The sequence below is a fragment of the Halichoerus grypus genome, chromosome X (genome assembly GCF_964656455.1).
Source record: "Halichoerus grypus chromosome X, mHalGry1.hap1.1, whole genome shotgun sequence".
Lineage (NCBI taxonomy): Eukaryota > Metazoa > Chordata > Mammalia > Carnivora > Phocidae > Halichoerus > Halichoerus grypus.
In genome coordinates, this window is record NC_135727.1 from 50,557,041 (window position 1) to 50,629,129 (window position 72,089).

General features: G+C 37.1%; 1 pseudogene; it reads right to left on the bottom strand.

Moving 5' to 3' along the window:
- Positions 1–43,968: 43,968 nt before the first annotated feature.
- On the bottom strand, positions 43,969–44,187 carry LOC118525349 (SNRPN upstream reading frame protein pseudogene; annotated as a pseudogene).
- Between the last annotated feature and the right edge of the window lie 27,902 nt (positions 44,188–72,089).

Below are 72,089 nucleotides of genomic sequence, written 5' to 3' on the forward strand. Positions count from 1 at the left end.
ACCATATTATCATTTCAATAGATGCAGAAAAAACATTTGACAAAGTACAGCATCAATTCTTGATAAAAACCCTCAACAAAGTAGGTCTAGAGGGAGCATACCTTAACATCATAAAGGCCATATATGAAAGACCCACAACTGATATCATCCTCAGTGGGGAAAAACTGAGAGCTTTTCCTCTATGGTCAGGAACAAGACAGGGATGTCCACTCTCAGCACTGTTATTTAACATAGTACTGAGAGTCCTAGCCTCAGCAATCAGACAACAAAAAGAAACAGAAGGCATCCAAATCAGCAAGGAAGAAGTCAAACTTTCACTATTTGCAGATGACATGATACTCTTTGTGCAAAACCCAAAAAATTCCTAGAATTGATAAATTCAGTAAAGTGGCAGGATACCAAATCTATGTATAGAAATCTGTTGCATTCTTATACACCAATAATGAAGCAGCAGAAAGAGAAATCAGGGAATCGATACCATTTACAACTGCACCAAAATCCATAAGATACCTAGGAATAAACTTAAGGAAAAATGTAAAAGATCTGAAAACTATAAAACTTTGATGAAAGAAATTGAAGAGGACACAAAGAAATGGGAAAACATTCCATGCTCATGGATTGAAAGAACAAATATGATTAAAATGTCTATATTGCCCAAAGCAATCTACACATCTAATGCAATCCTTATCAGAATACCACCCGCATTTTTCACAGAACTAGAACAAACAATCCTAAAATTTTATGGAACCTAGCTAAAGCAATCTTGAAAAAGAAAAGCAAAGGTGGAGGGGAAAGATGGCAGAGGAGTAGGGGACCCTATTTCAACTGGTCCCCAGAATTGAGCTGGGTATCTACCAGACCACTCTGAGCACCCACAAAACCAGCCTGAGATGGAAGAAGATCTGGATCTCTACAAACAGAATATTGTAGGCGGTTGGTTTTGAGGTATGAAGCGGGGAGCCGTGATTCCACAGGCAGATATCGGAGGATAAACGGCAGCGGGAGGGTGCCTGGCCATGGGGATCCTACACTGCCGGTGAGCAACAGCCTCGTGCGCTGCGGACAGGCACAGACTCGCAGACCTGTAGCGGAGGGGAAAGGACTGTAGGGCAGTCCCCGGGGCAGAAACCCGTAGCGGCGGGGTCGCTTCTGCGAACTGCAGCCCCTGGGGTGGAAACCCAGAAGGGCGGGGTCGCACGCGCAAGCTGGGAGCAGGTGGTGGTTTTAGAAGCACAAAGGGCAAAGATGTGCCCCAACCTGGAGGCAGGACTGGGAGCGCTGCAGAGGGGCGCACAGCCCAGGACGCTGCAGTTTATAGCAGAACGGACAGAAACGGAGCCGGTGTGGCCTGGAGAGCTCACTGAAGAACAGACTGAGGTCTCTCTGCTCAGAGGCAGAGGGTTGGAAACGGTCACTTCTGCTCTGACTCACGGAAGAGACGCGGAAAGCCGCCAGGGAAAGCCGCCAGAGAACAAAACCCCTAAAAACTGATTCCTGCTGAGCCCATCCCCCGCCACAGGGGGGCAGGGCAACTCCGCCCAAACAACGTTGCCTGAGTAACAGCGCAGCAGGCCCCTCCCCAAGAAGACAGGCTGGGAAAACAAGAGGCCAGCAACCCTAAGGTCCCAAGAAAACAGGTGCATCTTGCTTGGGTTCTGCTCAATAATTTCGACTCTATACATTCCCTCAAACACCCATCAACAGAATGACTAGGAGGAGGAGCCCCCAAAATAGAAAAGACTCAGAGATTATGACTTATGCTGCAGATTTACAAATGGATGCAGATATAACCAAGATGTCAGAGATGGAATTCAGGCTAGCAATTGTGAAGACAATGGCTAGAATGGAGAAATCAATTAATGGCAACATAGAGTCTCTAAGGGCAGAAATGAAAGCTGAATTGGCAGAACTTAAAAATGCTATCAATGAGATCCAATTCAATCTAGATAATCTAACAGCTAGGGTAAGTGAAGCAGAAGAACGAATAAGTGACCTGGAAGACAATATAATAGATAAAAAGGGAAAAGGGGAGGCCAGGGAAAAACAACTCAGAATCCATGAAAATAGAATCAGAGAAATAAGTGACACCATGAAGCATTCCAATGTCAGAATAATTGGAATCCCGGAGGGAGTGGAGAGAGAGAGAGGACTAGAAGATGTATTTGAGCAAATCGTAGCTGAGAACTTCCCCAATCTGGGGAATGAAACAAACATTCGAGTCCTAGAGGCAGAGAGGACCCCTCCCAAGATCAAGGAGAACAGGCCAACACCCCGACATGTAATAGTAAAACCTGCAAATCTTAGAACCAAGGAAACCATCTTAAGGGCAGTTAGGGGGAAGAGATTCCTTACGTACAGAGGGAGGAACATCAGAATAACGTCAGACCTATCCACAGAGACCTGCCAAGCCAGAAAGGCCTGGCAAGACATATTCAGGGTACTAAATGAGAAGAACATGCAGCCAAGAATACTTTATCCGGCAAGGCTTTCATTTAGAATGGATAGAGAGATGCAGAGCTTCCAAGACCGGGAGAAACTGAAACAATATGTGACCACTAAGCCGGCCCTGCAAGAAATATTAAGGGGGTTTCTATAAAAGGAGAAAGACCCCAAGAGTGATCTACAACAGAAATTTAGAGGGACAATCTATAAAAACAATGTCTTCACAGGCAACATGATGACAATTAATTCATATCTTTCAATTATCACTCTTAACATGAATGGCCTAAACGCTCCCATAAAAAGGCACAGGGTTGCAGCTTGGATAAAAAGACAGGACTCATCCATATGCTGCCTACAAGAGCCTCATTGTGAACCTAAAGATACATCCAGACTGAAAGTGAAAGGATGGAGATCCATCTTCCATGCCAGCGGACCTCAAAAGAAAGCTGGGTTAGCAAATCTTATATCAGACATATTAGATTTTAAACTAAAGTCTGTAATTAGAGACACAGAAGGACACTATATCATTCTTAAAGGGTCTATCCAACAAGAAGATCTAACAATTGTAAATATCTATGCCCCCAACATGGGAGCAGCCGTCTACATAAGCCAACTGTTCACCAAAATAAAGAGTCATATTGATAACAATACGTTAATTGTAGGAGACCTCAATACTCCACTCTCAGCAATGGACAGGTCATCTAAGCAGAAAATCAACAAGGAAACAAGAGCTTTGAATGATACATTGGACCAGATGGACCTCATAGATATTTACAGAACATTCCACCCTAAAACAACAGAATACTCATTCTTCTCGAGTGCACGTGGAACTTTCTCCAGAATAGACCACATACTGGGTCACAAGTCAGGTATCAACCAATACCAAAAGATTGAGATTATTCCCTGCATATTCTCAGACCACAATGTTCTAAAACTGGAACTCAATCACAAGAAAAAATTTGGCAGAAATTCAAACACTTGGAAGCTAAACACCACTCTGCTCAAGAATGTTTGGGTCAACCAGGAAATCAAAGAAGAACTTAAACAATTCATGGAAATCAATGAGAACAAAAACACATCGGTCCAAAACCTATGGGATACTGCAAAGGCGGTCCTAAGGGGGAAATACATAGCCATCCAAGCCTCACTCAAAAAAATAGAAAAATCCCGAATTCACCAACTAACTCTACACCTTAAAGAACTAGAGAAAAAGCAACAAACGATGCCTAAGCCATGCACTAGAAGAGAAATAATTAAAATTAGAGCAGAAACCAATGAATTAGAAACCAGAAACACAGTAGATCAGATCAACGAAACTAGAAGTTGGTTCTTTGAAGAATTAATAAAATCGTTAAGCCACTGGCCAGACTCATCCAAAAAAAAGAGAAAGGACCCAAATTAATAAAATGATGAATGAAAGGGGAGAGATCACGACTAACACCAAGGAAATAGAAACAATTATTAGAAATTATTATCAACAACTATATGCCAATAAACTGAGCAATCTGGATGAAATGGAGGCCTTCCTGGAAAACAGTAAGCTGCCAAGACTGAAACAGGAAGAAATTGACAACCTGAATAGGCCAACAACCAGTAATGAGATTGAAGCTGTGATCAAAAACCTCCCAAAAAACAAGAGTCCAGGGCCTGATGGATTCCCTGGGGAATTCTACCAAACATTTAAAGAAGAAATAATACCTATTCTACTGAAGCTGTTTCAAAAAATACAAACAGGTCCTGCATCGGGCTCCCTGCTCAGCAGGGAGTCTGCTTCTCCCTCTGACCCTCCCCGCTCTCATGTGCTCTCTCTCATTCTCTCTCTCTCAAATAAATAAATAAAGTCTTAAAAAAAAAAATAGAAACAGAAGGAAAACTTCCAAACTCATTCTATGAGGCCAGCATTACCCTAATCCCCAAACCAGGCAAAGACCCCATCAAAAAGGAGAATTTCAGACTGATATCCCTGATGAATATGGATTCCAAAATCCTCAACAAGATCCTAGCTAATAGGATCCAACAATACATTAGAAGGATCATCCACCACGACCAAGTGGGATTTATCCCCGGGATGCAAGGGTGGTTCAACATTCACAAATCAATCAGTGTGATAGAACACATTAATTAGAGGAGGGAGAAGAACCATATGGTCCTCTCAATTGATGCAGAAAAAGTATTTGACAAAATACAACATCATTTCCTGATTAAAACTCTCCAAAGTATAGGGATAGAGGGAACATTCCTCAAGTTCATAAAATCCATCTATGAAAAGCCCACAGCGAATATCATCCTCAATGGGGAAAAGCTGAGAGCCTTTCCCTTAAGATCAGGAACACGTCAAGGATGCCCACTCTCGCCACTATTGTTCAACATAGTACTAGAAGTCCTAGCAACAGCAATCAGACAACAAAAAGAAATAAAAGGTATTCAAATTGGCAAAGAAGAAGTCAAACTATTTTCGCAGATGACATGATACTTTATGTGGAAAACCCAAAAGACTCCACCCCCAAATTACTAGAACTCATCCAGCAATTCAGTAATGTGGCAGGATACAAAATCAATGCACAGAAATCAGTTGCTTTCTTATACACTAACAACGCAAGTGTAGAAAAAGAAATTAGAGAAACGATTCCATTTACAATAGCACCAAAAACCATAAGATACCTTGGAATAAACCTAACCAAAGAGGTACAATATCGATACTCTAGGAACTACTGAACGCTCATGAAAGAAATTGAAGAAGACACAAAAAGATGGAAAAATATCCCATGCTCATGGATCTGAAGAATAAACATTGTTAAAATGTCTATGCTACCCAGAGCAATCTATACCTTCATTGCCATCCCGATCAAAATTCCAATGACATTTTTCAAAGTGCTGGAATAAACAATCCTAAAATTTGTATGCAATCAGAAAAGACCCCGAATCGCCAAGGAAATGTTGAAAAAGAAAAACAAAGCTGGGGGCATCACGTTGCCCGATTTCAAGCTATATTAGAAATCAGTGATCACCAAGACAGCATGGTACTGGCACAAAAACAGACATACAGACCAATGGAACAGAATAGAGAACCCAGATATGGACCCTCAACTCTATGGTCAAATAATCTTTGACAAAGCAGGAAAAAACATGCAATGGAAAAAAGACAGTCTCTTCAATAAATGGTGCTCGGAAAATTGGACAGCCACATGCAGAAGAATGTAACTCGACCATTCTCTAACACCACTCACAAAGATAAACTCAAAGTGGATGAAAGACCTCAATGTGAGACAGGAATCCATCCAAATCCTAGAGGAGAACATAGGCAGTAACCTCTTTGACATCGGCCACAGCAACCTCTTTCAAGATACATCTCCAAAAGCTAGTGAAACAAAAGCAAAAATGAACTTTTGGGACTTCATCAAGAGAAAAAGCTTCTGCACAGCAAAGGAAACAGTCAACAAAACAAAGAGGCAACCCACAGAATGGGAGAAGATATTTGCAAATGACACTACAGATAAAGGGCTGGTATCCAAAATCTATAAAGAACTTCTCAAACTCAACACCCAAAAAACAAATAATCAAGTCAAAAAGTGGGCAGAAGAGATGAACAGACACTTCTCTGAAGAAGACATACAAATGGCTAACAGACACATGAAAAAATGTTCATCATCATTAGCCATCAGGGAAATCCAAATCAAACCACATTGAGATACCACCTTACACCAGTTAGAATGGCAAAAATGGACAGGGCAAGAAACAACAAATGTTGGAGAGGTTGTGGAGAAAGGGGAACCCTCTTACACTGTTGGTGGGAATGCAAGTTGGTACAGCCGCTTTGGAAAACAGTGTGGAGTTTCCTCAAAAATTTAGAAATAGAGCTACCCTATGACCCAGCAATTGCACTCCTGGGTATTTACCCCAAAGACACACATGTGAAAAGAAGGGCCACATGCACCCCAATGTTCATAGCAGCAATGTCCGCAATAGCCAAACTGTGGAAAGAGCCGAGATGCCCTTCAACAGATGGATGGATAAAGAAGATGTGGTCCATATATACAATGGAATATTACTCAGCCATCAGAAAAGATGAATACCCAACTTTTACATCAACATGGATGGGACTGGAGGAGATTATGCTAAGTGAAATAAGTCAAGCAGAGAAAGTCAATTATCATATGGTTTCACTTATTTGTGGAACATAAGGAATAACATGGAGGACATTAGGAGAAGGAAGGGAAAAATGGGGAGGGGGAATCAGAGGGAGAGATGAACCATGAGAGACTATGGACTCTGAGAAACAAACAGGGTTTTAGAGGGGAGGGGGGAGGGGGGATTGGTTAGCCCGGTGATGGGTATTAAGTAGGGCACGTACTGCATGGAGCACTGGGTGTTATACGAAAACAATGGATCATGGATCACCACATCAAAAACCAATGATGTATTGTATGGTGACTAACATAACATAATAAAATTAAAAAAAAAAGAAAAGAAAAGAAAAGGTGGAGGCATCATAATTCTGGACTTCAAGTTATATTGCAAAACTGTAGTGATCAAAACAGTATGGTACTGGCACAAAAACAGACACATAGGTCAATGGAACAGAGTAGGAAACTGAGAAATGAACCCACAACTATATGGTCAACTAATCTTCGACAAAGCAGGAAAGAATATCCAATGGGAAAAAGAGTCTCTTCAACAAATGATGTTGGGAAAACTTAACAGCAACATGGAAAAGAAAGAAACTGGAATACTTTCTTACACCATACACAAAAATAAAATGCAAAATGGATGAAAGACCTAAACGTGAGATCTGAATCCATCAAAATCCTAGAGAAGAAACAACAGGCAGTAACCTCTCTGACATAGGCCATTGCAACTTCATACTAGAAATGTCTCTTGAGGAAAAGTAAACAGAAGGAGAAATAAAGTTTTGGGGCTTCATCAAGGTAAAAGCTTCTGCACAGCAAAGGAAACACTCAATAAAACTAAAAGGAAACCTTCATGATGGGAAAGATATTTACAAATGTCATATTTGATAAAGGGTTAGCATCCAAAATACATAAAGAATTTGTCAAACTCAATAGCCAAAATCCAAATAATCCAGTTTAAAAAGGGGCAGAAGACATGAATAGACATTTTTCCAAAGAAGACATCCAGATGGCTAACAGACACATGAAAAAAATGCTCAACATAACTCATCATCAGGGAAATACAAATCAAGACTACAATGAGATATCACCTCACACCCGTCAGAAAATCCCAAAATTAACAACACAGGAAACAACAGGTGTTGGCGAGAATGCAGATAAAGGCGAACCCTCTTACGTTGCCGGGAGGAATGCAAATGAGTTCCGCCAATCTGGAAAACAGTGTGGAGATTCTTCAAAAAGTTAAAAATAGAACTAGCCTATGATCCACCATTTGCACTACTAGATATTTAACCCAAAGGATACAAAAATATTAATTCAAAGTGTTACAGGCACCCTCGTGTTTATAGCAGACTTATCAACAGCCAAATTATAGAAAGAGCCCAAATGTCCATCAATTAATGAATGGATAAAGAAGAGGTGGTATATATATGTACAGTGGAATATTACTCAGCCATCAAAAATAATGACATGTTGCCATTTGCAAAGATTTGGATGGAGCTAGACAGTATTATGCTACATGAAATAAATCAGAGAAAGAGAAATAGCATATGATTTCACTCATACATGGAATTTAAGAAACAAAACACATGAACATGGGGGAAAAAAAGAGAGAAGCAAACCAGACTATAGGTTCTTATCTATAGAAAAGAAACTGAGGGTTGCTGGAGGGGAAGTGAGTCGAGGGATGGTTTAAATGAGTGATTAGTAATAAGGAGGGCACTTGTGATGAGCGGTGGGTGTTGTTTGTAAATGATGATTCACTAGATTTGACACCTGAAACTAATGTTACGTTGTATGTTAACTAACTGAAATTTACATAAAAACTTGAAAGACTCAATTAATTAATTAATTAATTAATCTTCTGAGTCAGGAAAAAATTGAAATGTGATCTTGATATGCCTGTTTGTATCATGTAAATCCTGAAAGATGCTGTTTCTTTTTGTAGCTCTGCTTTTACTTTTGTCATGCAAAGAATATATTGACTTTGTATTTCAGTTCTCATTGCTTCACCTCAAAAATTCACTTAGCACTTGTTATATACTGGGTACTGTACTAAGCCTTCAAGATGTATGAACTCTGGTCCAAGTCATTATCATCTTTTATCTGGGCAACTGCAACAAAGTGGTTTCTCTGCCTTTAGAATGGCTTCCCTCCAATCTTGACTGCAACCAAGGTGAGCTTTCCAAAACAAAAATTTAATTGTGTCACTCTGCTGCTTAAAATTCTTCAAATAGCTTCATTTCGATGCTCCAATATAAAGCCTCAATACCTTACCTTGGCTTCCATGGTCCTGCATAATCTCATCCTCATCTTGCACCATTTCACATTCAGGTTCCAGATATACTAAATTTCTTTTATTTTTTCAGAAGCTCTACATGGTTTCACTCATTTTAGATATGCTAGTTCCTTTGCCTTTTCAATCCTTCCTCTATGCTAACTTTGGTCTCCCTTGGGTCTCAGCTTAAAGATCACCTTAGGGTAGCATCACTCCAGAGTTCACAGTATGAGTTATACAACATCCTGTTAGGTTCTCTTGCTTTATGCTTCCATAAGACTATATAATATACCCCCATTATAATGTATCAATGTGCTTGGACTATCATAACAAAATGCCGCAAATGGGTGGCTTAAACAAGAGAGAATTTTTTTCTAATAGTTCCAGAGTTTGGAAAATCCAAGATCAAAATGCCGGCAAGGTAGGTTTCAGTCAGAAGCCTTTTTTCTTGCTTTGTAGATGGCCACCATTTCACTGTGTGCTCATGTGACTTCTTTCTTATGTGGACACACATAGAAAGAGATTGCCCTGGTGTTTCTCACTCTTCTTGTAAAGACATCAATCCTATCTGATTAGGGTTCTATCTTATGACCTCATTTAATCTTTATTACCTCTTTATAGGCTTTATCTCTAAATACTGTCACATTGGGGTTTGATTTTTAACATATGAATTTTGGAGGGGCACAATTCATTCCATAGCATGTAACATTCATTAAATTTTATCATTAATACATATTTAAGATCTGTTTCACCTCCTAAATTATAAGCTATGATATAGTGAGAACTTAACTAAGTACTTTTGAATGAGTAAAGAAGAATAAGACATGGTCTTTGCCCTCAAAAGGTAATAAATCTAACTTATTAATTAGGCATAAGTTATGATACATCATAGCAAACTTGATTATAATTATATGAAAAAGTATCATTGAAAAGAATTATTAATTCATTAATTTTGACCTTGATGAAGGTGAAGATGGAATGGGAGTCAGGGTGAAGGAAGTCTTCACAGAGATGATATTTGAGCTGGGCTTTAAGAGAAGACTTCTCTAATGCTTTGACTATCACTATAATTAAGGTTTTCTTCCAAAACCAAAAAAAATAAATCTATAATACCTCTTAAATGTGTATTTCCAATAATATTCTTGTGTTGTGTTACATAGACTACTTCCATGAACTTAGACATCTACACTGTACAGTATCATAGCCACTAGCCATGTGTGGCTATTTAAATTTAACTTAATTATAATCAAATAAAAATAAACATTCAGTTACTCTGTCATTCTAGCCACATTTCAAGTGCTCAATAGCCACATGAGGTTACCATATTGGACAGTGGAAATAACAAAACATTCTTATCCTTGCAGAAGACATGCTATAAGCAATACATTCATTCATGTATTAAATTTTTATTGAGCATCTACTATTAACCTGGCATTGTGCTAGATGGTGGTGTGCACTAAGACAAATATGACAAGGTTCTCACTCCAGGTGACTGGTCCCACTCTATTTCTGCAAATTGACTTGTGGTAAATAGCATTTGTTTATTTTTGCAAACTTCAAGATTATTATCTCTAGGAATGTGTGTGCTACTTGTAACTTGTTGAATGGAAAGGGTCTCAGATCCACACAAACAGAAGCATAGTTATGAATGGAACTTTGAATAAATTCATTACTTATTAGGTATCCATTATGTGACCATTCTATGCTGAGTACTAAAGGAAATACAAAAGAAATATAAGACAAAATATCTTCCTTCTATGAGTTTATAAATTAAATAAAATGCTGAATATAAAACTAATTTATAAACCATGAATATATTTCTATTACAAAAGTAAAATTGGAGAGACTACTTTAATGAGTAGAGAACCATAAAAGATAATGTATAATCAAGTGCTAGAGTATATAATATAAACTTATAAATCCTATTCAAACCAAGAGTTGAGAAAAAAAATTGCATGAAATAAAATAGTCAAGGAAGAGTTTGGGAAGGAATTGATGATAATAGTCATGAATTATTATACTAAAAGTGACAGTAAATTAACTTGAACTGGCTTCTGCAAAAAGGGGGATTTATTGATCTATGTAACTGGAAAGTTTGGGTGCGGACTTTAGATACCAATGCATCCAGGAAATCAAAGTAATCACCTCTCTTTCTCTTTTTCTTTCCATCTGTCAGCTCTCCTTTCCTCTGTATTCTTAGGAAGACTTTCCTCTGAATCAATCACTGTAGCCAAGAGAAGGCAATGTTGTGGTTGGTTAAGTCTGGGTCACAACCTCATTACAGGAGGGGTGGGGGGAGTACTGAGATTTGGGTGGGTGTAATAACCACAAAGAAAATCCCGGAAATGTATCAAAGAGAAAACAAAGCGAAACAAAGCAATGGAAGTTAAATAAACAACTAAAATCCAAATCCAATCCAAACATGTCCTAGAGGAAAATATTGAATTTGCTTCTTTGTCTGGTGTAAAGGTAAACTGAGTATCCAAAGAAAGATAAATAGAATAAAGATACAGAGATAAGAATTAGTGTGACATCTCCAGAGCATAAATTCTGTTTTATTACATGGGCATTTATCAGATAAGAGATCATCCATTTGCTTTGATTTCCCATCTTTAACTTACCCTGGGCAAAACCTTTTTTAGTCTTGGCTAATCCAGTTAACATAAAACAAAACATAAGCAAACCAAATGGTAAAATCCATATCCACCCCCCTCTGTCTGACTGCCTGCTTTTATTTTGATGTTTTATATTTCCTGATTCATATATGTTCTCTGAAGTTCATATGGTCAATTAGTGTGAATGTTTCTTAACCAATTCTGCCACACATCCTCTGCGTTCCTACATCTCAAAAAGAGTTTCATTTTTAAATATAATGTAATATTAACATTCGGAACCAGCCAAACCCCATCACATTAAACCTTGACACATGTCATCACAGATTAACCTTAGCATATTGGAAATTTTTTCAGAGTTGCCAGTTTTTCTCAGAAGCTTCAAAAGTCTGATTCTGTTAATGGCATTGAATACTTTAACAAGGCCTATGAAAACTACATAAATAACTCTACGCCTGGATTTTTGCTATATTGGGCATCTTACCCAGGAAGGGACAGTGACAACAGTCTGCTCCAGACTCAGAAAATAAGGCAAGGGGGTGCATTTTCTGTAGAAAATTTACAAACAATACTAAAACATACTAAAGACCACTGCTTTTTATTATTACCATGCACTTGCATTTTAAACAATGTCAGGGATAAAATACTCCTCTGTGGAAAAAAAAAAAATCTTTGATCAGTCTGAGTCAAGATTTCTCAACCTCAGCACTTTTGACATTTTAAGCTGGATAATTCTTGTTGTGGGGTAGGAGCTGTCCTATGCACTGTAGGATGTTTAGCAGCATCCCCAGCCACTACACACTAGATGCCAGTAGCACCTCCTTCCCCAGTTATGACAATAAAAATGTTTTTAGACATTACCCAATGTCCCCCGGGAGGCAAAATCACCACTGTTTGAGAATCACTGGTCTAAGTTTGAAATAATTGCAGTGATTGCTATTAAGATTTAATAATTTATATGTAGTACTTTTAATCATAATACTTATTTCTATTACTTAGCTCATTAAAAACATTATATTTGACATGGAAATTAACTCAAAGAACTTTCAATTATACACTTGGCCCCTGCACATATGGATCCTTCTACATACATTCATTTCAAGAGGAAATTTGTAACAGTTTAGAATAATTTGAGCTCACTTTTGGTAGAGTTCACATCTCCAACACTTGTGCTTCTGCATATTCCTGTATTTAAGTAATAGCTTCAAAGTAAACAATGTCAGTACAATGATCTTAATAACAAAAATATTGGACTTGAGATGCTTCAATACTATCATTGTATGTGACTACTTGAATTGTGAAACAGAGAAAGCTGTAAGATATTATTCCTTAGGTATTTGGATGTGGTGTTTTGGTACACCTGGTTTGGTATTTGGTGTGGTAAGTAGAAATTTGAGTTAATAAATGAAATATTTTACTAAATTTCATATATTTAAAATTAAAATTTACCGTATTTTAACTTCTTAATTGAATTGTTTCTAATTGTTATACTATAACATTATTATTTATTATTGCAGTACACCAATATATAGGTATATATTTTTCCCTTAAAAATACATTAGTATAGGGGCACCTGGGTGGCTCAGTCAATTAAGCATCTGCCTTCCGCTCAGGTCATGATCCTAGGGTCCAGGATTGAGCCCTGAGTCGGGCTCCCTGCTCAGCCAGGAGTCTGCTTGTCCCTCTGCCCCTCCCCCTGCTCGTGCTCTCTCTCACTATCTCTCTCTCAAATAAATAAAATCTTAAAAAAATACATTAGTATATAACCAGAATTAAGATAAAAACTTAAAAAGAAAAAAAAGAAAATGCAAATATAAACCATAATGTGATATCACCTCTCATCTATTAGTAGGGCCACTACAAAAACCAAATAAAACAGAAAAAAAAGTGTTGATGAGGATGTGGATGAAATGGAGCCCTTCTGCACTTTGGTAGTAATGTGAAATGGTGTAGCTGCTAAGAAAAGTAGTATGGAGGTTCCTTAAAATATTACAAACAAAATTAACATGTGATCCAGTAATCCCATTTCTGGGTATAGATCCAAAGGGATTGAAAAGAGGATCTTGAAGAGGTATTTGTACACCCATGTTGATTGCAACATTATTCCCAAGAGCCAAGAGGAGGAAGCAACGTAAATGTCCATCAACAAATGCAGAAAAAAAAATTAGTATATACATACAGTAGAATAATATCCATTCTTAAAAACGAAGAAAAATACTTTCATATGCTACAACCTGGATGAACCTTGAAGATACTGTGCTGAATGAAAAAGACAAATACTGAATGATTCTACTTATATAGTGTACATTGTGTAGTCAAAAATTAGAATGGTGGTTACCAGAGGCTGAGGGAAGTGGCAGAGTTGTTGTTTAATGTGTACAGAGTATCAATTTTGCAAGATAAAAAGTTTGGAGGATCTCTTACACAACAAGGAGTGTGTAGTTAATACAACTGATCTGTTAGGATGATAAATTTTAAATTATGTGTCTTTTTACTGCATTAAAAATTGGGAGCAAAAATTTCTAACAATTTTAGTACACCAACAAATCACTGCTTCCTTTTCCCATTTTCTATTCTTGGCCATATGCATAAAGAATATGTTGTCGTAGTTATGTTCATAGCCTACACTTACATCTGTGTCTAGACATTTTTTAACATTCTATCTCCCACAGTTTTACAGGCCATTTTGTAATTTTCATGACTGTTTAATTGCATAGACTAAGTAAGAAAGAATGTAAACATAAACTTAATGACTGTTTTATTTATTACATGATAGAATTATAATAATTTGGATATATTGATGAAGCAAATGGATTATTAAATCAAAAAATATTGGTATAGGGCGCCTGGGTGGCTCAGATGGTTAGGCGTCTGCCTTCAGCTCAGGTCATGATCCTAGGGTCCTGGGATCGAGTCCTGCATCAGGCTCCCTGCTAGGCAGGGAGCCTGCTTCTCCCTCTGCCTCTGCCTCTCTCTCTCTCTCTCTGACTCTCATGAATAAATAAATAAAACATTTAAAAAAATATTGGTATAAATAAAAGTATTGATCAATTACTTTTTTCTTTCTTTTTTTATTAATTTTTTTATTTTAATTCCACTATACTTGACATAAAGTCTTCTATTAGTTTCAGGTGTAAAATATAGTGATACAACAATTCTATACATTCCACAGTGCTCATAATAAGTGTATTTTTTAATCCCCATCACCTATTACACCCATCCCCCCCCCCCCCCGCCTCCCCTCTGGTAACCATCAGTTTGTTCCCTATAGTTAAGAATCTGTTTCTTGGTTTGCCTCTCCCTACTTTTTTTTTTTTAATACTTTGCTTATTTGTTTTGTTTCTTAAATTCCACATATGATTGAAATAATATGGTATTCATCTTTCTGACTGATTTCACTTAGCGTTGTACTCTCTAGCTCCATCCATGTTGTTGCAAATGGCAAGATTTTATTCTTTTTTATGACTGAATAATATTCCATTATGTATATATACCACTTCTTTATCCATTCATCTATTGATGGACACCAGGGCTACTTCATAATTTGGCTATTGTAAATAATGCTATAATAAACATAGGGGTGCATGTATCCCTTTGAATTGGTGTTTTTGCATTTGGAGCATAAATAATAGTGTGATTAATGAATCATAAGGCATTTCTATTTTTAACTTTTTGAGGAACCTCCATATTGTTTTTCACAGTGTCTGCACCAGTTTGCATTCCTACCAACAGTGCACAAAGGTTCCTTTTCCTCCACATCCTCACCAAAACCTGTTGTTTCTTGTATTGTTAATTTTAGCCATTCTGACAGGTGTGAGGTGATATTTCATTGTAGTTTTGATTTGCATTTTCCTGACAGTAAGTGATGATGAACATCTCTTCATGTGTCTGTTGGCCATCTGTAAGTCTTTAGAGAAATGTCTGCTCATGTCTTCTGCCTATTTTTTAATTGGATTATTTGGTTTTGGGGTATTGAGTTGTATAAGTTCTTTTTAAAAAATTTTTTATAATCTTTTATTTTTTATGTAAGTTTTAGGCCCAGTGTGGGGCTTGATCTCAAGACCCCAAGATCAAGTCACATGCTCTACCAACTGAGCCATCCAGGTCTCCAAAGTTGTATAAGTTCTTTATGTATTTTGGATACAAACCCTGTATCAGAGATGCTATTTGCAAATATCTTCTCCCATTTGGCAGGTTTTCTTTTAGTTTTGTTGATTGTTCCCTTTACTGTGCAGAAGCCTTTTATTTTGATGTAGTTCCAATAGTTAATTTTTGCTTTCTTGTCCCTTGCCTCAGTGGACATATCTAGAAAAAATTTGCTATGCCTGATGTTGGGGATTACTGCCTGTGCGCTCTACTAGGATTTTTAGTTTCAGGTTTCACCTTTAGGTCCTTAATCCATTTTGAATTTATCTTTGTGTATGGTGTAAGCAGTGGTCCAGTTTCATTAGTTTGCATGTAGCCATCCAGTTCTCCCAACACCATTTGCTGAAGAGGTTGTCTTTTCCCCATTACATATTCTATCCTCCTTTGTTAAACATTAATAGATCACATAAACATAGGTTTATTTCTGGGCTTTATTCTATTCTATTCTATTCTATTCTATTCTATTCTATTCTATTCTATTCTATTGATCTATGTGCCTATTTTTGTGCCAGTACCTTTATGTTTTCATTACTACAGCATTGTAGCATAACTTGAAATCTGGAATTGTGATACCTCCAGCTTTGTTTTTCTTTTTCAATATTATTTTGGCTATTCAGGGTCTTTTGTGGTTCCATACAAATTTTAGGATTGTTTGTTCCAGTTCCGTGAAAACGTTGTTGGTATTTTGATAGGGATTATATTAAGCCTTTAGACTGTTTTGGATAGTATGGACATTTTAACAGTATTGGTCTTCCAATCCATGAGCATGCAAAGTTTTTCCACATGTTTGTGTCATCTTCTTTTATAGTTTTTAGAGTATGGGTCTTTCACCTCCTTGGTTAAGTTCATCCTAGGTATTTTACCTTTGGTGCAATTTTAAATAGAATTGCTTTCTTAGTTTCTATTTCTGATGCTTCATTATTGATATATAAAAATGCCACAGATTTCTGTACATTGATTTTCTCTCCTGCAATGTTAGTGAATTCATTTATCAGTTCTAGTAGTGTTTTGCTGGCATCTTTAGGGTTTTCTATGTAGAGTATCATGTCATCTGCAAATAGTGAAAGTTTTACTTCTTCCTTGATGATTTGGATGCCTTTATTCCTTCCTCTTGTCTGATTGCTGTGGCTAGGACTTCCAGTACCATATTAAATAATAGTGGTGAGAGTGTACATCCCTATCTTGTTCTTGACTTTAGGGGAAATGCTCTCAGTTTGTCACCATTGAGTATGATGTTAGCTGTGGGTTTTTCTTAGATGACCTTTATTATGTTGAGGTATATTCCCTCTAATCCTACTTTGTTGAGGATTTTTTATCATGAATGGATGTGGTACTTTGTCAAATTTTTTTTCTGCATCTATTGAAATGATTGTATGGTTTTTATCCCTTCTTTTATTGATGTGATGTATCACATTGATTTACTTGCAAATATTGAACCACCCTTGCATCCCAGGGAGAAATCCCACTGGATGGTGGTGAATGATTTTTTAATGTATTACTGGATTCAGTTTTCTAATATTTTGTTGTTGATTTTTTTTGGTCTATGTTCATCAGAGATATTGGCCTGTGGTTCTCTTTTTTTTGTAGTATCCTTACCTGATTTTGGTATCAGGGTAATGCTGGCTCCATAGAATGAATTAGGAAGTTTTCCTTCCTCTTGTATTTTTTTTTAATACTTGGAGAAGAGCAGGTACTAACTCTTCTTTAGATGTTTGGTAGAATTCACCTGTGAAGCCATCCAGCCCTGGACTTTTGTTTTCTGCGTTTTTTTTTTTTTTTTAATTACTGATTCAATTTCACTGCTGGTAATGTCTGTTCAAATTTTCTATTTCTTCCTGTTTCAATTTTAAGAGGTTGTATGTTTCTAGGAATTTATCCATTTCTTCTAGGTTGTCTAATTTGTTGACATATAATTTTTCATAATATTTTTTTACAATCTTTTGTATTTCTGTGGTGTCAGTAGTTATTTCTCATCTTTCATTTCTGATTTTATTTATTTGAGTCCCTTTTTTTCTTTCTTTCTCTTTCTTTCTTTCTTTCTTTCTTTCTTTCTTTCTTTCTTTCTTTTCTTTCTTTCTTTCTTTTTTCTTTCTTTCTTTCTTTCTTTCTTTCTTTCTTTCTTTCTTTCTTTCTTTCGAGTATGGCTAATGGTTTATCAATTTTGTTGATCTTTTCAAAGAATCAGCTCCTGGTTTCATTGATCTGTTACAATTTTTTTTAGCTTTGATATTGTTTATTTCTGCCTTATCTTATTTTTTCTTCCTTCTACTGTTTTTTTGTTTATTTGTGTAGTTTCTTGTTCTTTTTCTAGTTCCTTTAGATGCAAGGTTAGATTGTTTATCTGGAAATTTTCTTGCTTCTTTAGGTAGGCTTGTGTTGCTATAAACTTCCCTCTTAGAACAACATTTGCTGAATCCCAAAGCTTTTTGGATCGTTGTGTTTTTATTTTCATTTGTCTTCATGTATTTTTTGATTTTCTCTTTGATTTCTTAGTTGACCCATTCATTGTTTAGTAGCATGTTACTTAACCTCCATGTACTTGAGTGCTTTCCAGGTTTTGTGTTGTGGTCAATTTCTAGTTTCATACCATTGTGGTGAGAAGAGATGCATGGTATGACTTCAATCTTTTTGAATATGTTGACACTTGTTTTGTAGCTGATACATGATTTTTTTCTGGAGATTGTTTCACTTGAAAGAATGTGTGTTCTGTTGTTTTAAGATGAAATAAATGTTCTGAATATATCTGATAGATCCATCTGAAGCAATGTGTCCTTCAAAGCCATTGTTTCCCTTCTGATTTTCTGTTTGGATGATCTATCCATTGATGTGGGTGGGGTGTTGAAGTCCCCTACTATTATTAGATTACTATCAATTATTTCCTTTATGTTTGTTATTAATCGTTTTATGTATTTGGGTGCTCCCATGTTGGTTGCATAAATATTTACAATTGTTATCTCTTGTTCAATTTTACCGTTGTGATTATACAGTCTTTGTTTTAAAGTCTATTTTATCTGATATAAGTATTGCTACTCTGGCTTTCTGTTCACTTCCATTTGCATGATAAATATTTCTCTATCTCCCACTTTCAGTCTGCATGTGTCCTTAGGTCTGAAATGAATCTCTTGTAGGCAGCATATAGATGTGTCTTGATTTTTTTTATACATCCTGCCACCCTATGTCTTTTGATTGGAACGTTTAGTCCATTTACATTCAAAATAATTATTGATATGTGTATATTTATTGACATTTTGTTGCTTATTTTATGGTTGTTTTTGTATTTCCTATCTGTTCCTTTCTTGCTCTCTTCTTTCATGATTAATTGGCTTTCTTTAGTGAAATGCTTGGATTCATTACTCTTTATTTTTTGCATATCTATTACTGATTTTTGATTTGTGGTTACCATTTGGTTTATATATAACATTTTCTGCATATAACTGCCTATATTAAGCTTATAGTGGCTTAATTTTGAGCTCATTCTTTACTCCTCTCCCTTCCATTTTTCAGATATTTGGTATTATATTTTACATCCTTTTATGTTGTGCTTCTCTTGATGATTTTTACAAATATATTTTTGGTTTTGTGTTTCTTAGTTTTCTAACTCTTACTTGTGTTTTTCTTTTTCCACTCACAGAGTCTCCTTTAACATTTCTTGTAAGGCTGGTTTAGGGGTCATGAATTCTTTTTTTAAAGATTTATTTATTTATTTCAGAGAGAGGGAGAGAGAGAGAGAGAGAACGGGGGGAGTAAAGGGAGAGGGAGAATCTCAAGCAGACTCCATGCTGAACACAGAGACTGACAGGAGGCTCAACCTCACAATCCTGAGATCATGACCAGAGCAGAATCCAAGAGTCGGACACTTAACTGACTGTGTCACCCTGGTATCTCGGGGGTCATGAATTCTTTTAACTTTTGTTTGTCTAGGAAACTATCTCTCCTTCTATTCTGAATGATAGCCTTGCTAGATAGAGTATTCTTGGCTACAGATTTTTCCCTTTCAGCACTTTGAAAGTATTGTGCCACTCCCTCCTGGCCTGTAATGTTTCTGCTGAAAAATCAGTTGTTAGCCTTATGGGGTTTCCTTTGTATTTAACTGTCTTCTCTTGCAACCTTTAAAATTCTTTCTTCATCATTATTATTTGCCATTTTAGTTACTATGTTCTTGGTGTGGACTTCCTTGGGTTGAATTTGTTGGGGAATCTCTGAGCCTCCTGAATCTAGATCTCTTTTTTCCCTCCCCAGACTCAGCAAGTTTTTAGTTATTATTCCTTCAGATATATTTTCTGCCCCACTTTATCTCTCTTCTCCTTCTGGGATCCCTATAATATGAATATTATTATGCTTGATGGTGTTGCTGAGTTCTCTAAGTCTATTCTCATTATGCAGTATTTATCTATCACTTATTTAGCTTGATTTTTTTCCATTACTCTATCTTCCAGGTCACTGATATGCCCCTCTGCTTCCTGTAGCCTACTATTTATTCCATTTTTAATGTCATTAATTGAGTTCTTCATCTCTGATATGTTATTTTTTATCTCTTTGTCAAGGGTCACCGATGTTCCCCACTCTTTTCTGAAGTCCAGTAAGCATCATTATAATCATTACTTTAAATTCTCTATTTGGTATGTTACTTATTTCTGTTTTGCTTAGTTCTCCTGCTGTAGTTGTGTCCTGTTCTTTGAGACATTCCTCTGTCTCTTCATTTTGTCTACCTCTCTGTGTCTGTTTCTCTGTGTTAGGAAAGTCAGCTTTGTTTTCTGCTCTTGAAAGTAGTGGCTTTATGAAGAAGAGATTCTGTAGTTCCTGACACTACAATGTTCCCTGTTCTCCAGAACCTGGCACTTAAGGGGAGTCTCCTATGTGTATTGCTTGCATCCTGCTGTTGTGTTTGAGTTTCTTTTTCTTTCAGTCCAGTTGTTTGCCCTGACTCATCTGCTCTGTTTGCTCTCTGTGGTGTTAGTGAGACCCAGGCAGGCAGGTTCTGAGGGGAGAGTCCTCAGGAGAATGCATGGGTGGGCACACAGCTAACAGGTTAGGTAGCAAGTGTCTATAAAGCACAGCCTCCTACAGGTGGACCTGTGTTTATACTGGGGGTTGGAGAAAGAAACTGGTGATTGCCAGCTCCTTTATTCCCAGAAAAGTTTCTTGGCCTTTTGGCTAAGATCAAGTGTTCCCAGAGAAGTCCCCAACATGCTTTAAAATCAGTATAAACAGATCTTCCCTTCATTTCCCCCTACATTGTGCAAACTGTTGATTCTGTGATGCTACTCTGTGGGCTGTTACCTCTTTAAGTGTGGGGACCTGGATCTCACTGGCCCTTCTGGCTTGCCCAGTGTTGAGTCAGCTGACCTTTAAAGCCCTAGACTCCAAGACCCACTGGTTATACACACTCACAGAATTCAGCCCCTCTGATTTTCAAAGCCAGATGTATGGGAGTTTGTCCTCCTGGTGTGGGCTCCCTGGTGCCAGGGACCATTTCTTTCTCTTCTCCACAGCCACAGCTCCTTCCCTCCTGGGGATAGCTCCCAAACACCATTCCTGCCCTTCCTAACCTCTCAGATGCAGCTTCTTCTCTACATTATTTGCAGAGTTTGCTCTGCCAGTCTTTGGATTGCTCCCTGGTTTATTTATGTGAATATGAGTGATATCTAGTTATAAATGAACTTGGGGTCCTCCTACTCTGCCATCTTCCCAAGCTCCTCTTCCTCAACATATTACTTTTTTTATAAAATTATATCTTATAAAATTCCAGTTATAAGATAAATAAGATCTAAGGATATAATATGCCATGAGGATGACTATAGTTAACACTGCTGAATGGTGTACTTGAAAATTATTAAGAGAGTAAATTCTAAGAGTTCTCATCACAAGTAAAAAATTTCTTTTTTGTATCTATATGAGTTGACAGATGTTAACTAAACTTGTGGTAATTATTTTACAATACTTATAATTCAAATCAATATGCTGTATACCTTAAACTTATACAGTGCTGTGTATCAGTTATATCTCAATAAAACTAGAAAAAAAGTATTAATCTATTACCTTTTCTGTATTTTAATATTTATTTTTATATTTTATTGGCATGATTGCAGAAAGAATTAAAAGGGTTTAAATTATAATAATAATCAATAAAAGAAAATTCTCAGTCTCTTGGCCATTAATTTCACTTCATTATCATTACTGAAAATGATGTTCTCTTATAGAGAAGGAAAATGTTAAAATTTGTCTTTTCCAGGTGTCAAAGGTGCCAAGTTTGCCAAGTTTCTGTTCAGCAGAAAAAAAAATTTTCTACTGCAAGGTCTTTTGCACTAAAGCAGTGGTTCTGAACAAGGAACAATTTTGTTCCCTCCCCAGGAGACATTTTACAATGTCTAGAGACATTTTTGTTTTTCACAGCTAGGGAGGAAGGTGCTACTAGCATCTAGTGGGTACAGGACAGGGATGCTACTAAATATACTACAATGCACAGGACAGCCCCCTACAACAAAGAATTATCCAGTCCAAATGTCAATAGTGCTGAAGTTGAGAAATCTTGGCTAAAGCAATGATTCCCAAAATTACACAATCATTCAGAACCCAAAAAATATTATTAAGAATGTACAGCTCAGCTAAGTGAAATGCTGAATGAATCAGACATTTATGTTACAAAACACTTCACCATTATGAATTTCACCCCAGCCTGAAAGTTTTGTGCTATTACCTATATTCTCATTTAACTGACACTGCATTTCACCTCTGTAATGGGTTTATGTTTTCAGGTAAGGTTGAGAAAGAAGAAGGACATTTTATCAACGTCATCTCTCAAATCTTGTCTAAGCATAATAGGTAAAGAATTAAATTCAGAAAAATGAAGGACACTCCAAATCCAAAAGACCTTGACTGTATCTGCATAGAAAACCTAAAACCACATGCAATCCCTATTACAGTCTGAATCCAGATTAAGGAAAACTTGGACATTTTAACAACCCAAACTAAAAACTGTAATTAAGACTGCAAAAATGCCCTTATTGCATGAGTTTTATAATCCTCCAGTCTCCTACCAGATGAAAAGTAAAATTCAAGTTATCTATCCACTGATTGAGATCATAGATAATTCAGTGACATCTGTCACTTCTTTCCTTCTGCTAAAAAAAAAACAAAACAACTTAGATTAAAAAAAAAAGGAAGATAAAGGCAAAAAACAAAAGCTATATATCTTCCTTAAAAAGAGAAGATGCTATATTTGAACTAACTAGATATAAAATTTCCTTGATCTAGAACTGCTGCCTGGATAAACTCCCTTAAGAGCCAGTAATGAAAATTTTTTCATTTTTAATTTAAATTACAATGAATTACTCATTAAATGAAAAAGTCTTCAATAGATATCAATCCTACACACTTGTTCTCTTTCTGTCAGGGACCAGTTTATAGCCAACCTGATTTTATACATTCCAAGCCTATTTTATTAGCATATTATCAGTGCAGGTTGTTCAGTAAGTCAGGTGTGCTTCTTCAGTAGATAAAATGGTATCATTTTGTTGTTGTTGTTGTAGATGTTCTATTGCTTCCCATTTTTCTGTATGACAAAAGTAGGTGGGGGCAGTGGATATCATAAAGTAGTATTTTCATCTTGTGGCCATATTAATGTCATAAGTTCAGATTTTTTTTTTAATTTTTTTTAAAGATTTTATTTATTTATTTAATTGACAGAGAGAGAGAGAGACAGCAAGAGAGGGAACACAAGCAGGGGGAGGGTCAGAGGGAGAAGCAGCCTTCTGCCGAGCAGAGAGCCCAATGCGGGGCTCGATCCCAGGACCCCAGGATCATGACCTGAGCTAAAGGCAGTCGCTTAACCAACTGAGCCACCCAGGCGCCCCATAAGTTCAGATTCTTGATCTTATATGGAATTTTCTGATAGACCATTTGGAATAAGTTAAATATTAAGACATAAAATGGTGTCACCAAACATGCCTGAGAATTTTTTAAAAGATTTGGATACATGAATAAACTGGACCTAGGACTGCCAAGTATTTTATTATTTCTTTTTTTTTTAAAGATTTTATTTATTTATTTGATAGAGAGAGAATGAGAGACAGAGAGCACGAGAGGGAAGAGGGCAGAGGGAGAAGCAGACCCCCTGCTGAGCAGGGAGCCCGATGTCGGACTCGATCCCGGGACTCCAGGATCATGACCTGAGCCGAAGGCAGTTGCTTAACCAACTGAGCCACCCAGGCGCCCATTATTTTATTATTTCTTATGAGGAAAGATTATGTTTACAGTAATGACTTTATGTTACAGTAAACTTTTTAATACAAATTTATAATTTAAAGTAAATCAGCCCCAAATAAGTTATTGCTACAAATTTAATTAACCCTTTTCTGAACTTAAGACCTTTTTACAAGCAAGAAGAGCAGTAACAAACTGCTAAAAGATTATGAACACTGCCTGGGTTGAAATTTGGCTCCCCTCCAGCTTACCTTCAGGAAAAAGTGAGATTTAAATATAAATTCCAGCTAGATGTGATCTTTTCTTCATATATCATTTTGGGTGTCCAACGTACACAACTAATTCTACATAGAATGGAATGCAATTTTGGTTTGTGCTCCAACTTCACTTAATATACAATAGCAGGTATATAAATTTATAAACCATTAAGAGATGCAATCATTAACTGCTGGATGAGTTTGACTTCCAATCACAGAATTGTTTAGAGCCACATAACACTGAGAAGAAAAATAACATGAACAATAATAGCTGGACAACTGAAGATCAGATTTCATGCTTTTCTCTGCATTATGATCTTTCCTCAAAATTGGCATCTTGGCATTTGTAGTTTCTTGGCACACTTTAATATAAATAAGCCTTTCCCTTTGAGAGCTTCATCCAGTATTTGTAAAGCATATATTTTGAATGTCCCAAGGGTTTATTTTTCCTTTTGTTTCCCTTTCCACAAGAGACATATCTAATAAGAAGTTGCAATGGCCTATGTCAAAGGGGTTACTCCTTGTGCTCTTCTCTAGGATTTTGATGGATTCAGAACTCATATTTAGGTCTTCCATCCATTTTGCATTTTATTTTTGTGTATGGTGTAAGAAAGTATTCCAGTTTCATTCTTTTGCATGTTGCTGTTAAGTTTTGCCAACACCATTTGTTGAAGAGACTCTTTTTCCCATTGGACATTCTTTCCTGCTTTGTCGAAGATTAGTTGACCGTATAGTTGTGGGTTCATTTCTCGGTTTCCTACTCTGTTCCATTGACCTATGTGTCTGTTTTTGTGCCAGTACCATACTGTTTTGATCACTACAGTTTTGCAATATAACTTGAAGTCCAGAATTATGATGCCTCCACCTTTGCTTTTCTTTTTCAAGATTGCTTTAGCTAGGTTCCATAAAATTTTAGGATTGTTTGTTCTAGTTCTGTGAAAAATGCGGGTGGTATTCTGATAAGGATTGCATTAGATGTGTAGATTGCTTTGGGCAATATAGACATTTTAATCATATTTGTTCTTTCAATCCATGAGCATGGAATGTTTTCCCATTTCTTTGTGTCCTCTTCAATTTCTTTCATCAAAGTTTTATAGTTTTCAGATCTTTTACATTTTTCCTTAAGTTTATTCCTAGGTATCTTATGGATTTTGGTGCAGTTGTAAATGGTATCGATTCCCTGATTTCTCTTTCTGCTGCTTCATTATTGGTGTATAAGAATGCAACAGATTTCTATACATAGATTTGGTATCCTGCCACTTTACTGAATTTATCAATTCTAGGAATTTTTTGGGTTTTGCACAAAGAGTATCATGTCATCTGCAAATAGTGAAAGTTTGACTTCTTCCTTGCTGATTTGGATGCCTTCTGTTTCTTTTTGTTGTCTGATTGCTGAGGCTAGGACTCTCAGTACTATGTTAAATAACAGTGCTGAGAGTGGACATCCCTGTCTTGTTCCTGACCATAGAGGAAAAGCTCTCAGTTTTTCCCCACTGAGGATGATATCAGTTGTGGGTCTTTCATATATGGCCTTTATGATGTTAAGGTATGCTCCCTCTAGACCTACTTTGTTGAGGGTTTTTATCAAGAATTGATGCTGTACTTTGTCAAATGTTTTTTCTGCATCTATTGAAATGATAATATGGTTCTTATATTAATGTGGTATATCACATGGATTTGCGCATATTGAACCACGCTTGCAGCCCAGGAATAAATCCCATTTGATCATGGTGAATGATTCTTTTAATATACTGTTGAATTCGATTTGCTAGTATTTTGTTGAGAATTTTTACATCCGTGTTCAAGGGATATTGGCTTGTAGTTGTCTTTTTGTTCGTTTTGTTTTGTTTTTTTAGTGGAGTCTTTGGTTTTGGAAGCAGGGTAATGCTGGCCTCCTAGAATGAGTTTGGAAGTTTACCTTCTTTTCCTATTGTCTGGAACAGTTTGAGAAGAATGGGTATTATCTCTTCTTTAAATGTTTGGTAGAATTCCCCTGGGAAGCCATCTGGCCCTGGACTTTTGTTTTTTGGGGAGTTTTTTGATTACCGATTCAATTTCTTTGCTGGCTATTGGTCTGTTAAAGTTTTCTATTTCCTCCTGTTTCAATTTTGGTGGTTTATTTGCTTCTAGGAATTTATCCATTTCTTCCAGATTGCCCAATTGGCTGTCATACAATTTTTCATAATATTTCTTATAATTGTATTTTTGCAATGGTGGTTGTGATTTCTCCTCTCTCACTTGTGATTTTATTTGGGTCCTTTCTGTTTTCTTTTTGATAAGTCTGGCTGGGGGTTTATCAATTTTATTAATTTTTTCAAAGAGCTCCTGGTTCCATTCATCTCTTCTACTGTTTTTCCTTTGTTTGTTTCTATATCTTTATTTCTGCTCTAATCTTTATTATTTGCCTTCTTCTGCTGGCTTTAGGCTTCATTTGTTGTTCTTTTTCTAGCTCCTTTAGATGTAAGGTTAGGCTGGTATTTGAGATTTTTCTTGCTTCCTGAGGTAGGCCTGTATTGCTCTATACTTCCCTCCTATGACCACTTTTGATGCCTCCCAAAGGATTTGGATAGTTGTGTTTTCCTTTCCATTTGTTTCCACGTATTTTTTTTTAAATTTCTTCTTTAATTTCCTGGTTGACGCATTCACTCTTCAGTAAGATGTTCTTTAACCTCCATGTATTTGTGGTCTTTCCAATTTTTTTCTTGTGGTTGACTTCAAGTTTCATAGCAATTGTGGTCAGAAAATATGCATGACATGATCTCAATCTTTTTGTGGTTATTGAGGCTTGATTTGTGACCTAGTATGTGATTTCGTCTGGAGAATGTCCCATGTGCACTTGAAAAGAATGTGTATTCTGCTGCTTTAGGATGAAATGTTCTGAATATATGTTATGCCCATCTGGTCCAGTGCATCATTGAAAGCCATTGTTTCTTTGTTGATTTTCTGCTTAGATGATCTGTCCATTGATGTAAAGGGGGTGTTGTAAAGTCCCTTATTATTGTATTGTTATCAGTGAGTTCCTTTATGTTTGCTAGTAATTGTTTTACATTTTTGGGTGCTCCCAAGTTGGAGGCATAAATATTTACAATTGTTAGATCTTCTTGTTGGATAGATGCCTTTATAATGATGTAGTGCCCTTCTTCATCTCTTGTTACAGTCTTTGGTTTAAAGTCTAGTTTGTCCCATATAAGTACTGTTACTCCACCTTTCTTTTGACATCCATTTGTGTGATAAATATTTCTCCATCCCCTCACTTTCAATCTACAGGTGTCTTTAGGTTTAAAATGAATCTCTTGTAGGCAGCATATAGATGGGTCTTGCTATATATATATATATATATATATATATATATATATATATACATTCTGACACCCTGTGTCTTTTGATTGGGCACTTAGTCCATTTACATTCAGAGTAATTATTGATAGAAATGAATTTAGTGCCATTTTATTACTTGTTTTGTTGTTGTTTCTGGAGATTTTCTCTGTTCCTTTCTAGTCTCTGTCACTTTTGGTCTTTCCTTCCCACTCAAAGTGTCCCCTTTAATGTTTCTTGCAAGCCTGGTTTAGTGGTCACAAACTCCTTTAGTTTTTGTTTGTCTGGGATATTGTTTATCTCTCCTTCTATTCTAAATGATGGTCTTGCTGGGTAGAGTATTCTTTTCTGCAGATTTTTTCCCATTCAGCACATCGAATATATCATACCACTTTCTTCTGGCTTGCCAAGTTTCTGTGGAGAGATCTATCGCTAACCTTAGTAGTCTTCCCTTGTAAGTTAGGAACTTCTTTTGTCTTGCTGTTTTTAGGATTTCTCTTTAACTCTCTCTGTATTTTGCAAATTTCACTATAATACGTTGGCCTGCTTTTGTTGCTTTTGATGGGAGTTCCTTCTGCCTCCTGGATTTGGATGACTGTTTCTTTCCCCAGATTAGGGAACTTTTCACCTATAAATTCCTCAAATAAACCTTCTGCCCCCCTTTTCCCTCTCTTTTTCTTCTGGGACTCCTATGATAGGAGTGTTATTAGGCTTTATGGAGTCACAGAGTTCCCCAAGTCTACTTTTGTGACCTAGGGAAAAAAATATCTTTCTTTCCCTAATGTTCGGCTTCATTATTTTCCATAATTTTATCTTCTACATCACTTCTTCTTTCATCCTTGTGTTCATTACCTCCAGTTGGTTTCAAATCTCAATTATTGCAGTTTTCCTTTTGTCTTGACTAGTTTTTAGGTCTCTTATGTCTGCAGTAGAGGGCTCCCTTATATTTCCATGCTTTTCTCAAGCCCAGGTAGTATCCTTATGATTATTTCTTTATATTCTGGATCAGGCATATTGCGTATATCTATTTCAATTAGATCCTTGGCTGTGACCTTTTCTTGGTCTTTTTTGGGGGGGTGAATTCCTCCATCTTGGCATGTTGTCTAGTTCTCTGACTTCTGCTGTGTGTTAGGAAAGCCTATAATGTTTCCTGTTTTTGAGAGTAAAGTCTTTATGTAGAAGAGGTCATACAATAGCCAGGGTCTTGTCCTTCTAGCAGTGTCCCTGCTGTGTCCTGCATGCACACTGCTGTGTTTTGGCTGTTCATTCCCTCAGGTAAGTCTTCTGCAGAGGTTGTCCTTTCCTACAGTGGCCAGTGTTTGAACTTTGGCCAGAGTTTAGCAATTTTAACTAGGTGAGCTGTGGTCTGCTTGTTAAAAGAGACCTGATGTTATTTCCACTAGAGCTGAAGCTTGCAAAACTCTACGTCAGTAGACATGGTTCATGTGCAGGTTTGTGTTGGTCTTCTGGGGGAGGGGCCTGCTGTGCTGGTTCTCAGGCACACTTCCCCAAGAAAAGCAGTACCAGCAGAGTACAGGGGCATGGGGCTTGGTGTAAGCAGTTTAGGCCATCACTATTGGTGTTGTACTGTTTACTAAAGTCAGTTTATGCTGGAGGGGGTGCGTAATGGCACTAGCCAGCTCCCTCATCCTGGAGAGTAGAGCTCGTGCCCCCTGCTGTCTAGTAAGTCCTCCCCGAAAAGTGAACAGTCTCCTATCGGGAGTCCCAGGTGTCTTTCAGATTGCTGCCTTCACACTATCTGGGCCACCTGGATGCCTGGCAGAGCAGTGCACTTTTGGTCTTATCACAGGCAGTCTCGTTTTAAAACTCCAAACCTTAGGGACTTGGAATGGTGTGGACCTGCACCTGTATTCTGGGGGAGGGACTGGCCGAGCTGGGACTGTTGCAGGTTTGACCCAGATGGCAGTCACTCCAAAGCATAGGAGAGTGGGTTTTGCAGTAAAGCACAGCAAAGAGCCAATATCTGGTTTAGCCACCCTCAGCAGGTGTCTGCACCTATGCTGAGGGGCGGAGGGAGGGAAATGATGCCTGTGGCTCTTTTGTGCCAGGAGAGGCAACACCACCTCACTCAGATGTGCTCCAAGAAGGGTGACCATCTGCCTCAATGTGTCCCAGGGGATCCTCAGATGACATCATCTGCCCCCAGGATACCTGCCCACCTCCTCCACAGGAGCACTGCATTGCCCTCAAGGCTCCACACCAGCCATGCCATGGACCTCTAAAACTCCAGTCTTTGAGATGCACTAGTTGTAAAAACTCATGAAAATCTGCCCCTCTGAGTTGAATGATGGTTTGGGGGAGGCAAGCAAGGTGGCAGAAGAGTAGGAGACCCCATTTCAACTGGTCCCCTGAATTTTGCTGGATATCTATCAAACTATTTTGAACACCCACGAAATCAGCCTGAGATGTAAGAATATATATGTGGATCTCTACGAGCAGTAAAGCAACTGCTTTTTGCAAGGTAGGACTTGTGGAGTCATGACTCTGAGGGGAGATATAGGAAAATAAACAGAAGGGGGAGGCAGCCTCTATAAGCTGGCTCCTGGGAAAGTGATAAAACACTAGAGCACAAAATCAGAACTCTTAGAAATCTGCTCTAGTGAGAGACATCCCTCTCTGAAATGGGCTCTGGAAATGAAAAGGCAGAATTCAAGGTAGGGCAATGTGGTCTCAGGATCCGAGGAGTCACAGAGCGAATGGGGGTGCCTGAACTGGTAGAGTGCCCGAGCCAGTGGAGCCAGGAAGCAGGTTATGGTCAGTGAGCCCAGAAGGGGACTCTCAGCTCGAGTCACCATAAACTGCGAGCCAGGTGGGTCGGTAATTGTTCTTTTCCTTAAGAGCCTAAAAAAGGCTAGAACCTGCATCCATGACCAGGCAAAAGCTCTCAGAGCGGTAGCGGCCTGGAAAAGATATTACAGTGGCAACCAGACATGTTCCAGGAGCTTCGGTGGGCGCACGAGCCTGTGGCCACTCACAATTTTACAATCACAAAGGGTAGTGGTACTCCCTGGCCCCTGGGACTACCTCCGAGAGAGTTGCAGTGGCATACACCGCGAGAGGCTGCGGTTTTAGGGGCATACAGAAATGGAGACTTTTTGTCCCAGAGGGTCTATTAAAGAGGGAAAACTGCAATCTTTCTGCTCTGGGCAGGAGGTTTGGGCATGGACACTTTTGCTCTGATCCTCTGAAGAGGCTCGGACAGCCTTCCTGGAACAAAAGCCACACCGAGGACCAGTTTGCAATAAGCCCATCCCCCTGACAGGGGGTGGGACAACTCCACCCAGGCAGGGATACCTGAGAAACAGCACAGCAGGCCCCTCCCCCAGAAGACAGTATGGAAGAACATGTGGATGACAAGCCTATGGATCCCACAAGATTCTATAATTCCAATACCAGGGGAAAATATTATATTGAGCTCCAGGTTTTGCCTCATGACTCATCTATTTTTCAGATAAAATTCTCCTTTTCTTCTTTTTCTTATGATTTTTTGGTGTTTTTTTTACCTTTTTCTCATTTCACCTAGATGCTTATTATACGAACTTATATTTCATAGTTACTTTTTAACTTGTATTTTTTCACATCTACATTTTTTATAGATATATGCTTCATTTAAGTCCTTTTTTCAAAATATTCAACTTTATCATTACATATATATATATATATATGTATATATATATGTATATATATATATAAGTTTTACTTTCCTTGAAATTTTGGGATGTAGTGTCTTCTAACAAACAGACCAAAATTCATCCAGGAACAAGTAGAAAACCCTGCTTTGTCCACACTGTGAGATTATAGTCTCCCTTCCCCTCCCACTTTTTTTTTGGTTTTTTGTTTTGTTTTGTTTTGTTTTTAATTTTATTCTTGTATTTCATTTTGGCTTTGTTTTTCTGGGGTAACTTCTGACCACTCTGGATTTTACTAGGGTGCATCTTGCTTAAGTTGTGGTTGATATTTTGGACTCTGTTCATTCACTCACCCATCATTCTCTGGAAAGAATCACAAGAAGGAGGAACTAACACAAAAAAGAGTAAGAGGCAGAATTCTCTGCCACAGAGCTAATCAATATGGATATAAAGATGTCAGAGATAGAATTCAGGATAACAATAATAAAGTTATTAGCTAGAATTGAAGAAAGTATAAGTGACAATATAGAATCTCTAAGGGCAGAAATGAGATCTAATGAGGCCAAACTTAAAAATGGTGTGAATGAGATGCTCTAAACTGGATATTCTAACAACTAAAGTCAATGAAGCAAAAGAGAGAATAAGTGATCTAGAACCTAAGCTGATAGAAAGGAAAGAAGTTGAGGAAAACAGAGATAGGCAGCTGGTACCCCATAAAAAATCCTTGGAGAGATTAATGATGCCATTAAAGGTTCCAATGGCAGAATTATTGGGATCCCCAAGGAGGTAGAGAAGGAGAGAGGGCTAGAAGGTATATTGGAACAAATCATAGCTGAGAACTTCCTTAATCCGGGGAAGGAAACAAGCATTTGTGTCCAAGAGGCAGAGAGGACCCCTTCCAAAATCTATAAAAATAGATCAAGACCCCAACATATATTAGTGAAGCTTGCAAATCTTACAGCCAAAGAAATTATCCTGAGAGTAGCTAGGGAGAGGAGGTTCCTTACCTATGGAGGGAAGAACATCAGAACAACATCAGACCTATCCATAGAAACCTGGCAAGCCCAAAAAGGCTGGCAAGACATATTGAGGGTACTAAATGAGAAGAACATGCAGCCAAGAATACTTGCTCTAGCAAGGCTGTCATTCAGAATGGATGGAGAGATAAAGAGTTTCCAGAACAGGCAGAAACTGAAAGAATATGTCACCACCAAGAAGCCCTTCAAGAAATATTAAGGAGGATTCTGTAATTGAAGAGAGACCCCAAGAGTCACATAGACCAGAAAGAAACAGAGAAAATCTACAGTACAGGGACATTGCAGACAATACAATGGAAGGAAATACAAATCTTTCAATAGTTACTCTGAATGTAAATGGGCTGAATGCTCCCATCAAAAGACAGTGTTTCAGATTGGATAAAAAAGCAAGAACCATCCATTTGCTGTCTACAAGAAACTCATTTCATTTTGAACCTAGGCAAAGTGAGGGGATGGAGAAATATTTACCACACCAATGGACCTCAAAAGAAAGCTGGGGTAACAATCCTCATATCTGACAAATTAGATTTTAAACCAAAGACAGCAGTAAGAGATGTAGAGCAACATTATATCATAAAAGGTCTATCCAACAAGAAGATCTAACAATTGCAAATATCTATGCCCCCAACATGGGAGCAACCAATTATATAAACCAATTAATAACAAAAATAAAGAAACATATTGATAATAATATATTAATAGTAGGAGACCTCAACATTCCATTCACAGCAATGAACAGATCATCGAAGCAGAAGATCAACAAAGAAACAAGAACTTTGAAATACACATGGACCAGATTGACATCGTAGATATATACAGAACATTCCATACTAAAACAACAGAATACTCATTCTTCTCGAGTGCACAGGGAACTTTCTCCAGACTAGATCACACACTGGGTCACAAATCAGGTCTCAATCAACAACAAAAAATCGAGATTATTCCCTGCATATTTTTAGACCACAATGCTTTGAAACTGGAACTCAATCAAAAGAACAAATTTGGAAGGAACTCAAACACTGGAGGTTAAAAAGCATCCTGTTAAAGAATGACTGGGTCAACCAAGAAATTAAAGAGGAACTTAAAGAATTCATGCAAACCAATGAGAATGAAAACACATTGGTCCAAAACCTATGGGATACTGCAAAGGCAGTCCTTAGAGGGAAGTACATAGCCATCCAAGCCTCTCTCAAAAAAGTAGAAAAATCCCAAATGCACAAGCTAACCTTACACCTAAAGGAGCTGGAGAAAAAACAGCAAATAAAACTTAAACCAAGCAGGAGAAGAGAAATAATAAAAATTAGAGCAGAGATCAATGAAATAGAAACCAGAAAAACAGTAGATCAGATCAACGAAACTAGAAGCTGGTTCTTTGAAAGAATTAATAAGATCAATAAACCTCTGGCCACATTTATCCAAAAGAAAAGAGAAAGAACCCAAATTAATAAAATCATGAATGAAAGGGGAGAGATCAAAACCAATACCAAGGAAATACAGACAATTGTAAGAACATATTATAAGCAACTATATGCCAACAAATTAGACAATCTGGAAGAAATGGATGCATTCCTGGAAACTTATAAACTACCAAGACTGAAACAGGAAGAAATATACAATCTGAACAAAGCAGTAACCTGCAAGGAAATTTAAGAAGTAATCCAAAACCTCCCAAAAAACAAGAGTCCAGGGCCAGATGGCTTCCCAGGGGACTTTTACCAAACATTTAAAGAAGAAATCATACCTATTCTACTGAAGCTGCTTCCAAAAATAGAAATGGAAGGAAAACGTCCAAACTCGTTCAGTGAGGCCAGCATTACCCTGGTCCCAAAACCAGACAAAGACCTCCTCAAAAAGGAGAATTACAGACCAATATCCCTGATGAACATGGATGGCAAAATACTCAACAAGATCCTAGCCAATAGGATCCAACAGTACATTAAAAGTATTATTCACCACCACCAGGTGGGGTTTACTCCTGGGATACAAGCGTGTTTCAACATTCAGAAATCAATGAACGTGATAGATCACATAAACAAAAGAAGAAACAAGAACCATTCGATCATCTCAATTGATGCATAAAAAGCATTTGACAAAATACAGCATCTTTTCTTTATTAAAACTCTTCAAAGTGTAGGGATAGAGGGAACATACCTTAATATCAAAAAAGCCATCTATGAAAAGCCCACAGTGAATATCATTCTCACTGGGAAAAAGCTGAGACCTTTTCCCTTAAGGTCAGGAACACGACAGGGATGCCCACTCTCACCACTTTTGTTCAACATAGTACTAGAAGTCCTCGCCTCAGCAATCAGACAACAAAAAGAAATAAAAGACATTCAGATTGGCAAAGAGGAAGTCAAACACTCTCTCTTTGCAGATGACATTATACTTTATGTGGAAAACCCAAAAGACTCCACCCCCAAATTGCTAGAACTCATACAGCAATTCAGCAACATGACAGTATATAAAATCAATGCACAGAAATCAGTTGCATTTCTATACATTAAAATGTGACTGAAGAAAGAGAAATTAAGGAATCGATTCCATTCAGAATTGCACCAAAAACCATTAGATACCAGAAATAAACCTAACCAAAGAGGTACAGGATCTCTACTCTAGAAACTACAGAACGCTTATGAAAGAAATTGGGTAAGACACAAAGAGATGGAAAAGATTCCATGATCATGGATTGGAAGAATAAACATTATTAATATGTCTATCCTGCCCAGAGCAATCTACACATTTAATGCAATCTCTATCAAAATACCATCGACATTTTTCACAGAGCTGGAACAAACAATCCTAAAACTTGTATGGAACCAGAAAATACCCTGAATCATCAGGGTAATGTTGAAAAAGAAAACCAAAGCTGGGGGCATCATAATGCCTGACTTCAAGCTATATTACAAAGCTGTGATTATCAAGAGAGTATGGTACTGGCACAAAAACAGACACATCAATCAATGGAACAGAATAGAGAGCCCAGAAATGGACCCTCAACTCTATGGTCAAATAATTTTCAATAAAGCAGGAAAGAGCATCCAGTGGAAAAAAGAGTCTCTTGAATAAATGGCCCTGGGAAAATTGGACAGCCATATGCAGAAGAATGAAATTGGATCATTCTCTTACACCATACACAGAGATAAACTCAAAATGGATATAAGACCTAAATGTGACACAGTAATCCATCAAAATCCTAGAGTAGAACATAAGCAGTAACCCCTCTTCGACATCGGCCACAGCAACTTCTTTCATGACACATCTCCAAAGGCAAGGGAAACAAAAGCAAAAATGAACTTTTGGGACTTCATCAAGATAAAAAGCTTCTGCACAACAATGGAAATAGTCCATAAAACTAAGAGGCAATGCACGGAATGGGAGATGATATTTGCAAATTACATTACAGATAAAGGGCTGGTATCCAAGATCAATAAAAACTTCTCAAACTCAACACCCAAAAAACAAATAATCCAGTCAAGAAATGGGCAGAAGACATGAACAGACACTTCTCCAAAGAAGACATACAAATGGCTAACAGACACATGAAAAAATATTCCCATCATCGCTAGCCATCAGAGAAATACATCAAAACCAAAATGAGAGACCACCTTACATCAGTTAGAATGGCAAGGATTAACAGGACAGGAAACAACAAGTGTAGGCAAGGATGTGGTGAAAGGGGAACCTTCTTACACTGTTGGTGGGAATACAAGCTGGTGCAGCCACTCTGGAAAACGGTATGGAAGTTCCTCAAGATGTTAAAAAAAGAAGTACCCTATGACCCAGCAATTGCACTACTAGGTATTTACCCTAAATACACATATGTAGTGAAAAAAAGGGGCACATGCACCCCCAATATTCATAGCAGCAATGTCCACAATAGCCAAACTGTGGAAGGAGCAGAGATGTCCATGGACAGATGAATGGATAAAGAAGATGTGGTCCATATATACAATGGAATATTACTCAGCCATCAGAAAGGATGAATACCTGCCATTTGCACTGACATGGATGGAACTGCACGGTATCATGCTAAGTGCAATAAGTCAAGCAGAGAAAGACAATTATCATATGGTTTCATTCATATGTTTAATATAAGGAATAATGCAGAGGACCATAGGGGAAGGGGGGAAAACTGAATCAGAAGAAATCAGAGAGGAAGACAAACCATGAGAGACTCTGGACTCTAGGAAACAAACAGAGGGTTACAGAAGGGAGGGGGTGTGGTGGGAGGATGCAGTATCCAGTGATGGGTATTAAGGAGTGCGCGTGTTGTGATGGGCACTGGGTGTTATACTAACTAATGAATCGTTGAACACTACACTAAAAACTAATGATATGTTGGCTAATTGAACATAACAACAACAACAAAAAATCAGCCCCTCTAATTTTCCCAGTCAATGGCTTTAGGGAAGTGCTTTCCCTGTGTGATCCCTTGTGTGATCCTCTCTCTCTCTCTCTTGCCTCTCTCTGTGTCCAGGGCTCCCTCCCCTCTCTAGCACCTGTGACTCTCTTCTCCCCCAGTTATGTCTCTGTACCTCCCACCTTCCATGGTGTGGCCTCTTCTCTCCTTCTAGTTGTGCAGTTCATTCTATCAGTCATTAGACAGATTTCTTGGGTATTCAGAATGATTTGACATTTATCTAGCTGTGTTTGAGGGATGAAACAAGGCTAGGGTCCTTCTACTACTCTGTCATCTTAGCTCTCTAAGTCTGTCTCTTATATCTCACATATGTCAATGTATGCAGTGTACATCATATTATAGAGATGAAATAACTGTGGAACACGATATGGTGGGGACAGAGATTCCATCCAAGTCATGCCATTGACATAGGAGAACTTGCCCTCATTAGTAATGATATAAAAGGACAGCAGTGGCACATTTTTTTCCTTTGCAACTTGAGTTGTCAGAAAGCAGTATTTCTCAAATTCTGTGCATGTGACAAAAAAAAATATTCTACTTGAAACCTTTGAATTTCCTATTATTCTTTGAATTATAATGAATTCTAAGTATCAAAAATACTCATGGGTAATAACTGCCAAGTGGGAAATAGTATGGTCCTCTATTGAGAGCATCTTACTTCCCAACCCATTTTACATGTTTCAACAGCCCTTAATAGAAGTGATAGTAATAGGAAATTCACCCTACATTGTTCTCAACTGAGACCAACTAAGAGATCCTTTAGCTGTTTGCAGGATGCAAGGGTTATCATATGGCTTTGGCTGTTTGAATCTCTTGGTGTTTTTAGCAACTTCAGGACTGATTTGAATTTGAATTTTAAAACACATAAATCTGGCTGGACAGAAAATTTAATATGAATGAGGTTATTTATTTCCTAATATCTCCCTAAATTCCTTTCCCTTCTTCTTACTACACACAAAGCTTACTAGCTAGCAACAACATTTCAAAGCTTCCCTAGCAGACAAATGTGGACATATTATTAAGTTCTTGCCAATGGGATAAGAACATAGAGGATATGTGCAATTTCTGCCATGCTTATTTAAAAAGAAATTTCACAAGACTCCTTTTCTCTTCTTTCCATGAGATGAAACACAAATGTGCTAGCAACCCAGCTTTGACCATGTGGTCTAGGAAATGCCTTAGGAGACAGCAGAAAATCCATATGAAAGGAACCTGTGTCCCTGAATGGCCTTGTCAAACAACTAAGTCCCACCATTGCAAACTAACCAAACCTTACTTAAGAAATTAAACTTCTGTCTTATTTAGGCTACTGTGTTTTGTGAGTTCTTTGTTGAAACAGCTTAACCATTATTACCTTTAGCATTTGCCTCTGGTGCCCCATGTTATATCCCCTTGGCCCAACTCTGATTTCAGCTGCAGCCTGCACTGGACAGTTGCACATGAGTTTAGACCCAGCTCATGCTGACTGCACTCCCTCAAATTCATGCTTCACATCTTTCTAATCTTCACATCGGGGCCTTCATCAATATCTCAGCAGCCCTCTCAGTCACATGCAAGCCTCAAATAATGGGAGACAAGAGACAGTGAGTAAATACCTACTTTCTTCCTTCACGCAGACAATTCTGATAGGGTAAGTGGTTAAGAGCACTAAAAATATTTAATCCAGAGAAGACCCAATAAGCATTGTTAAATATTTGAAAGGCATGTATGTATGTAAATATTCAAAAAGCATGTACAGAAGAAGAATTCAGATAAATTTATTCTGTAAGATCCTACATAGGAGAATGAAGACTAAGATAGAAGATGTAATGAGAAAGATTTCAGTTCACTATAAATAAGAACTTTATAAAATCAAAGTTACTCGAAGGTAGGTTTCTAAACCATATTTCTGATATATAATGACAGGTTATTTAAAATCCTTTAAAGACTCTTACCAGCTGCTCTTCTGACCAGGCAGACAAATCCCTCAAGATCTTCCTCTCTTGCCTTGGCTTTTCCTGCTGCCCACCTTACTGCATCTATGACAAGCCATGACAAATTACTTATAATTCTTCTTAACACACTGGGCTATTTAATCACTCTGCCTTTCCACTATGTTGTTCTTTCTTCCCTTTCCACCTTACCATCCATTTGTTCTCCTAGCAAACCTCACTCGTCATGAGAAAAATGGGGCAGTTTTTCCTCTGTAAAACCTTGTCTGAATCCTGTCCCACCCCTACCACATCCACACAAAAGAGTTAATTACTCTCTTCTATACTCCATTCCTTTCACATTCTTCCTTTTTCCATTATTGCCCACACTGTAATACAATGATTTGCTTGCATGTCTGTCAACTCTACTAAACTGTGAAATCTTAAAATCTTAAAATCAATGACCATATCTTATTAATCTTTCTGCCTGCATCACTTAAGAAAGTATCTGGTGTATAATAGGCACTCAATTATTTGAATAAATGAATTTAGGAAAGAAAGAAAGGAAGAAAGAAACAAAGAAACGAAAAAGAAAGAAAGAGAGAAGAAGAAAGAAAGAAAGAAAGAAAGAAAGAAAGAAAGAAAGAAAGAAAGAAAGAAAGAAAGAAAGAAAGAAAGAAAGAAAAAGAAAGAAGGAGGGAGGGTAGGAGGGAAGAAGATTAAGAGCTTTTGGTAGGATAATATAGAGATAACTGAATCATCAAGAGTGGTTATTCTGACTCACCCTTAAGGTTTCTTCCAGCTCTGTCTGTGATTCTAAAAAATTGTCAGCTGCTCAAGCCTAATTAGACTTATTTAAATTAAAATTAGTTTAAAATACCAGACATCTTATTGTAAGGAAACTCTATCTCAAAGTAAAAAGTAATTGTATGACCTATTAACATCTTAAATTGTTGGGTTATGCCAATCAAAAGTTAGTAAGTGAAGATTTCTTTTATACCATTTAGTACCAACTTGGAAATAAATCATACCTACCCTATAGTCACTGAGTGTTTTAGAATAGAAGTGATATGTGTATGCTCATGTGTGTACATATATGTGTGTTCATGTGCATACATATCTATGAGTAATATACCATTGTATCCCCTGAAGTGAAGCAAATAGAGAATCTTAACTTTATGAAATGAATAAAGTAAAAGTGATTGCTATGTCTTCAGTAAAATCCTCACAGTTACAGAATTGTGAAGCTCTCATTTATTAGCACCATTACATCACAATTCTCTATCTCAGAACGAGTCAGACACTAAAGTAGTTCCAATTTAATAGATAAACTCAGTTGTTGCTCCCTGCTTCTCATTGGCATTTTGGTCGAGGTATAGCAGAGCTCAGGAAGATCCTCATTAAGGGCAGCTTCCCTCACTTTTGCTTCAGTCACTGTCAGTATGACGGTCACATCTAAGCCAGGGGGCCACAGTAACAAGAAGATACCCTAAGCCTTGCCTACATGTCCCACTATTTTTTTTTTTACCATCTTCACTATCTTCTATGGTGGAAGAGAATCCAGAGATGAGGTACACTTTTATTGTACAAGCAGCTTTTCTGCTCTGTACCTATTCTGAATATTAAGGAATGTCTGTACTGATAGTAATTGTGCCTTGGCAAAATTGTGAAGATACAAAGTTGTACCTTTAGTTGTCCCCTTTTGAGTGCTTCTTTCTTCCTTTTAAGTTTCTCAGTTCTTAGTATCTCTATAATTCTTGGTTGTCCAGGATCCTCCACATGGACACTTTCCATTCTCTGGAGCATTCCATGATCCCTGTCTCACCCACTCCCCTTAAAACTTATCTGTACTGAGAACTAGTCTTTTACTGCCTTTCAAAATAACTAGCTAGATAATTTGATCACTTAATTTATGATGATCATGTTAATGGATAATACCAACTAGGATTGAATCATGGCTCTACTACTTCCTTCCAGTGTGCCTCTGGGCAAGTTATTTAACTTCTTTTGCCTGAGTTTCCTCATCTGTAAAATGGAGATAATAAAAGCACCTGCCTTACAGGGCTGTTGTGAGAATTAAACAAATTAATACATATAAAGTGATTAGCATAATGCCTGGCACATAGTAAGTGCTCAATGAATGTTAGCTATCAATAATCATATTTTAGGAGGGAATTGAAGGGTCAGAACTTCAGATCTTGTGGAAAACCTCTTGGACATGAATTTGCTAGCCTTTATTTTTGCATATATCATGCCTATTACATGGTGGGGGCATTAGGGGTTACTCTCTACACTGTTGTACATTATAGAGAGACCAATGAGAGAATAAGAGTCCACACTATCAGAGGTAAAGCTCTTTAATTAACATAAAACTCAAGAGTATTTTTAAGATAGGTAACTTTTTAAAAATGCTTTGCTTTTTATCCCAAGCTTCTCTCAAGCAATGACTATCCTCCTTCACTGGCTGTGCCTGTGCATTCTGACATACCTTAACAGACAAAACTGTTCTTGTGCTTGTCCTTTCACATCTTAATGACTGGTATCAAAAATTCCAGGAAAAATGTATTATGGCACAATGTAATGTGCTGAAGTCATTTTTCCTTTTCATAGAGATCATTTCAGTTATAGAAAATGTACTTTTTAAATATATTAAAATAAATTCAGGCAAGTTTTTAAATTCTATTATCTCTGTTATGACTTAGTTTATAGACAAAATTGGCATGCTTTTAAAAGTTTGAATTTTTTTCTTTAGTCCTTTCCTTTTTCATAAGTGTGGCCCAGAAGATAAACCTACTGTATGAAGCCACAGACTGAAAACAAAAACAAAAAACAGGAAGGAATTTACATAGTTTTATATGATAAAGCCTGGATAAGAGAGAGATCAAATCACTCTCAACTCTGCAGCTGATGCTTGAACTTGCCAGTGTAGAAGGTAATAACGCACACTTCATTCTATCTTCTTAATAACTGCCTGTTTAATGAGACTTCAGTTTTCTGCAATGTGTTGGTCTAAATCTAGTCTTTTGTTTTAAAACATTCAGTTTTTGCTTCTCCTCTTTTTTAACAGCCAATTTTACATATTCATTATATTCTATTTAAAAAAATTTTTTTATTATGTTGTGTTAATTACCATACATTACATCATTAGTTTTTGATGTAGTGTTCCATGATTCATTGTTTGTGTATAACACCCAGTGCTCCAGTCAGTACGTGCCCTCTTTAATACCCATCACCAGGCTAACCCATCCCCCCACCCCCCTCCCCTCTAGAACCCTCAGTTTGCTTCTCAGAGTCCATAGTCTCTCCTGGTTCGTATTTAAAAATTTTTTGATTGAAATGTTATTTTAGCTTTATATTTATTTTCCTCTTTTCCCAAACTCAGACACCAGCCACTTTGAAATTCCTTGAGTGACCACATATTGCCTGAGCTATTTCTGTCATGAGCTTAAAAGCATCATGCATAAGTCATTCCCTATTTTCTTCTCACTTCCTTTCAATTCAAAGTGTATACTCTCTTGGCAATACAGAATGATACATTTCAACAGAACATACTTTATAAAATGTCTGTTAGACTATTTTTATTTTATAGGGAATCAGATGTTCATGTCTTAAATATTGGCCAATCCTAGGTACTTCTGAATGAAGGTTATATAAAGCATCGTCCAAATAATGTCATCATAGCATGTCATTGAGTTAACTTAATGGTATTGTTATCTTTACTTTTTTTTTCTTTTTAAACCTTTTGGTATTATTATCTTTAAATAAATGTTTCAATCCACCCTGTTCCTCAGACCATTTTCAGTTATAACGTATAAGGTAAAATTGAAATTGTCAAGTTCCATCAACAAGTGTTAATTAAGCATGGCTCAGCTCTTTAAATCCACTATAGACTGTAACACTGAGAACATGTATTTTCTTTCTTGATTTCTCTTCCTGTTATTGCCTTTACATGTATCTTTGTGATTTATAATCTCTGAGCTATTGAGTTTCTGAATATGGCTACTGAAACAAACTGCAATGTTTGACTAAATTGGGAGAAAATCAAACTTATTTCAGATTTTCCAAAATAAATGGCCAAGGGTAAAATTTGAAACTTAAGCAAAATCTCATGCATTTCAAAACAATTTACTCTTTGCAAGTACAGAATAACTACTTAATCATTTTAAAACTATGAAGTGTAAAAATTACTCACTGCATAATAATTGATCTTCATTATTTATAGATTCTATATTTGTGAATTTTCCTCCCTACTAAAATTTATTTGTAAGTCATAACACAGAATCAACACTCACTATGCATTTTCTGTCATTCTTGGTCATGTTCCATGGTGGAAAATTGAGTCACCAATGTGCAGGTTCCCACTGAAGTCAAACAAGGCACCACTTGGCTTTCTTGCTTTAGCTCTTATACTGTAAACAAATGTCCTTTTTGCTATCTATTAGGTAGCTATACTTTCCACACTTCGTTGTGCTTTATGTTGGTGATTTTTCTGTTTTAAATGGCCCCCAAGCATAGTACTAAAGTGGTATCAAGTGTTTCTAAGCTCTGAAAGGCTGTAATGTGACTTACTAGGAAAATACACATGTTAGATAAGCATCATTCAGGCATGAGTTATAGTTCTGTTGGCTATGAGTCCAATATTAAATAATCAACAAAATATGTTAAATAAGGTGTATTTAAACAGAAACACAGATAAAACAAGGATATATATTGATTGGTTTATGCAAATGTTGTGACCAGAGGCTCACAGGAACCTAACCTTGCATTTCCCCTAGGAGCAATGGTTCTATACATTACAAAACATAACTACCACAAATAACAAGAATCAATTGTATTTTTAACCTGAGTATAGCTAGAACTACCAAGAAGTCAGGTACATAACTAAATTAATAAAATGTCTTTCTATACCAAGATCTCTGGGTCATAAGCCCTTGGACTTTTCCATAAAGGGAGTATTGAAATTAGGTTGATTTACCAATCTTCCTCAACTTAAACATGCTCAGAACACTTACATTAGCCTACCATTGGACAAAATCATCTAACACCAAGCCTATTTTACAATAAAGTGTTGAATATCTCATATAACTTATTGAATACTGTACCGAATATGAAAAATAGAATAGTTGAATGTGTATCAGTTGTTTTCCCTGGTGTTCACTTGGCTGACTGGGAACTGGAGCTCGCTGCCACTGCCCAGCATCATGAGAGAGTATCATACTGTGTATCACTAGCCTGGAAAAAGATCAACATTCAAAATTTTAAGTACAGTTTCTACTAAATGAGTATTGCTTTCACACCATCATAATATTAAAAAAATCATAAGTGAAATCATCATAAGTTGGGAATCATTTGTATTTTGATGAAGGTAATTCCTTGTTTTCAGATAATAAAAATGTTTGTGATCAGCACATATACCTCTAACAATGCTTAAAGAGAGCAATTAAATATTCTTAGTTACCTTTTTTTCTCATGGGTAGCTTTATTACATTGTCAGCTGATTCAAATATATCAATACATTGTCAGCTGGCTTTTCCCTTGGAGTCAGCTACTTTAATATTCCAATACTGCTTTACCCACCTCTTGGTGTCTCAGTTAAGAATGCCTGTCTCAGGATTTCCACCTGGAAATATACCACAGGTGCTTGCTGTTGATGAGATCCCCTCAAGTACAGGTGACACTCTTGGTTTGTCAGTGAGACTGTCCTACTACATTTGACTTGGATTTCCAAATCTGGTATGTGGTAGTCTGTAGTCCATCTCAGGTATAAGTGGTCCCTGGTCCACTCCATCCAGCTGCTGACTGGTCCTCAGATCAGAGTGTCATCTCTAGTAGCTGCTCAACTCCCCTTAGTTACTGTATAAATAGTAACACAGCAACAACAAATATGTGTTGATTAGATTATCAAAATAATTGTTGCCAATGTATATTACCCCATAGAGGAAAACAAATTTTTAAAAGTCAGACATCAAAGAGATTTTTCTTTGTCTAGTTTCCCAAATGTGTATAAGATACTATATGATATAAATAAGGTCAAATGAAAATATAGCTAGATGTGGTTTTTTGTGGTAGTGAGGTGTTTGGTTGTTATTGGTTATCCTTTGAAACCAATTCTGTTTCTTGCGGTAGAAAATGTCTTAGGTATAATGCATTGCTAAATAATAAAACTAATACAATTTACTCTGACTAGCATCTCAATTCTTACAGCACCAGATTTGTAATATATGGAAGTCTATGATATGCTTGACAAGTGTCTTGGATCACAGGCAAACAAAGTAGTGTTCCATCATTTGCTGTTGAAGTGCAGCAATACACCCTAAGTAAGAAGGGCTGTGAAAAGAACAACACGACTATTTCTATCATTCTGTAGGCAAAGCACAATAAGTGTTGATTAATGTGAGATTTATTGAAAAGTTATGAACGAAGGAGCCAAGAAGGTGGCCAGCTAGTCACTGCCTAATGTTTAAATTGCAGCACCCTAATGATTTTCACTTTCCTCCAGCACATTTCCTGTATTCCCATTTTAAGTCACAGTGGTAATAGATTTTTTACCACTAAACTTCACCTACTCTTTAGTCATCAGAAGAGCTCTTATTGGGCACTTATTCAGGTATTTCCCCTAAATTTGTCTTGGTTTATTTCTTCCCATTATGTCTTTTAAATAATAAATGTGATTAGTTGTTTTGTAAGGTTTAATATTTAAAACACTTTCGTAGTTGTTGAAAAGTCAGTTCTTACCACATCCATGAAAGTTAGGCCAGCTCTGTTTTATTGTCTACCTCAGGTGCCTTCCTGTCAAAAATAAAAACTTTACAAACTCCTTTTAATGAAGGACCATATTTTGTATATCCTCAACAGACCAGGGTGTAAGTCTTGAGGACTTAATCCATGTTTAACAATAACTGAGACATGTACAAAGTTACTGCTAAACATATGCTACTTTGAACACTGGATTAGGTCTTATTTTATTAAGCTTGTATATAATACATAACAAATTTCCATACACACCTGGGCAATCAAAAGAAAATTGATGACTATGAGTAAGGTAAGTAAAAAACACTCCCTCCCAGATTCAAAGTGATATCTAATTGAAGCAAATTACCTTATCCAGGATTTGCTTATAATAGAAAATATAGTTCCTGAAAGGTTTAATGATACTGAATTGGTACCCTTTTGAACTAAATTACTTCATCAGAGAGCAAAATGGTCTTCCTGAAAGAGGTAATTTAACTCAAACATATGAGCACTTTACCTCAAAGAAAGAGTACCAGTTTTCTCTAGGAACTCCATTCTTCAGTTGTACACCCCCCTGCACAAAGAATTGGGCTGAAAACTCTTTGTCTACTACTGCATATATACTGCAAAATATGGCCAGTGTTTTCCTCCTTAAAGTGGCCATATTAGAATGTTAACTCTCTAAGGACAGGGATCTGCTCTCAGTGGGAAATTTAGATTGTGGTAATTAAAATAGTATGCTTATAAAAGGTTTGACATTTCCTGGGGGGAAATTTCCTCATTGCTGTGACCCTAGCACAAGTGAGGTAAAAATGACTGACAACCCTTCATAGATAAGGCCTATTTTGGGGAACGGCTCACTCCTGCTCATGAAATTTATTCTCTGACCCCTTGAAAAATAGCAATAGTCCAGATCTAGCTAATCCCTTCACTTAGTCTTCTATAAACAGTTCTTATAAATGCTAATCAAGAGCCTCCCTTGATGTCACATATTTTGTATTATAGACCAACCCTCTGTTCCAAGCACTGTTTTAGATGTGATGCCTTTTGTACAAACATTCTCAAATACTCTTATCTTATGGATTTACTATTTGGACTTTATTTTTTCTTGCACTTTAATGTTGCCCTTCTGCATATTTTAATAAGACATCTCTAAATATTTTTTACTGATGTGGTTGTTTATGCTGTTGCTGTTGTTCAGAAATGGATCTGGCAGAGGCCAGATAAAGATATCACCTATATTTATTTCTTTACCACTCAATATCTACAAGCATTATATTCCCATCCAGGGTATTCACTCTCAATCTGTCCAAGTTAGGCATTACTTTTTGTCTTTCTACCATGTTTGCAACCTGGCAAATCTTTGTTTTTTGTGATGTTTGTAATAATAATAATAATAATAAAACTTAATTCACTATCAGCCTTGAATGTAGTTAATGTACCTCACTTGTTAATAAGGATGTTAAACCAAAAGAGACCTTTTACTAGACTATGTAGCACCTCACTGAAATTTTTCCCTCAATATTGTTAATATCTGAAACAACTCTGATTTTTTTAATATTTTCAAGCTACCTGATATTGTTAAAATAAACTTTCTTCATTTTCTTGGTCACTAACAGATGATTCACTGGTAATCATTTCTTTTTCAGAACTTTAGAACCTATTTTACCACAATTCTGGTTTCTCTGGGCTGCTGATGCCAAGGCTTCTTTCCTTGTCCACTTCCTAACACACTCAACAGTGCCAGATCTTCCTCACACACTCCCCTTCAACTGCACAATGGGCTTCAGTTCAAGAGTGCATTTAACTTATAGATCCATGTGTTTCTATTTGTTTCAATGAGCCCACACATTGTTAACTGTAATTTTTGCCATAGTTAAATGTATTTTTCACTTTTGGGCAACTACTTTGTAATTGTGTAACTACAGCCCACATTTACTCCTAAAAAACTGAGTTCACTTTTTTCTCCTTTTCAACCTTATATATTTCCAAGAAAGCCTGCTAGATAACAGAACCTGATTTCAACCTGATTTCATTGTACGTCAGGCACATTGCCTTCTCCACTGGATTGTATCTTTGAAATGGTAGAGCAATGAAAAAATCTACCATGCACATGTTTAATTCATTGGCTGATCTTTAAAACATAGATTTTGTAATTACACTAAAAGTGATCCAAACCTTTGGATATACAGTACAACAATATTTAGACCTATAATAACTCTACACAGGGGTCCATGGTTTAAAAGCATGGTTTGGGTCTTAAATAAATTTATTTCTCTCTCTCTTTTGGCTTCCAAATTCCACTCTACTTGTTGTCCATTTCTCACTCCTGAGAGATGAAACAAATTAACTCCTTACAATTGAAGGGAGCAGGAGACTCTAGGAGAAAGGAACCATTTTTCCAAAATAAGTTTTATTGACTGTGGATCTGAGTCAGTAAACTGACTTTGCTGAGGCAGAAATTATCACAGCTTGTTCCTATAAACCCCTCCTTCTATCCATTGCACTGCCCAGCCCTGAGCACACACCCAGTCCCTGGACATTATATAACTTTCCTACCCTGTATTACACAGAAACTAATTGGAGAACTGTGACCTCTTTGAGAGTTGGAACCAGGTTGATTAATCTCTGCATCCCCAAGGCTTAACACAATGCCTGGGACATGTGTGGGCACACTGAATAAATGTCTGGACAGGGATCAGTTAAATAATTAATTGAACTTTAAATTTTTCTGATGCTCTTACATTTTTTTCTCCAATCTTAAAACTACAGTTAAGGGTGAATAGAGGGCAAAGCCTCACAATCACACTGGCCTGAATTCCCTCAATTTTTATTCTGTCAAATCAGAAAAAGATAATAATTCTCAGAATGTTAAGATGGACTGGTCCAGTTAGTCTTATCTCTATTATGGCATTACTATCTAAATAGAATATGCCTGCATTAACATTTCCATTAAATTATTTATAAAATTCCAGACTTCCACTCAATGTACTATGATCAATAGGTTACTGAAAAACATTCACAATTGTTTATTGATACCAGCAGAAAAAGAAAGATAAATAGACATACTAAAATTTATAATCATGTCTTCTTTTATGAGCTCTAAATTTATCTGACAATATTAGTGAATATCTCTCTACAGATACAATAATATCCAGAAAAATATTCATCAGAAAAAGATTTTTAAAACATCCTCATTGACAGGAAATGACAGACACATGTAAGTGAAAATTAATTTTATTAGAAAAATAATTGAATTGAATTCCTGTAATTGGATGGTTTTAAAAATCATCACAGTTTCAATTACTCAAAGATTGTGATGGAATTTCATCTTGTGAAAATGCAGGGAGTTAACCAAATTATTTATTTCTTTTAAATGGTGGATAACATGAATAAAAGTATTACTGTGTTATTTAAATCTAATTTAAAAACATAATTTACATGATGAAAATTGCTCTACTTCTTAATCAGAGTCACTCTGGTAGAACTGCTTTAATAAAAGTTTCTCTTTTAATATACAATTTAGCCATCCTATTAGAAAACGAATTCTTCTATCTCCAAATTACAAATTGGTTCACATTTTTAGCCTTTTCTCCAATCCTGAAGTTTGCCTGAGATAGAGTGAAGAGGATGCCACCTGATAACCTCATTGCTTTTAGTCTGCATTTCTGTCCTGCACAATTGTCAACCTTCTATTATGCCAGTCCCCAATCTAGCACCATTATTACACAGTGTGAAAGTGCCAAAAGAAAGAGGTGGAACTGAACATGTTCCAGGCTGCTACCTTTCCCATGGCTTCCCATTCATCAGAGGGCACCCAGCCTACCTCAGCTTCTTCCTGCAAATGAAATTCCTTTCTCATCACCAAGGAGAAGTCAAGGCAGCATGAACAAGATATGCAACCTCAGGGAAAAGAAAGGAGATATGCAAACTAAACAGTCTTTTTATAGGTGTCATTGAATCACATCAATTGTTGATACCAACCCCTGACAGAATGAAATTGCATGGATTAGCAGAATCAAAAATTACAATTCTACAAATCATTTTATATCATAGGATCAAATGGCTGAAGGGTACCTTAAAGGTCATTTTGTCCTACACTTTTATTTTGTCACTAAGGAAACTGAGACTCAGGAAAGATAAGTGACTTGTCTAAAGTCACACACCCCATAAATGTCTCACCCAGAGCTAGAACCCGGGTCACTTAACTTCTAGCCCAGTACTTTTTCCACATCACCAATCTGGTTACAGTAAATAAAGCAGAGTGCTTCAGTGCAATCATTTCATCAGTGCATTCGTCCTTAGCCCTTTTTGCCCCTCAAAAATCTCATTTGCATATATGTTATCTTTTCAATACATATTTACATTTGAATGTATTTTATAATATAAAAACTTTTTTTTCCTAAGTCTTTTATTATTTTTTTTCTATTAGCTACTACCAACGTAAGTTTTGCCAGCCTCACAGCTCCTCTGTTCCCATATGTTACAGTTGCCTTATCCATATCAGGTTAAATTGTTTGAATACCCCACAGGACTGACAGAGCTCATAAAATTCAATGCTTAGTGTCACAATTCATTGTGAACTTTCCACGGATATTGTTAAAAGAAATGAAAGATGACACAGCAATTCAGTTAATTAAAAATATCCTTGTAATGAGGTTGAAAGAAAAGTAAGCATTTTTAGACATGAGCATGATAAAATATAGCTGCTGTATGTAAAACTATTTAATATTATAAATATGTCATTTTAACTCCAGCTAATGGAGATGGACACTTTTAAAAATATAAGAGAGGGGCGCCTGGGTGGCTCAGTCGTTAAGCATCTGCCTTCGGCTCAGGTCATGATCCTGGGGTCCTGGGATCGAGCCCCGCATCAGGCTCTCTGCTCAGTGGAGAGTCTGCTTCTCCCTCTCCCTCTGCTGTTCCCCCTGCTTGTTCTCTCTCTCTCTCTCAAATAAATAAAATCTAAAAAAATTTTAATAAATAAATAAATAAATAAATAAATAAAAATATAAGGGAATTGGACGTTAATGGTAAATTCTGCCTCACCAAGGTAGGGCACTGCATAGAGGATTCTATGCACCATCTTGATTTTACATATTGTGTTAATGAACACATAAAAGGCATATTCAAATTTTCATTTAGATGTTTTATTTAGGATGGAAAATTAGATTATGTGTGTAATAAACTACCACTGAATTATAATTACACGTAATTCATCAAAATATAAAGTTTTAAAAACTCATCAGATAATGTAAGCAGAATAGTAACAATAAAGAATACAATCAAAAATAGCAATTGCCCTGAATTATGTACTAAATATAGCAAAACTAAATGACTATATAACACTAAGATAATTAGATTTTCCCTTTTTCTGCTTCTTTCCTTCCCCTATCTCTATCTATATTTACTTTTTAGGGTGTCTGCCAATCCCATGACCCCATTTCCTACAATCTTCCAACAGAGGTGGGTGCCAGCTGTTATATCTGGGCTGATATTTCTTCTAGGCCTTCCCCTAATCCACAGCTGATCAATGAGAGTGAACATTTACTTCAAGATGTGCCAAGCAGATTCTTCTCCTAGGAATTTGGACTTGTGATGAAGTGATGTGGGTCAGCCTCTGCTATTTGGGTAAATGGAGAACATAGAAAATCAGAAGCTGCAAGGAGGCTGTTTTTGAATATGCTGTATTTGTTGATATTATAAAAGTTGATCTGGATTGAGAAGGGTAAAAGAAAAAAAAGCTTCCTAGTTTCTTGGCAGCTTTCTAGTCATTGTTTCCAGTTGCCCATGAGGCCAAAACTGCCTTTCCTACCTGGGTTTCCCCCTTTTCACTTAAGCTACTCTTAGAGTACCTCTGTTACTTATAATCAAATACATTATAACTAAGACCCTTTTCTCTTTTTCCTTTTCTTCCTCTCTTTTTCTTATAAACATGCAAACACACATGTACACACATACATTCACACACATGCATACCAATATAAATTATAATTTGAGAATTCTAGAATTCCATATGCTGGGTGACTTTGAGTCCCAATCCCTTGACACATTATACCTTTATTCTTTGCATCAGTTAGAATGTTTCTTAGGGATCTATAAAAACAACAGGAAGTGAATATTGGAGATCACCCGTCCCCAAAGAATTGTAATACATTATCTAATTTCCCCTCTCTTCACTAGTTTCTCACTTAATAAGGAATCATACCTCCTGATTTAGTCTTGCTCATATTTTTAATTATTCACAGAGCAATATGTATTTATTGAAATTAATAGCCTCCGGTTCCAATGGGTGAAGCTGTATCTTCTTAGGTATCTATGAGCAGCAATGTTGCTATCCATCTTTCTGTTAGCATGTAGACAAAACATCCTTATTCAGCTATATAGTTACAAAGACAGAAATTATATGTTGTGTTACAATTTGCATGGCATGTAGATTTGCTGGGTTGGTTGATTTGTTTTTTTATTCTCGCAATTGATTTGTAAATGATCAAATCAATATATGGTTTAATCATCAAAGGTAGCCGAAGTACAGGGCCAACTAGGTTGTCATCCATGAGTGTTGTTGTTGTTGGTTTTTCCAGCAGTGTAGATTTAACTTTTGCTGTATTTCATCATATATAATTTGGAAGTATTGACATAATATTGTCTTATAAGACAATTACCTTAAAAATCCTAGAAAAATCAAAGGTTTTACCCCGCCCCCCAAAAAAGCTACATAATATCAATTTTTACTTTAAAAATATAGAGGCTGTAAGGAGAGGGGTCAGTCAATTCACAGGGGGCAAATGACTAAAAAAGACTCAGTCTATATTACTATCTCTACTTCCATATTTGATTTGACATCAAGTAGTTACTGAGCACTGGTGAATAATCTACGCATGTACATTATAAGCTGACTATATGAGAAACTGTGCTTGGCTATGTGACAGATGCCAAATGTAAAAGATGTAGTTAGTACTTGCCCAAAAGAAGTTTAGAATTAGCTAAACTCTAGAAAGACATATTCAAATTAAAAAATGTGAGGAAAATTTGCTAAGAACCAAACTATTTGCAGAGATACTCAGTATAATATAAATTCTAAAAGAGAAAACACCATTATGGGCTCAAGCAAGCAGGAACAACTTCTAGGTGAAGAATGACTTGGATCTATCCATTCATTCAATAAATCATTATTGTACCACGTATTGTGTTTAACTCTGGAGTTGCACCTGAAAAGACAAATAATAATTGCACTGGCAGAAAGGAATATGAATAACATTCTTAAGACTGAACAGTAGAAACAAAGATACAAACAAGGGGATATACAAAGCATATTTTAGGAACATTGATTAGATTCATTTGTTTCTTAAAGGAAATCATGAGATATATTTAAGAAAGCTGTTTAAGGCTAGATACAGAAGATCTTGGAAACCAGGTTAAGGAGTTTAAACTTTACCTTTAAAGGAAGTGATAAGTCACTCGTTTAGCAATGACAAGCAAAATTTGGAACAACAACAATAAAAACATATAGTAGTCCCCACATGTCCACAGTTTCACCTTCTGCAGTTTCAGTTACTGGCAGTCCACTGCAGTCCAGAAGCAGATGATTCTCCTTCTGATGTATCATATTACCAGAAGGTCACTGGTAACCTAACACTAAATCACAATGCTCACATCATTCACCTCACTTCATCTCATCACGTAGGCATTTTATCATCTCACATCATCACAAAAAGAAGGGTGAGTACATTATAATAAGATATTTTGAGAGAGACCACATTCACATAACTTTTGTTACAGTATATTGTTACAATTGTTCTATTTGATTATTAGTTATCACTGTTAATTTTGACAAATTAAATAATAATAATGACATTTCCCAACCAAGAAAATGAGTCTTTCCTCACAAGCCTGGACCCTGAAGTTGTTGGAAAACTAAAAGAAAATGTGGCAATAAACTTAATGAATTCTAGGAACCAGGCTGAACCACTTAATAGCACTTTTTCTATCCTTTCTCTATCTGGTCTACATGACCTTGTTTCTGAGAAAACTCAGGGCATCACTACAGAAAAACACTTACCTCTCTTAGCTTGTGATGTGGGATAAGAGAAAAAACAATGAGTCACCTTTAAGGGTGAAATAAGTGACTGGAATAAAACTTCCTCTACTTTTAGTAAACATTTTAGAACGTTTACTCTGCAAAGCACTACACTGTATTGGAAGGAAGGAGAATAGAGGCATGAAAACATGACAAAGACACAGCCTCTGCTCTTAAAGGAGCTTGTGATAAGGTACAGATGATCATCCATACATAAGACAAAGTACTTAGGATTAGTACTTAATAGGTAAATACAGATCTATGTACAGATCTAAATACAGGCAAAAGCAGTTCTGAAAGTTGTGAATCAAAATCCCTGTAATATGGTGTAGAAGGGTCACTTGTAAACCCTGTTCTAGTGACAAGGTTCAGTCAGTATCAATTGGCAAGCCATGTAAAGTTGTGAAGGGCTTATCAGTTAAAGAAAATTATTTACAGACTGTACTCTTCATTTTAAACACAAGAATTTATTTCTAAATCAATTACAGTTTGAAGAAAAATGTAAATGAAGAGCTTTAATTTTAGAACTTAATTTTGGATGATGTCATGATTCAAAGCATCAGAAATAGTCTTAAAAATGAAAAAAAATCTTAACTCATATTTTACAACTCTAATATTTCAAGAAAAGAGTTGGATGAAAGTAAAAAAGAAAGAGAATTCAGTAGCTTTTTGGCGGGAACATTTGGCACTCTTCCATGACTTGCCTGCTGCAAGAGCCAGAATTTGATTCAGGAGGAGCTGAAAGCTTCTCCATGCTACTCTGGTGGCCCAAAGATTCTGGCTTTGGACAGCACCATCTGGACCAGTGTGAACAACAAAGTCAAACCTCCCGCATGCATTTGCCTGGCTGGGCAAATCAACTTCAGAGTAAGGGCACAGGCTGCCTCTTGGGCTCCAGCTTTCTTCCTTGGTGGTGTGGATAGCTCCAAAGTGCAACAGCCATCATGAAGAGAATAAGGCAGCTTTTCCTAGTTCCATATATTGCGAATAGTCCAGTTGTGAGTTGCTATTCATCCTGGTTTTTGGCAGCTATAGTTACTCAGCTTCCTGTATCATCTTCTCTGTGAATCAATGAGCTTTCCTTGCATATAAATCCTAACAAGTGTCTTCTTTGTGAATCCCTCATTAGAGGAGGTTTTTGCTGATTGTTTTGTAATTGGGGGTGAATGTGGCTAGTGAGGTTGAGCTGAGTTTCACAGACTGTATTGTATCCCAAACCTCATTTATGATTTCAGTCTGTCATTTTTTTAGTCATGCCTGCTTTTCTGTTTCACAACCCTTGGCAAAATTTAAAGTTCTGAGATCACTGCAATAGATTTTGAAACCAAATGAAGAGGTTGTAAGCCTATACAATAATCCATGTTTTCACGTCTCCAAGAACATCTAAATACCATTTCGGATGCCACTGTTGTTTTGTCTTGTTTTGTTTTATTTTGGTCCAAGTGTTTCCATCTAAAATCAAGCTCAGAGGAAGACATACTATTGATACTGTTGCCTGTCCGGTGCAATGGATATCTGCTGATGATGTTTTCTTGCATAATAAAAATAACATGTTCTGTTTTTTACCCTCCCAACTTAATAGGCAAATACAGATCTATTTCCAGATAAAGCAAAGGTGGTGCTAATGATCAAAAGTGACATCAGCAGGCAACCTGCCAATTTGAATCAATTTCCAACATACCTGTTCAATCTTCATATATTATGATATTTCAAAATATTATAGTTCAGGGCTAGTTCAGCTAGTTTGCAGATCTTCCTAAATGAGCTATACATAAGCATTTTGAGGTCCTCAAATTGTCAGCATTTAGGCCAGAGAAAGTTCTAAGAGGTTTTCTACCTTCAGTGTATAAACCTGAATTTTCAAAAATAAAAAGGCTACAAGTTGGGTTTCTTAGATGAGCAGACTTTCTAAAAAGTTGACCTTTTTATTTTTAAGCCTATTGAGCTCTTTGTCCTAGATTGGGCAAGAATTCTCTAGTCAGTATATATGTGGCTTTAGTAAATAACCATGAAAATTTGGGGATAATTCCAAATATAATCACTTTATAAGAATGAAGTTAATAGGAATCAACACACAGACAAATGTAACCCACTCTGAATACAGGTTTGTAGATAGGTTACATACATGGAAATGTTCAAGGCTAAACAAGGTCACTAGTCCAGGATGTGCCCTCAGGATTAGAATAGAACTGAAAGCAGCTAAAATCTAATCAATTGCACTGTAATTTCTCTGAATAATGTGCCTACACTATATGGTAGTTGTCTGTGTGGAGTCAATCAAAAGTAGAATTGGATAGAAAGAAATTGCTTGTGTTAACTAACTCTGTCCCTGCAGTATATATAGCAATAATGATAATGATAATGATGGAATAATAAACATTATCATTTATTGATGTCTAAGTGACTTAATACATGTGAAGCATGTAGAACGGGGGCCAGCACAAGTATGTATTTAGTGTCAGCTATGATTATTATAACACTGTAATAGTACAATAAAGCACTCTACTAAGCAATTTACAAACCTTAAAACAAATCTAGAGCTAGTCCACAACTCCACCACTGTCCTACCAACCTTCTACCCTATCTCTGCCACAAACATAAATACCCCTAAAAACTGTTCTTCCACCATTCATTTAATTGCACAAGCCAGGGCTAGGCAGTGTTGGACACTACCTTCTCCTTCACTCTCCAAATCTCATCATTCAAGGTTTATTGATTTGATTTCACTTTGTTAATATATTTGGTACTTACTAACTTCTCTGTACCTCCAGTGTCACCATCCTCATCTAAGCCACCATTTTCTCTTCCAAGGACTACTACAGACATCCTCTTAACTGGTCTCTTTGTGTACCTCATTCCCCCTATTTAAGCAGATTCTTCATAGAACAGCCAGAGTGATTTCTTCAAAACCCAAATCTGATCACTATTATTTTCTTTAGTGGTTTTCTATTTTTCTTACACTACTACTAACTAAATTGTCAACTAGGCCTGTAAGTCCCTCCTAGGTGTGTCCCCTGCCTACTTTGCCAAACCCACATCACATCACTGCACTCTTGCTCCATATGCTTCAGCTACACTGGCTTTCTTCCCTTTCAGAAAAATGTATTTTAAATGAGAACTTGATCTGAAAAGTCAGGGAGGTCCTTTCAGAGAAACTGAGTTTGAGCTGAGGAGGTAGAGCATAAGCCTGTGTTAAACTGATGGCAAAGCTTGGTATATACATGGGGGTTGGGTAGAGTAAGTGAGTGAGAAGTAATTTGGGAAAGAGGAGCTCATTCCAGGAAAAGGGAACAAGTGGTCTGAGCAAAGCCCTGGAGAGAAAATGAGCTTCATATGTCTTAGAAAAGAAAGAGTGTGACATAAGTGTAATGAGCAAGCAGGAAAATAATACAAGTCTAGGCCAAGACAGGGAGGTGGGGGTTAAGGTATGTTGAAGCTGTAGACCACAATAAGGAATTTGAACCTGATAATGAATAAGGGCACCTGGCTGGTGTAGTCAGTTAACCATCCAACTGACTCTTGGTTTCAGCTCAGGTCGTAATCTCAGGGTTGTGAGATTGAGCCCCAAGTCAGGCTCCTCACTGAGTGTGAAGTTTGCTTGAGTTTCTCTCTCCTTCTCCTTCTGCCCCTCATCCCCTGCATGTTCTCTCCCTCCCTCTCACTCTCTCTCCTCTCAAATAAATAAATAAATCTTTACCTTCAACAACCTTAAAGATTTAAGGGTCAAAATTGTTCAGGGAGGAAATGATGCGGTAGCAGAAGGCTAGCTGAAGACAAAACATAAGCTGACACCCTACAACCTCCCCCCATTCCCCACTCCTGGGTGGGACATGTGTGACATTCTTCCAGGAATCTCCCAACTATCTTAATATTAATGCCTTGCTAGAGGAGAAAACAATCTTAAATTGACAATCACAAAGTCTCCAGTATCTTTTAGGTCCTCTTTAGCATATGAAAGTTCTTTTGAAACCTCCCTTTTTCTTTACCTCCTGCAACCCCATAGTATATAATCAGTCACCACTCACAACCCCAGTGCAGCAGCTCTTTCTGTCCATGGGTCCTGTCCCCATGCTTTAATAAACCACCATTTTGCACACAAAAAAAAGGTAATAATGAATAAATGAACAAAATGATTAGACGTTTATTTTTGTAAACTACAATTTGGTTCCTACTTCAAATTCTAAAAGATGAATTTCACACTTGTTTTAGCCAACTTCAAGTTTGCATTTTTCACTAAGTCATCAGTGAAGTCTGTTGGACTTAGCTTGACAGATGGTAGCCAAGAGATGCCAGGGTGCAGAGAAAGGAATGTATTGTTGGTGGGATCTCAGGTGCACTGACACAACTGCATAAGACAAGAATCTTGTCCACATTGTCTGCTACAAGCCAACTCCCTTCTTTTATAATCCAATAACTATTACTCAGCAGGTGAGAGAACAGAAACAACAGTTTGCCTAGATTAACCAGTTGAAACATGCACCTTTAAACTGCTTTTGAAAAACAAACTTAATTGGGGAGCAATTTGTAAGCAAAGAGAAATAAACAAATTACATATTTGCAATTCCACAATGATATATTTAAACATATGCATAAGGGCTTAAGATAAGCAAACTATAGAACGGAAAAAAGAAAACACCTTCCAAAGCTTCAAATGAAGATAAATGGACTTAAAAATAATGGCATTCTTATTTGTTGATTTTCAAGGATTCTCAGGGCAACAGGACAAAGGGAAATATCTCTTTGCAATATTACCTGAAAAGGATCCTAGCATTTTCCAAAAAGAACTTTTTCCAACAAGAGCTTAACGCAATTTCAAGTTATCCTTATATGTAGTCATCAAGAAATATAATTACGTTTTTAAAATTTTAAAAATTGAGGAATCAAGGCACTGTATTATTATGCAGCATTATGCAAGTCACTCTTTTTTTAAATTTTTTTAATTAACATATAATGTATTATTTGTTTCAGGAGTACAGGTCTGTGATTCATCAGTCTTACACAATTCACAGTGCTCACCGTAGTACCTAACCTCCCCAATGTCCATCACCCAGCGACCCCATCCCTCCCACCCCCCTCCACTCCAGCAAACCTCAGTTTGTTTCCTCTCAGGTTACGTCTTGTTTTATGGTTCTTTCCATTCCCATATGATCCTCTGTCTTGTTTCTCAAAGTCCTCATATCAGTGGGATCATATGATACTTGTCTTTCTCTGATTGACTTATTTTGCTTAGCATAATACCCTCTAGTTCCATCCACGTCATTGCAAATGGCAAGATTTCTTTTTTTTTTTGATGACTGCATAATATTCCATTATATATATATATATATATATATATATACCACATCTTCTTTATCCATTCATCTGTTAATGGACATCTAGGCTCTTTCCATTGTTTGGCTATTGTGGACATTGCTGATATAAACATTGGAGTGCAGGTGCCCCTTCGGGACATTACATTTGTATCTTTGGTGTAAATACCCAGTAGTGCAATTGCTGGGTTGTATGGTAGCTCTATTTTCAACTTTTTGAAGAAACTCCATACTGTTCTCCAGAGTGGCTGCACCAGCTTGCAGTCCAACCAACAGTGTAGGAGGGTTCCCCTTTATCCACATCCTTGCCTACATGTCATTTCCTGAATTGTTAATTTTACCATTCTGATTGGTGTGACGTGGTATCTCATTGAGGTTTTGATTTGGATTTCCCTGATGCCAAGCGATGTTGAGCACTTTTTCATGTGTCTATAGGCCATTTGGACGTCTTCTTTGCAGAAATGTCTGTTCATGTCTTCTGCCCATTTCTTAATTGGATCATTTGTTCTTTGGGTGTTGAGTTTGATAAGTTCTTTATAGATTTTGGATACTAGCCCTTTATCTGATATGTCATTTGCAAATATCTTCTCCCATTCTGTCGGTTGTCTTTTGGTATTGTTGACTGTTTACTTTGCTGTGCAAAAGCTTTTTATCTTGATGTAGTCCCAATGGTTCATTTTTTTAAAAGATTTTATTTATTTGACAGAGAGAGACACAGCAAGAGAGGGAACACAAGCAGGGGGAGTGGGAGAGGGAGAAGAAGGCTTCCCGCTGAGCAGGGAGCCCAATGCGGGGCTCGATCCCAGGACCCTGGGATCATGACCTGAGCCGAAGACAGATGCTCAACCGACAGAGCCACCCAGGTACCCCCCAATAGTTCATTTTTGTCCTTGCTTCCCTTGCATTTGGCGATGGTTCTAGGAAGAAGTTACTGCGGCTGAGGTCGAAGAGGATGCTGCCTATGATCTCCTCAAGGATTTTGATGGATTCCTGTCTCACATTGAGGTCTTTCATCCATTTTGAGTCTATTTTTGTGTGTGGTGTTAGGAAATGGTCCAGGTTCTTTCTTCTGCATGTGGCTGTCCAATTTTCCCAACACCATTTGTTGAAGAGACTGTCTTTTTTCCATTGGACATTCTTTCCTGCTTTGTCGAAGATTAGATGACCATAGAGTTGAGGGTCCATTTCTGGGCTCTCTATTCTGTTCCATTGATCTATGTGTCTGTTTTTGTGCCAGTACCATACTGTCTTGATGATTAAAGCTTTGTAATACAGCTTAAAGTCTGGAATTGTGATGCCACCAGCTTTGCTTTTCTTTTTCAACATTCCTCTGGCTATGCGGGGCCTTTTCTGGTTCCATACAAATTTTCGGATAATTTGTTCCATTTCTTTGAAAAAAGTGGATGGTATTTTGATAGGGATTGCACTGAATGTGTAGATTGCTCTAGGTAGCATAGACATTTTCACAGTACTTGTGCTTCCAATCCACGAGCATGGAACATTTTTCCATTTCTTTGTGTCTTCTTCAATTTCTTTCATGCATATTCTATAGTTTTCAGAGTACAGATCCTTTGCCTCTTTGGTTAGATTTATTCCCAGGTATCTGATGGTTTTCGGTGCAATTGTAAATGGGATCGACTCCTTAATTTCTCTTTCTTCTGTCTTGGTGGTGGTGTATAGAACTGCAACTGATTTCTATGCATTGATTTTATATCCTGCCACTTTACTGAATTCCATCTGGCCCTGGGCTATTGTTTATTGGTAGATTTTTGATTACTGCTTGAATTTCCTTAGTGGTTATGGCTCTGTTCAGGTTTCCTTTTTTCTTCCTGGTTCAGTTTTGGTAGTTTATACATCTATAGGAATGCATCCATTTCTTCCAGATTATCTAATTTGCTGGCATATAGTTGCTCATAATATGTTCTTATAATTGTATTTCATTGGTATTGGTTGTGATCTCTCCTCTTTCATTCATTATTTTATTTATTTGGGTCCCTTCTCTTTTCTTTTTCATAAGTCTGGCCAGGGGTTTATCAAACTTATTAACTCTTTCAAAGAACCAGTTCCTAGTTTCGTTGATCTGTTCTTCTATTCTTTTGGTTTCTATTTCATTGATTTCTGCTCTGATCTTTACTATTTCTCTTCTCCTGCTGGGTTTAGGCTTTATTTGCTCTTCTTTCTCCAGCTCCTTTAGGTGTAGGGTTAAGTTTTGTATTTGAGACCTATCTTGTTTCTTGAGAAAGGCTTGTATTGCTATATACTTTCCTCTTAGGACTGCCTTTGCTGTATCCCAAAGATTTTGAACAGTTGTATTTACATTTTCATTTGTTTCCATGAATTTTTTTTAATTCTTCTTTAATTTCCTGGTTGACCCATTCATTCTTTAGTACGATGTTCTTTAGCCTCCATGTATTTAAGTTCCTTCCAACTTTCCTCTTGTGATTGAGTTCTAGTTTCAAAACATTGTGGACCGGAAATATGCAGGGAATGATCTCAATCTTTTCATACTGCTTGAGACCTGATTTGTGACCCAGAATGTGATCTGTTCTGGAGAATGTTCCATGTGCACTAGAGAAGAATGTGTATTCTGTTGCTTTAGGATGGAATGTTCTGAATATATCTGTGAAGTCCATCTGGCCCAGAGTGTCATAAAAGCCTTTATTTCCTTGTTGATCTTTTCCTTAGATGATCTGTCCATTTGAGTGAGCGGCATGTTAAAGTACCCTATTATTGTATTATTGTTGATGTGTTTCTTTTATTTTTGTTATTAACTGGCTTATATAATTGGCTGCTCCCATGTTAAGGGCATAGATATTTACAATTGTTAGATCTTCTTGTTGTATAGACCCTTTAAGTATGATGGTGTCCTTCCTCATCTCTTATTACAGACTTTGGATTAAAATCTAATTTGTCTGACATAAGGATTGCCACCCCAGCTTTCTTTTGATATCCATTAGCATGGTAAACTGTTTTCCACCACCTCACTTTCAATCTGGAGTTGTCTTTGCATCTAAAAGGAGTCCCTTGGCAGACAGGTAGCGGCGGGGAAAGGACTTCAGGGCAGCCCGCGGGGCAGAAAACTGGAGCGGCAGGGTCATGCAGGCGAACTGGGAGCAGCAGGCGGTTTTAGAAGCACAAAGGGCAGAGACGTGCTCCGACATGGAGGCAGGACTGGGAGTGCTGCAGAGGGGCGCACAACCCAGGACACTGCAGTTTATAGCAGCATGGATAGAAACAGAGACAGTGTAGCCTGGAGAGCTCACTGAAGAACAGACTGCGATCTCTCTGCTCTGAGGCAGAGGGTTGGAAACGGTCTCTTCTGCTCTGACTCATGGAAGAGACACGGAAAGCCACCAGGGAAAGCAGCCAGAGAACAAAAGCCCCAAAAACTGATTCCCACTGAGGCCATCCCCCACCCCAGGGGGGCAGGGCAACTCCGCCCAAACAGGGTTGCCTAAGCAAAAGCTCAGCAGGCCCCTCCCCCAGAAGACAGGCTGGGAAAACAAGAGGCCAGCAACCCTAAGGTCCCAAGAAAACAGGTGCATCTTGCTTGGGTTCTGCTCAATAATTTCGACTCTATACATTCCCTCAAACACCCATCAACAGAATGACTAGGAGGAGGAGCCCCCAAAATAGAAAAGACTCAGAGATTATGACTTATGCTGCAGATTTACAAATGGATGCAGATATAACCAAGATGTCAGAGATGGAATTCAGGCTAGCAATTGTGAAGACAATGGCTAGAATGTAGAAATCAATTAATGGCAACATAGAGTCTCTAAGGGCAGAAATGAAAGCTGAATTGGCAGAACTTAAAAAGGGTATCAATGAGATCCAATCCAATCTAGATAATCTAACAGCTAGGGTAAGTGAGGCAGAAGAACAAATGAGCGACCTGGAAGACAATATAATGGATGAAAAGGGAAAAGAGGAGGCCAGAGAAAAACAACTCAGAATCCATGAAAATAGAATCAGAGAAATGAGTGACATCATGAAGTGTTCCAATGTCAGAATAATCGGAATCTTGGAGGGAGTGGAGAGAGAGAGAGGACTAGAAGATGTATTTGAGCAAATCGTAGCTGAGAACTTCCCTAATCTGGGGAATGAAACAAACATTCACATCCTAGAGGCAGAGAGGACCCCTCCCAAGATCAAGGAAAACAGACCAACACCCCGGCATGTAATAGTAAAACTCGCAAATCATAGAAACAGGGAAACCATCTTAAGGGCAGTTAGCGGGAAGAGATTCCTTACGTACACAGGGAGGAACATCAGAATAACGTGAGACCTATCCACAGAGACCTGGCAAGCCAGAAAGGCCTGGCAAGACATATTCAGGGTACTAAATGAGAAAAATATGCAGCCAAGAATACTTTATCCGGCAAGGCTTTCATTTAGAATGGATAGAGAGATGCAGAGCTTCCAAGACCGGCAGAAACTGAAAGAATATGTGACCACTAAGCCGGCCCTGCAAGAAATATTAAGGGGGGTTCTATAAAAGGAGAAAGACCCCAAGAGTGATCTACAACAGAAATTTACAGGGACAATCTATAAAAACAACGTCTTCACAGGCAACATGATGACAATTAATTCATATCTTTCAATAATCACTCTCAACGTGAATGGCCTAAATGCTCCCATAAAAAGGCACAGGGTTGCAGATTGGATAAAAAGACAGGACCCATCCATATGCTGCCTACAAGAGCCTCATTGTGAACCTAAAGATACATCCAGACTGAAAGTGAAGGGATAGAGATCCATCTTCCATGCCAGCGGACCTCAAAAGAAAGCTGGGGTAGCAATTCTTATATCAGACATATTAGATTTTAAACTAAAGTCTGTAATAAGAGACACAGAAGGACACTATATCATTCTTAAAGGGTCTATCCAACAAGAAGATCTAACAATTGTAAATATCTACGCCCCCAACATGGGAGCAGCCATCTACATAAGCCAACTGCTAACCAAAATAAAGAGTCATATTGATAACAATACATTAACTATAGGAGACCTCAATACTCCACTCTCAGCAATGGACACATCATCTAAGCAGAAAATCAACAAGGAAACAAGAGCTTTGAATGATACATTGGACCAGATGGACCTCATAGATATTTACAGAACATTCCACCCTAAAACAACAAAACATTCCTTCTTCTCGAGAGCACATGGATCTTTCTCCAGAATAGACCATATACTGGGTCACAAATCAGGTCTCAACTGATACCAAAAGATTGAGATTATTCTCTGCATATTCTCAGACCACAATGCTCTAAAACTGGAACTCAATCACAAGAAAAAATTTGGCAGAAATTCAAACACTTGGAAGCTAAACACCACTCTGCTCAAGAATGTTTGGGTCAACCAGGAAATCAAAGAAGAACTTAAACAATTCATGGAAATCAATGAGAACGAAAACACATCAGTCCAAAACCTATGGGATACTGCAAAGGCAGTCCTAAGGGGGAAATACATAGCCATCCAAGCCTCACTCAAAAAAATAGAAAAATCCCGAATTCACCAACTAACTCTACACTTTAAAGAACTAGAGAAAAAGCAACAAATGATGCCTAAGCCACACACTAGAAGAGAAATAATTAAAATTAGAGATCAACAATTTAGAAACCAGAAACACAGATCAGATCAATGATACTAGAATTTGGTTCTTTGAAAGAATTAATAAGATTGATAAACCACTGGCCAGACTTATCCAAAAGAAAAGACAAAAGACCCAAATTAATAAAATGATGAATGAAAGGGGAGAGATCACGACTAACACCAAGGAAATAGAAACAATTATTAGAAATTATTATCAACAACTATATGCCAATAAACTGAGCAATCTGGATGAAATGGAGCCTTCCTGAAAACCTATAAGCTGCCAAGACTGAAACAGGAAGAAATTGACAACCTGAATAGGCCAACAACCAGTAATGAGATTGAAGCAGTGATCAAAAATCTCCCAAAAAACAAGGGTCCAGGGCCTGATGGATTCCCTGGGGATTTCTACCAAACATTCAAAGAAGAAATAATACCTATTCTACTGAAGCTGTTTCAAAAAATAGAAACAGAAGGAAAACTTCCAAACTCATTCTATGAAGCCAGCATTACCTTAATCCCCAAACCAGGCAAAGACCCCATCAAAAAGGAGAATTTCAGACCGATATCCCTGATGAATATGGATCCCAAAATCCTCAACAAAATCCTAGCTAATAGGATCCAACAATACATTAAAAGGATCACCCACCACGACCAAGTGGGATTTATCCCCGGGATGCAAGGGTGGTTCAACATTTGCAAATCAATCAATGTGATAGAACACATTAATAAGAGGATGGAGAAGAACCATATGGTCCTCTCAATTGATGCAGAAAAAGCATTTGACAAAATACAACATCCTTTCCTGATTAAAACTCTTCAGAGTATAGGGATAGAGGGAACATTCCTCAAGCTCATAAAATCCATCTATGAAAAACCCACAGTGAATATCATCCTCAATGGGGAAAAGCTGAGAGCCTTTCCCTTAAGATCAGGAACACGTCAAGGATGCCCACTCTCGCCACTATTGTTCAACATAGTACTAGAAGCCCTAGCAACAGCAGTCAGACAACAAAAAGAAATAAAAGGTATTCAAATTGGCAAAGAAGAAGTCAAACTCTCTCTTTACGCAGTCAACATGATGCTTTATGTGGAAAATCCAAAAGACTCCACCCCCAAATTACTAGAACTCATCCAGCAATTCAGTAATGTGGCAGGATACAAAATCAATGCACAGAAATCAGTTGCTTTCTTATACACTAACAACGCAACTGTTGAAAGAGAAATTAGAGAAACGATTCCATTTACAATTGCACCAAAAACCATAAGATACCTCGGAATAAACCTAACCAAAGAGGTAAAGGTTCTATACTCTAGGAACTACATAACACTCATGAAAGAAATTGAAGAAGACACAAAAAGATGGAAAAATATTCCATGCTCATGGATTGGAAGAATAAACATTGTTAAAATGTCTATGCCACCCAGAGCAATCTATACCTTCAATGCCATCCTGATCAAAATTCCAAAGACATTTTTCAAAGTGCTGGAACAAACAATCCTAAAATTTGTATGGAATCAGAAAAGACCCCGAATCACCAAGGAAATGTTGAAAAAGAAAAACAAAGCTGGGGGCATCACGTTGCCCGATTTCAAGCTGTATTACAAAGCTGTGATCACCAAGACAGCATGGTACTGGCACAAAAACAGACATATAGACCAATGGAACAGAATAGAGAACCCAGATATGGACCTTCAACTCTATGGTCAAATAATCTTTGACAAAGCACGAAAAAACATGCAATGGAAAAAAGACAGTCTCTTCAATAAATGGTGCTGGGAAAACTGGACAGCCACATGCAGAAGAATTTTCACTTATTTGTGGAACATAAGGAATAGCATGGAGGACATTAGGAGAAGGAAGGGAAAAATGAGGTGGGGGGCAGTTGGAGGGAGAGATGAACCATGAGAGACTATGGACTCTGAGAAACAAACAGGGTTTTAGAGGGGAGGGTGGTGGGCAATGGGTTAGCCAGGTGATGGGTGTTAAGGAGGGCACATACTGCATGGAGCACTGGGTGTTATATGAAAACAATGGATCGTGGATCACCACATCAAAAATTGATGTATTGTATGGTGACTAACGTAACATAATAAAATTAAAAATAAAATAAAATAAAATAAATAAAATGAGTCTCTTGCAAATAGCATATTGATGGTTCTTATTTTTTTATCCAATCTGATACCCTGTACTTTTTGATTAGGGCATTTAGCCCATTTACATTCAGGGTAACTATTGAAAGATATGAATTTAGTGCCATTGTATTGCCTGTAAGGTGACTGTTACTGTATATTGTCTCTGTTCCTTTCTGGTCTATGTTACTTTTAGGTTCTTTCTTTGCTTAGAGGATCCCTTTCAATATTTTTTGTAGGGCTGGTTTGGTGTTCACAAATTCTTTTTGTTTTGTTTGTTCTGGAAGCTTTTCATCTCTCCTATTTTCAATGACAGCCTAGCTGGATATAGTATTCTTGGCTGCATATTTTTCTCATTTATTGCTCTGAATATATCATGCCAGTTCTTTCTGGCCTGCCAGGTCTCTGTGGATAGGTCTGCTGACAATCTAATGTTTCTACCATTATAGATTACAGACCTCTTGTCCCAAGCTGCTTTCAGGATTTTCTCTTTGTCTCTGAGACTTGTGAGTTTTACTATTAGATTTCAGGGTGTTGACCTATTTCTATTGATTTTGAGGGGGGTTCTCTGTGCCTCCTGGATTTTGATGCCTGTTTCCTTCCCCAGATTAGGGAAGTTTTCTGCTATAATTTGCTCCAATAAACCTTCTGTCCCCCCCCCCCTCTTCTTCTGGGATCCCAATTGTTCTAATATTGTTTTGCTCTATGGTATCACTTATCTCTGGAATCCTCCTCTCGTGATCAAGTAGTTGTTTGTCTCTCTTTTTCTCAGCTTCTTTATTTTCCATCATTTGGTCTTCTATATCACTAATTCTGTCTTCTGCCTCATTTATCCTAGCAGTTAGAGCCTCCATTTTTGATTGCACCTTATAAATAGCCTTTTTGATTTCGAATTGGTTAGATTTTTAGTTCTTTTATTTCTCAAGAAAGGGATTCTCTAGTATCTTCTATACTTTTTTCAAGCCCAGCTAGTATCTTTATAATCGCCATTCTGAACTCTAGTTCTGACATCTTACTAATGCCTGTGTTGGTTAGGTCCCTGGAAGTCAGTACTGTCTCTTGTTCTTTTGTTTGAGGTGAGTTTTTCAGTCTTGTCATTTTGTCCAGAGGAGAATAGATGAATGAGAGAAAAAAAATACTAAAAAAATGCTAAAAGGGTAACAATGACCCCAGAAAAATATACACTGAACAAATCAGAAGAGACCCGAAACTGGGGAAGAAAAGAATGGGAAAAAAAAAAAAAAAAGAATATGATCAGGTGGGTGAATAGAACAGAGCCACATAGTAGATTTTGGGTGTATTTTGGTCTGTTAGAAGAAATTGCCTCCCAAAATTTTAAAGAAACAAAAACATACATATACAAAAATAAGGGTAATATGATGAAGGGATGGAATATGATTATAAAGATGAAAATTTAAAAGGTCTTTCTTTTTTTATTATGCTATGTTAGTCACCATACACTACATCATTAGTTTTTGATGTAGTGATCCATGATTCAATGTTTTCATATAACACCCAGTGCTCCATGGAGTACATGCCCTCTTTTAATACCCATCACTGTGGTAACCCATCCCCCCACCTCCTTTCCTTCTAAAACCTTCAGTTTGTTTCTCCAACTAAATAGTATCTCATGGTTCATCTCCCCCACTGATTTCCCCCCTTCATTTTTCCCTTCCTTCTCCTAATATCCTCCATGTTATTCCTTATGTTCCACAAATAAGTGAAACCATATGATAATTGACTTTCTCTGCTTCACTTATTTCACTTAGCATAATCTCCTCCAGTCCCATCCATGTTGATCTAAAAGTTGGGTATTCATCCTTTCTGAGGGCTGAGTAATATTCCATTGTATATATGGACCACATCTTCTTTATCCATTCATCTGTTGAAGGGCATCTCGGCTCTTTCCACAGTTTGGCTATTGCGGACATTGCTGCTATGAACATTGGGGTGCATATGGCCCTTCTTTTCACTACATGTGTGTCTTTGGGGTAAATACCCAGGAGTGCAATTGCTGGGTCATAGGGTAGTTCTATTTTTAAATTTTTGAGGCACCTCCACACTGTTTTCCAAAGTGGCTGTACCAACTTCCATTCCCACCAACAGTGTAAGAGGGTTCCCCTTTCTCCACAACCTCTCCAACATTTGTTGTTTCCTTCCCTGTCTATTTTTGCCATTCTAACTGGTGTAAAGTGGTATCTCAGTGTGGTTTTGATTTGGATTTCCCTGATGGCTAATGATGATGAACATTTTTTCATGTGTTTGTTAGCCATTTGTATGTCTTCTTCAGAGAAGTGTCTTTTCATATCTTCTGCCCACTTTATGACTTGATTATTTGTTTTTTAGGTGTTGAGTTTGAGAAGTTCTTTATAGATCTTGGATACCAGCCCTTTATCTGTAGTGTCATTTGCAAATATCTTCTCCCATTCTGTGGGTTGCCTCTTTGTTTTGTTGACTGTTTCCTTTGCTGTGCAGAAGCTTTTTATCTTGATGAAGTCCCAAAAGTTCATTTTTGCTTTTGTTTCACTAGCCTTTGGAGATGTATCTTGAAAGAAGGTGCTGTGGCCAATGTCGAAGAGGTTACTGCTTATGTTCTCCTCTAAGATTTTGATGGATTCCTGTCTCACATTGAGGTCTTTCATTCAGTATGAGTTTATCTTTGTGTAGGCTGTTAGAGAATGGTTGAGTTTCATTCTTCTGCATGTGGCTATCCAATTTTCCTAGCACCATTTATTGAAGAGACTGTCTTTTTTCCATTGTATAGTTTTTCCTGCTTTGTCAAAGATTATTTGACTATAAAATTGAGGGTCCATATCTGAGCTCTCTATTCTGTTCCATTGATAGATATGTCTGTTTTTGTGCCAGTACCTTGTTGTCTTTGTGATCACTGCTTTATAATATAGCTTGAAATCAGGCAACGTGATGCCCCCGGCTTTGTTTTTATTGTCATTTTGTTAATTGTTTTCTGGCTGTTCCTTTCTTATTCTCTTGCTTATTTCCCTTTTGGTTTGATGCCTTTCTTTAGTGCTACATTTAGATTCCATTCTCATTATCTTTTGTGTATCAACTATAGGTTTTTGCTTTCTGATTGCTATTAGGCTTACATATATCAGTCTATCTCCACATAGAGAGAGAGAGAGACTGGTATATACATATATATAGTTAAATAGATAGTTAAATTTGAGCACATTCTAGCATTTTTACTTCCCTTTCCCATTTTTTATGTTTCTGATGTCACATTTTACACTTTTTATTTTGTGTACTTATTCCTTAACAAATTGTTGTAGTTATAGTTATTTTAACCACTTTTATCTTTTAGCCTTCATGCTAATTTTATATGAGATCAGTGTACTACCTTTACTATATATTTACATTTACTAGTGAGATTTTTACTTTCATTTGTTTTATTGTTACTAATTAGTGCCATTTTTTTTAGCTTAAAGAATTCTCTTTAATATTTCTTGTAAGGCCTGTTTGGTGGTGGTGAGCTCTTTTAATTTTTGGTTGTCTGGAAAACTCTTTATATGCCTTGTATGGGTCTCTTTGGGTTAATTTTATTTGTAATTCTCTGTGCTTCCTGTATCTGGAGGTCTGTTTTCTTCCTCAGGTTAAGAAAGTTTTCAGCTATTTTTTTCTTCAATAAGTTTTCTGTCTCTTTCTGTCTCTCTTCTCCCCTTCTGGGACCCCTATACTGTGAATGTTGTTCTGCTTGTTGTTGTCCCATATGTCCCTTAAGCTATCTTCACTTTATAAATTCTTTTTTCTTTTTGCTGCTCTGTTTGTGTGAGTTCCACTGTCCTGTCTTCCTGGTCACTGATCCTTTCTCTTGCTTTCTCTAGGCTGTTGTTGAACCCTTCTAGTGTATTTTTTTCAGTTTAGTTATTGTATTCCTCAGCTCATGACCTCTGTCTGGCATTTTAAAATATTTTCTATCTCTTTGTTGAAGTTCACTCTGTGTACATCTGTTCTTTTCCAGAGATCAGCGAGCATCTTTATGACCATTACTTTGGACTCTTTATCAGATAAATCAGTTTTCTCTGTTTCATTAGGTTGTGTGTCTGTGTGTGTGTGTGTGCGTGCGTGTTGGGGGGTTATCTTGTTCTTTCCTTTGGAACATATTCCTCTCTTGGGCCTGGCACGGGCCCAATCCCAGGCAGATGCTTAAATGACTGAGCCACTCAGGCACCCTTTGGTTATTTATTTAAAAGATAAAATTGACAAACCATTAGCTAGATTCGCTAAGAAAAAAAGTGATAGGGCTCAAATACATAAAATGAGAAATGAAAGCAGGGAAGTTACAACTGATACCACAGAAATACAAAGGATAATAAGAGACTTCTATGAACAATTAAACACCAACAAATTGGACAGACTAGAAGAAACAGATAAATTTCTAGAAACATAAAATCTTCTAAAAATAATCATGAAGAATTAGAAAATCTGAATAGACTGATAACCAACAAGAAGATTGAATCAGTAATCAAAAACCTCTTAACAAACAAAAGTCCAGGACCAGATGGCTTTACTGAATTCTACAAACATTCAAAGATTTAATACCTACACTTCTCAAACTTTTCCAAAATATTGAAGAGGAAGGACTGCTTCCAAATTCATTTTTTTGAAGCTAGCATGACCTTGATACCAAAAACAAAAAAAGGACACCAAACAGACACAAAACACACACACACACACACACACACACACAAATTTATAGGCCAATATCCCTGATGAACATAGGTGAAAAATCCTCAACAAAATATTAAAAAACTAGATTCAACAATACATTAAAAAGATCATACACCATGATTAAGTGGGATTTATTCGAGGGATGCAAGGATTGTTCAATATCTGCAAATCAATTAATGTGATACCCCATATTAACAAAAAGAAAAATAAAAGTGATTTAATCTTCTAAATAGATGCAGAAAAATCATTTGACAAAATTCTAAATTTATGATCAAAACTCTCAACAAAGCAGGTATAGAGGAAACACACTTCAACATAATAAAGGCCATATATGACAAGACCACAGCTAATCATATTCAATGATTAAATGCTGAAAACCTTTTCTCTAAGATAAGAAACAAGACAGGAATGCCCATTTTCATTATTTTCATTCAACATAGTACCAAAAGTCCTAGCCATAGCAGTAAGCAAGAAAAAGATATAAAAGGCATCCATATTGGAAAGTGAGAAGTAAAATATAACTCTTTGTGAACAAAATGATTTTATTTATAGAAAACTCTATAAAGACTCCATCAAAAATTGTTAGAACTAATAAATTTAGTAGAGTTGTAGAATACAAAATCACTGTACAAAAATCTATTTCATTTTTATACACTAACAACAAACTATCAGAAGGAGAAATTAAGAAAACAATTCCATTCACAATTACATCAAAAGAATAAAATAACTATGAATAAATTTAACTGAAGTGGTGAAAGAACTGTACGATGAAAACTACAAGGTGTTGATGAAAGAAACTGAAGACACAAATAAATGACAAGATATTCTGTACTCATGGATTGGAGGAATTAATATTGTTAAAATGTCTATATTACCCAAAGCCATCTACAAAATTAATGCAATCCCTATCACGATTCCAATGGAATTTTCTTACAGAAATAGAACAGACAATCCTAATTGTTTCTTAACCTTTTGGCTCAGATCAAGTGTAGAACAGACAATCCTAAAATTGGTATGGAAAAGCAAAATATCCTGAATAGCCAAAGCACCTTGAGAAAGGAGAGCAAAGGTGGAGGCATCATGCTCCCCTATTTCAAACTATATTACAAAGCTATACTCATCAAAACAGTATAGTATTGGTATGAAAACAGG